Source organism: Syngnathus scovelli, chromosome 15 (genome assembly GCF_024217435.2).
Source record: "Syngnathus scovelli strain Florida chromosome 15, RoL_Ssco_1.2, whole genome shotgun sequence".
Classification (NCBI taxonomy): Eukaryota; Metazoa; Chordata; class Actinopteri; order Syngnathiformes; family Syngnathidae; genus Syngnathus; species Syngnathus scovelli.
Genome location: NC_090861.1, coordinates 8,239,741 through 8,311,829, shown reverse-complemented (window position 1 = coordinate 8,311,829; position 72,089 = coordinate 8,239,741). Strand labels below are relative to the sequence as shown.

Sequence of the window (72,089 nt, the reverse complement as noted above, 5' to 3'; positions counted from 1 at the left end):
CATGTGTGGTGGAGAACATGGTTGGCAAGTCTGAAACATCTGCTATGCTTACTGTTCACGGTCAGTCCGCCTTAATATTTAATGCCCTTGACACATTCTCTTGCTGCAGCTTAAAAAGGCTTTTTTTTAAAAATCCAAATCCTTGACATTTATGACAACTATTTATAAGCCAGAGAAGAGAACTAATCCTGTCTTCTAGGGTTACAAATGTGCATGAGCTAACCATTTACTACTGTAATTGAATACATTTTGACTGTAATTTAAAAAAAAGTCTAGGCAAAACAATGCAGTTTTATTTCCTATACAATGTGCTTCACGAGATTAAAACTATAACACAAAATGTAAACATAACAAAAAGTGAATGTTATGCAATGGCTACAGCCACCAAACCTTCTTAGCCAAATACATTTTTACATTTTATTTCATTTCAGTGACCCATTTTTCTAATTCCATTGTACTTCCTCATTTAACAAAGTGACAGCTCTTGCATGACTAGGATTAGAACTACATCTGCCTCCATTACTCATCACATTGTTATTTTCTGTGTTTTCTCCCCCTTATAGTCAACTCTGGTAAGTTTATCATCCATCCTTCACCACCATCAGCCAGCAACAGTATATCCATGCTTATATACTCTCTTACGGTGTAACTATGTTCAGAGGAAGGTTGATTGCACACATGTTTTTGAAAATAGTGTTTTAAGCTGTTTGTTGTCATTCCGACACTTTGTCCTCCGCAGTGAGACCAGCATTCGCCTTACGCCCCAGAAACCAAGTGGCGGCAATAGGAAGGACTGTCACATTCCAGTGTGAGGCCACGGGTAACCCACAGCCCGCTATCTTCTGGCAGAGGGAGGGCAGTGAGGTAAGAATGACCTCCACCCTTTCTGTCTCTTCACAAAAGAAGATGATTGAAATGAACTCATGGGTTTATTCGAACTCTCCCCGCAGAGTCTTTTGTTCTCAGCACCGCAGCCCTTCAGCCGTGTGTCAGTCTCCCAGATGGGCAGTTTGACCATCACCGATGTTCAACAATCTGATGGCGGCCTGTACAGCTGTCAGGCTCTCAATATTGCTGGCAGCGTTATTACCAAAGCACTGTTGGAGGTTACCGATTGTGAGTGACGAGAGCCGGTCTTTTGACCTCCATAATTCTATTTTAGCCATCACAGTACATACACACGGCTGCCGCATTACTGATTTGCATTCAGCACCAAAGGGTTAAACGTTGTTCAATGACTCACGTGCTCACATGTGCATGTCTCTTTGTCAGTATATATTCAAAATTAATGAAAGAAACTGCCCGAGGGTTTACTGGCTAGTTTGGAGGTAGACTGCAGCTTTCACTCGTCAGCACCCTTGCAATGGCTTTAAAAAGAAAATGAGGCATCTACACTATGAAAGCTGGTTGAGGTAATACGAATCAAGAGAAACAGGGTGTTTTTTTTCCCCCCATTTTGCTGTGATCTATTAGCATTTTACTCTCTCTCTCTCTCTCTCTCTCTCCATCCCGCTACATCTCTTTCATCCCCATTTGGAGGGCCACATTTGTATGGAAATAACCACCTGGTAATACCTCTGGCGGTTTTAAAGGCATGTTCCCATCAACTTTTTTTGGTTAGTCTTATTTATTTAGAAGCCCTGTCCCATTTCACCGGGCTTTAAAATGGAAGATGGGAAGTGAAGAGGGAGAGCTGTGTTATCTTAGTAAGGCTGCGCTCGAAGCCACCTCCATCACTACCTACTGTCGAACGAATGATTAGTTGCTCTGCTGGAGGGGAGAAGTTGATTTCTTTTTCCTCCACTGGCTGCACATCCTTCTATTGTTCTCTCGCTTTAGCAACTTTCCTCTAAATATCTTCCATATCTTATCATTTTTTTTCAATTTGAGGCAGCGTTTTCACTCTCAGAATGGCTCGGACATCAGTTAGACGTTTTCAAATTCCTATTATAGCGTAGCTATATTATCCATATATTAATTGAATCTTTATCAGTTGGACAATAAAAGGATTAATCGACCAGTTGTGTGTGTTTTTTTTTAAATGGTTAATATACTTGTGCAAAAAAAAGAATGCCTGTTTGGAGTTTCTGTTGCGTGTAATAAGTAAAAATCTTAACCTCAATATTTATTGTGTTAGGGATCAATGCGTAAGTGTATTTTCATCCATGTCTTTGCTTTCTCCTCTTTCCTATAGCTGGCTCAGAATTGCCTCCCCCTGTAATTAGACAGGGCCCGGTCAATCAGACGGTTCCTGTGGACAGCACAGCAGTGTTGAGTTGCCATACAGCTGGCATGCCACCTCCGTCGGTACACTGGAAGAAGGACGGTGCCGTGCTGTCACCACTGGACACACGTTTGTCCATAGCAGAAAGCGGCTCACTTGAGATTCGCTACACAAAGGTACAGTCGGGCACAATTATTTGATTTGATAATGATCATTTATCCGAGGCAACATTTTTTATTTAATTCCTCAGCTTGGAGATACCGGCTTCTATACTTGTGTGGCTTCTAGTCCCAATGGAGAGGCCTCCTGGACAGCATATTTACAAGTAGAGGGTATGCGAATGTTGCTTAAGGGTCTATGATGGAATTAGAAATGGAAAACAGTTTAAAACTATAAACCAATAAATGTCTTAATATTGTGCCATTTCGGAGCAGTGAGATGAATGATTTTAACACAATATTATATCCTTGTCACAAACAAATACAGCAAAACTCATTCACCCAGTTTGTTAGCAACGGAACGTATATTTTTGTACATGTCAGAGTTTGGAGTCATTGTCCAGACCAGTGGACCTTCAGGCCCCGCCATGCTGCCCGGTGCCCCAACGAAACCAGAAATTACTGACGTTAGCCCCACTTCTGTCACTCTTTCATGGAAAGCCAGCCCCAATGGTGGTGCAACGCCTACATCTTACCTAATAGAGGCATTCAGGTGAGATGTCTTGAAAATATCTTCGGTATCACCTCACAATACATTTCCCACACATTATTTATAAAACATTGAATATATTATGTTTTCATTTCTTCTGCAGTCATACTTTAGGCAGCAGATGGGTGACCTTAGCTGAGCATGTGCAGATGCAGACTTTTGTCCTGAAGAACCTGAAACCTGGCACTGTTTACCTTTTTATGATCAGAGCTGTCAACGCTTACGGCCTCAGCGACCCCAGTACCATTTCAGATTCAATCCGGACGCTCGGTCAGTGGGAACATTCTCAGAATATACATTTTAGTTCCCATTTGAACATAACCACAGTGTTTTTGTCTCTTTTTGTGACTAAAAGACAGCACTTCTACAGCTGAGGGAACAGACCCAAGTCACATCCAGAGGGAGTTGGGGGATGTGGTGATCCACCTAAACACTCCCACGGTTGTGTCGTCCTCTGCGGTCCGGGTAAACTGGATGGTAAGTGGACTGAAGTAACTTTGACACAGCCTTTGTTGTTGGAACTAAGCATAATGTTTACTAGTGGTTACCTTTTACGGATCGTTGTTGGGCAGTTGAGTATTGCGCCGCTTCAGTTGCCATGGTTACATTTGTGAGCACCATTCAGGGTTAATTGGCTTCTCCAGAATGAAAAATAAAATGGGAGGGAAGCTTCATTTTAATTGTATTCAATATAGTCTGAGATCCTTAGTATATAGAGTCTCTGTTGTGGTGTGAAATTGACATTGATGTTTTTTTTTTCTCCACCAGGTTGAGCAGCACTCTGTGTACATTCAAGGCTACAAGCTGTTGTACAGGCCCTCAGCTGAGCACGGTCAACCTGAGGGCCAGTGGACTGTCCTGGATGTACGTGCCCCACATAAGGACGGAGTGTTGATCGGTCAGCTCAAGAAAGGCGCCATCTATGAGTTCAAAGTGCGGCCCTTTTTTGACGAATTCCAGGGAGCCGACAGCGAGGTGAAGGTGATCAGAACGTTGGAAGAAGGTAAATTGCTCATTTTTAGTTTTACTCATTATTATAGGTGTGTATTTTTGTTATCACTATCCTCGCCAGGTTACTGTTTACATATCTACATTTGTTCTTTTGTAGCACCAAGACGAGCACCTCAGGATGTTACTGTAACAAAGAGCGATACCAATGGTACTGCAATCCTCGTATCATGGAAAGCACCTCCAGTCCCCGAGGAGGCACAAGTCATTCAGGAGTACAAGGTATGAAAAGAATATCTGTCCTTTGCTCCTCTCAAGTCACGCTTACAGTCATGTGTATTCAATTTAAAGTCTAAACTGTGTCTTTGAGGTACCACTGATGTCCCTAAGGCAATCACTGTTATCTTCTCTTTCTCACCGTGTCTTTTTTTTTTTGACAGATCTGGTGCCTGGGTAATGAGAGTCGCTATCACGTGAACCAATCTGTCGACAGCTACACCTTCTCTGTACTGGTTCCCGGTTTGGCACCGGGGATTCGCTACAGTGTAGAGGTCGCGGCAAGCAATGGTGCCGGACCTGGGGTCAAGAGCAAGGTCATGTTCTTTCAGTTTGGTAAGAGTCCTGAATTGTAAATAGTATTTGGCTCCGAGCCATTACACTTGTATGGCAGTGTGCAACATATTATAAAGTAGGTTTACAGGAGATTTGTTTTTGTAGTAAAGTAAAAAAAAGTAAGGTGTGGCGGGGAACTCAGTACCTGGAGGAAGCGAGAGTAACCTCAAAACTGTTTGGCAAATGCTAAAGAATAGTCACCGTGTTGTATAACCATCAACCTGAAGCATCATTGCTAGATTTTGACCCATGTGTAATGTATTTTTGTTTCCTAGACTCTGCTGGTCAGATGATGGATCTGAGTGAGGAAAAGGACACATTGTCACACATTTCAGACGTGGTGAAGCAACCAGCATTTATTGCAGGCATTGGCGCCACCTGCTGGTTCGTTCTTATGATTTTCAGTGTGTGGCTGTACCGTCACCGCAAGAAGAGAAGTGGCCTCAGCAGCACGTACACCGGCATCCGCAAGGGTCTGTGATCTTTATGTCGATGATACATTTATATAAATAAATGTGCATATCACGTACCTCCATAATAATGACCTATCAGGAGACAAGAACCGTTCAACAAATAATGTTGCATCATCAGAGAGTAAGGCCTTATGAATACTTAAGATTGGTCAATAATTTGTAAAAACTAACACCCAATAGAACATACAAGGCTTCAGCAAGTGAGATCTACGAAATTGGCCTAATAATCAACCTTTAGAGGTGACTTATGTTTAAACACGATGTCTATTTTTATTAAAGACATTAAAACACGTTTCAAATTGGTGATTAGTCAGTCAAAGAAGATGGGATAATGTTTTCTAATCTGTCTTTTGGCACTGAGTCTTCAGACACAATTAAGACCTGCCGCATGCACGCAACACAGACGTTAGAAGGCTGACCTTTCGATGCTCGAACGTCATTTTCTCACTGCTGTGTTTGGACACACAGACCTGTCAACCTGCCATTACCTTCAGTGCAATTCCAGTGTTAAATTTCCCTTATCCCTCAAGTCTCTGATTAACCTTTTCACATGCCTAAGATAGATACTGATGATTGATTGCGTGCTTTTTAAATCTTTGACTTAGAGCTCATCATCAATATGGTGGGCACACAGCATCAGATAAACAAAGAGATGAGTAGCTATTGCTGCTGATTACCATGTTAATTAATTAACTTTTTTTCTTTCTCTTCAGTGCCATCATTCACCTTCACACCAACAGGTAAAAACAATACAATTGTATCACTTATGAAGATGTTCAGATCAATTGTGACATTAAGACATTGCGTTTAGAGAATTTGTTTATTTTTTCCCTCCAATGCGACCAAGTCAGACTTCATGCCCTAACTAAAGTTGGCATAAACTCCTGACTTTTCTTGTCTGCCGTATTTCTTCTTTGCCTCAGGCACTTCCTGTTTGTGACAGCTCATCAACAATAAATGTTTTCCACCTTATTTTTCAGTTGCATATCAAAGAGGAGAATCTGTGTGCAGCGCTGGCAGGCAAGTGGTATTTTGAGTCTTTTTGGAATTGTATTGCAGCTGCATTGTTGAAACGCTAGGAGGTGTTGTCTACCTATTATAAAAGTTGTCATGCTCATTAAAGATATGAAAGAAGGAGGTTTTGAGTGATGGCCCCTCTGGGTTGCAGGCCCGGCCTTCTCGGCATGGGTGAACCTCTGAACCAGTTGTGGCTGCCGGATAATTGGCCGAATGCATGCACCAATCATAAGGACTGCAGCATCAACTGCTGCAATAATGGTAATGGCACCAGTGACAGTAACATGACAACGTACAGTCGACCAGGTTAGTGAGTGTCGGGTCTCTGACGTGCTTTGTGTCATCAATCATAACAACTGGGAACAACTAGGTTTTCATTTCTATTATTGCTGCTGTTATATGTCCTCTTTAGCCGATTGCATCGCCAACTATGGAAAGCACCCAGACAACACACACGGGGGACAGCTTGGCTCAGAGACAACTTTTTATACGGATGTCAACCTCAGCAACAAGCTCAATGAAATCAAGACATTCAACAATTCCAACCTGTGCTATGCAAGTCCAGGAGGAGAATCCTCAGATGGCTATGAACCGATCCCCTATGCTACCACCCAACTTATTCAGGCCAATATTAAAAACAAGACTCATACATTGGAGTCTATGAACATGCCCTGCTGGAATCAGCCACCAAATCCTCCTCCACTACCAAAAGAGATGGCCACACAAATGCAATACAACATCATAGAGCAAAACGTTCGAAATAAAGGTAAGGTAGGATCAAATTTGACAGAGAGAATAAAATTAACCCCACATTTTAACACTCCTCTTTGTTCAGATCATCTAGAAGGAAATGAAGGCTTAGTACATCACAAAAGCAGCCCCTACAACCATAACCAAGATCACAGTATGGGAGGCTCGCATCACAGCTCAGACAGGGGTAGCAACAGCACCTCAGGTAAGGAACGCTCAGGGCTATACTGCTTTGAAACAAATCAAGCCAAAAGGTGCACTCTTTGACTTTTCTACTAATTTCTCAGGAAGTCAAAACCAAAAGAAAGGACCTCGGGCCATGAAGACTCCAAAACATACTGCGGTTAGCTGGGGAGATGCTCTTTCTCCTCCTCATGCTATTGCCTGGAACGGTGATGAGTACAGTCTCCCCATGGAGAAGAGGTGGAATTCTATTTTCATTATTAACAAATCTCTTCGTCGGATGCACGAGTGCAAAAATGATGCATTCAAATAAAATCTTATGTACTAATAGACATTGATGAAAGTTGTTTTCACTTTGCAACTAAAAATGTTAACCGCTAAAGGGCAGACAGTCTTTTTGTATTGATTTGCACTAAATTCACCCATATTGAGTAACACTCAATTTTGTGGTCAACATCTCATGTAAGTAGTCATTTTTCCCCAGCTATGATCCAGAGAAAAGAACAGAAGGCTGCCCAATTCCACCAATTAGAGGGGCAGCATCATCTCCCCCTGACATGTCTAACAGTTGCCATACTGCCACACATCCACACGGAATCATGAGCAATGGTGTGCATGATGGAAACAATCATCTCAGGTAACAAAACAATAAAATATTACATAGAGATTAAACACAACCTGTGCATTTTATGATACCCAATCTAAAGAAAAAAGTCTGCCACTATAAAGAAAATGTCCAGTGACTGGCTTTTGAAAGCTACAAATCACTCTTGCCATCCCTTGACAGCTCCAACCCTCTGTACATGGAAAGTGATGAACAAGATGACGACGCGGAAGACGAGATAACGCTTACCGAAAACCACTACCATCTGCACAAAAACCAACAGCACAAACAAAAGTTGCCTCATAACTCCCCGCACAAACTGCTTTTCCACAGGCTGGAACAGACCCCAGCCTCCAGCACAGGGGAGCTGGATAGATCGGTCACAGGGTCCATGGTAAACAGCTGGGGCTCTGCATCTGAGGAGAACTTATCATCAGGCAGGTCCAGCATTGTCAGCACCTCAGAAGGATCTTTCTTCACGGATGGAGATTTCAGCCAGCCAGAAGGCGTGCGTATGTGCAGATACCCAGAGGAGTCAGGTGAGGTGACTTTATGGAGCCCAAGCAAGCATACTTTGGGTCAGATTTCTTTTTACAAAAATAAGAAATAGCTCCAGAAACTATTTAGTATGGGTCAATGATATTGCGTGTTTAAATTCTTACCACCACACAAACTAATTTTTACATTACACCTCAGGGCAACGACATCAGCGGCCCAGCAGTCCCATGTCAACAGACAGCAACATGAGTCCTGCAATAATGCAGAAAAGGCCCAGAAGGTTTAAGCAGAACCAATGTGTGCAACCAAGCTACCATCCCAAAGATGTCTTCAATGACGGTAAAACATGGAAAAATAGTTGATACAGGAAATGTGATCTAATTAATTTGCCTGTGCTCTACTTTACTCCCCTGCCTCTCCAGATTCGTTCATGCCTCTGAATTTCCCCAGTCAAATGTCCCATAGCGACTCGAGAGTAAGGGGGGCCACCTTACCCCGGATGGGATCTGGAGAAACCCGAGGCCGAAGAGGCAGCACCGGGACTCACCGGGTCAGAGAGGCTCCATTTGAGGAGGGAGAGAGCCAGGTCATTGACAAGATTCAACCAAGCGGAAACGAAGGTGGCAAAAGCAAGCAACACTCAGGTACCAGATGGAAAGTGTTGCAGCATGTCGCATCTATGGATTAGTCATCCTCAAAATGCTTCTCCCACCCCCATCAGAATGTGGGGACATTCTTCTGTACAATCGTACCGCTTTACCATCAGGTCCAGCTGAAAATGAGCCTGATGACCCCAATGCATCCAGCTTTATACTTTGTGAAGATTCGAGGATCAAACACAGAGGACAGATGGAGTCTCCGGTAGTAGATGAGGTAAGCCAGGAATCAAAACAGACAGACACTTTAGGATATAACAGAAACATTTAGCAGAGAGGTGAGGTGAGTTATAAGGGCCCAGTCTCAATGAACGGGTGTATTTTTGGAAATTTCCCTTGTTTAGCCTGCACGGGACATAAGGCACACCAGGTTAGAAGGCGCATTTCTGTACATTTAGACCAGTACAACAAATAAGTCAACATCCAAACGCAAGGAGTATCTGATTATAAGGCACACTGCTGAATTTTGAGGAAAAATAAAGGATTCTAAGTGCCAGAAAAATGGAGTATAAATGAATAACAACTAAGATTGAGTTAAACATTTTGTCTAGCAACACGCTTTTTGTTCTCTCTTTTCCTAGTTCCTGAGAAGCTGAGAAGCCTTTTGATGACACCATAACAGCTGCTCCGACAGCTGCCTCACTGAACGACTTGGGGTCGGTGGTGTGGGCAAAACTAAAACAACAAACACAACTAGTAAATTACTGCACAATAAATGCTGTTTTTCTATATTGAATTTCTCACTCAATGTTGGTTTGAAAAAAAAGTGTTCATGTTTATGTCTGTGGACTTTATTCTGGCTGACCTGAACAAAAGGCTCAGCCGATGATGTAAGATAAATGCGTACGTTATGGCTGATGTGATTGTCTACAAAACTATTCTTCATAATGAGCGTTACTTGTGTATTCTAAAAAAAGCTTGTGTCATTTCCAGACAGCTTGTAAATTGTTGACTGCCACAGAAGTGCTTCAAATTGAAATTTTATGTGACAGTGTTAATGTTTTCTTAGTGATGTACATCTTGCGTCCTTGTATGGTTTGTTCTACTTTGGGTTAGAAAAGCACAATCACTTATTTTTATGATCATAATTGTACGCATTTTGTGGAATTGTGTAAATCATTTGATCTTTTGACTTGATTCAAAGAAAATGAATGTTGATCTCAATTGTGCATCCAGTTGCGTACATTTTAAGCTGCTTTCATTCAGAAGTGAGATCTCTGTTTTTGAGTATTTTTTGCATGCACATTATCCTAATGGATGGATTACTAAAATATTCTGCTCCTGGACCTTTTTTTTATTATAATTATTTTCATTCACCTGCTTTTTTTCCCCTCTTCACTTGACCTTGTCCCAAACTTCTTAAAATTAAATCTACTGTCTCCATTCTCTTATTACTCATCCTGACCTAAATGGATTCATGAAACAGTTTGCCAGTAAATTGATTAAATGTCATTAGCTTGGGAAATCAGAAGGGTTAGCCTGAGTATGATACAATCGCTGTACTCCATGACAGTAATACAGAACTAATTGAATATCAAAGAGCACCTAAACAATATCACAATATTCATTTATGAAAAAAAAGAAAGAATGTCAATGGTACCTATAAGTCACCTTGAATGACATTTTCCAGAATGGTAAACAAAACAAAACCTAACAGGTCTATTTTTGTCAGATGCCCATTATGCACAGGAACAACTACCGGTACTCTGTCACTTGAAGTAAACCCAGTGATCGTTTCTAATTTTCATTCGATCACTCTCTCTGTGATTTGCCTTGCTGTGCTCTGATTTTAGGTTTTGAAGAATAAAGTCACATGCTTACAATTTTCTTCTGTCTACAAACAATGGTCAGTAAAATTATATAATCTAGAGCCAAAAGGAATTATATGGATACATACATACTATATAGTAGTTTTTTTTCTCTGCTAATGCTAAATAAGGATGTAACACACGCACGCGCGCGCACACACGCGCACGCACGCACACACGCGAACGCACGCACGCGCACACACACACACACACACGCACACACGCGCACACACGCACACACACACACCATGGCTAACCAGGCGTGTTATCTTTTCAAGAACATGAATGTTAATCACGCTAATATATTCCCTGAGATTTCTGTATTTTGACAGTGATGTGACTGAGGCCAAAGGTCGACTTGTTATATGACATTTTTTATTTTATCGTATTTGGGATGTAACTGGGGTATAAGGTAATTTCGCTTTTCTAACAGCATTCAACCAATTATCAACCAACGGTCGGTCCTGACTGCTCATCAGTGATTGCTTGAGCTACACACTTGTCTGCACCCGTTTTCTACTTTTCTAATCTTCCTTAACCAGTCATGTGCAAAAGATTCAACTCATTAAGTTTATTTATTTTATGCTTCAGCTGACAGTATCGAAAGCTTATGAATTGTAAACAGTAGAAGAGGGAGCATCAATCTTGTGGAAAATTTTCAGTTCATTTCTTAGGGCACCACTGTAGTATTCCAGAAAATTGTATACATTTACTTGGAAATTAGCTGTCATTTTGTCCCACTGTTTATGAATTAAACCTGATTTACCAATGCCATTGGATTTTTTTTGTCAGATGTGTCATGACGCTCAATATGTATTGAGTCATTTTTGTGAAAGGAGTTATGAGGGACCTCATAGTGAGGAATGTGATGAGTAAAAAAGGGATGAGACTTTACCACTTAGCATGCTAAGTGCAAACCCATTCCTGTCATTTGTATACCATTCAACTCTTTAACCACTTTATATCAGTTAGAAATGTTCAAATGTTGCTTGAAAGATTCTTCTATGGAAATTCACTATACTATGGATGTCTGCCTCTATTTTGCTTTCTTGGTTTGTTTTGCTTCTCACCAAGGACAGCTGTCTACAGGAGGTTATTCAGACGTGCTTGTTTTCTGAGAGACTGTGTGTGTGTTTCATCTGAGTGTGTGTGTTCTGCCAAGTTTCATTTTCAAATTATACCAAGTTTATCCAGCAGCTTCTCTGCAATCTGTTGACGAAGAGCTGGCCTTGACAAGTTAAAGCAAATGTGGCGGAACTGCAGAAATGTTGAGGGGTGGGGGGCTGTCAACTCTTTGCATTCTATATGAGACAACTGTAGAATGTCTATAGTTGTTTATATATATATATATATATATATATATATATATATATATATATATATATATATATATATATATATATATATATATATATATATATATATATATATAAAAAGAACAACTATGGTTCTTTCGCACCACCAGATGAACTCAGCCATACGGGACATTGAACAGATTGAAACTTTTGCATTGTTCAATATTTGCCAAACTGCTGCTTATTGTAAAGCTATCTCAATTGAGTAAAAAAGTCTGCCAAAGGAAAGGTCATATCTTGAAAATGTTTGTGACTCGTTTCTCAAGGGACCACTGTAATTTAAAGTGATTAAAATGAAAAACATTGAGAACAATAGACAACGTGGCAACGCGTGTGTGAAGCTCATGAGTTATGTGTCTCCGAGAGGGTGAGTGATGGAGCTGGGATGTAAGACTTCAATTTGATGGAAGGTTTGTTTGAGAAAGATTAGTTTCTGTTCAAGCAGACAGTTGGTGAGGAATTAAGACGTGTCGGAGATAATCAATGTGCTTGGTGAGAAGGAGCTTTCAGCAGCAGTAGTAAATTTAAATTTGTTTAAGGAGATATAAGGCTGTCTGTCACTGACTGTGAAATGGGAGTGTGCATAGTTTGATGCCAAGAGGACAGTATTGCTCTCTAAGAAAGAAATATCATGCTGTTAAAAGTGTGTGTATGTATGTGTATATATATATATATATATATACGCTATTTTTTTAACCAAGTAGCTGTGGAATCATACTGCTATGATTACCACAAACCTCCTCATATTGGCATCAGTATAAAAAAAATAAAATTCTGCACATGCATTAATGTAATGGATTCATTAGTTTTGCTTGTGCCCACTCTTGGCCAGTTCTCCTGATTTTTTATTTTTTTTTTGCGTAGAATAAGTGTATGTGCTCAAAACAAGTTTAAAAGGTCTGTCAAAGTACAGCAAGAATTTCATGATTTGTGATTGTGGACTGCATTTTAAAGTTAGATGCAGGTTTGGGTAGAGTGTGAAAGCAATAGCAAATTTGGAGGAAAGCAGGCTCTCCAAAAAGTACAAACAAAACAAAACATAATATCATTCAATTTTCATTCACAGAGATTCTACTCACCCAACAAAAACAACTACAAAGTAACAAAGAAACTCAAGGATACATTCTCCTTTACAACTAATACAACAAGGAGCCAAAACCAAATGAATGAAACCAGGAAACTAAATACACACAAATTGACGAGACAACGAGGCACACATGGTTGAGACGACGAGGCACACATCGTCGAGAGACGACTGGCTAGAGGGATCGGATTGGATGACACGAGGTTCTGGGCTACTGAGAACAGGTGGAGACAACAAACAAACAAACAAACAAACAAACAAACAAACAAACAAACAAACAAACAAACAAACAAACAAACAAACAAACAAACAAACGAGGAGACATTAAGAAAACAACACAACATGAAACAAAATCAAATATTTTATTATTTATTTTTAAATGAAGTCCAGCTGATCCGCACGGTTTTATGAAAATGAACAAAAAGTCTTCACGGACATACTGTGCACATTTTTTAACTGGCTATAATTTATTCTTGGTAGCATTGGTATATTCAGGAATAATAATACAAAGAAAAATCCGTCATGGTCATGGGCTTTCATGATAATGTTTTCAAAATAACCCAAAAGGTTTTACAAGGTGTTGTAAGTTTAAAATATTGATATCAAATGATTGTCTTTGGAACAGAACATCGATAACACTTCTGACAACTGTTTTAACAATTTTTATTTTCTCAGTGGCTATAATTTATTCTTGGTAGCATTGTTATATTCAGGGATAATAATACAAAGAAAAATCCGCCATTGTCATAGGCTTTCATGATAATGCTTTCAAAATAACCCAAAAGGTTTTACAAAGTGTTGTAAGTTTAAAATATTGATATCAAATGATTGTCTTTGGAACACATCTGACAACTGTTTTTAACAATTTTTATTTTCTCAGCCAAGTTGTGACAAGAGAAAAAAAATACTCACTCTGTGTCTTCACACTACTTGTGAAAAATGCAACCCACCTGGATTTAAAGCATTAGTGAGGTGTAGCCAATAATTCCTATTTTTTTGCACAAGCCCCTTATGATGAGTAATATAAATGGACTTAGTTTTCCCTCGCCCGGACGCGGGTCACCGGGGCCTCCCTCTGGAGCCAGGCCTGGAGGCGGGGCTCGAAGGCGAGCGTCTGGTGGCCGGGCCTTCGCCCATGGGGCCCGGCCGGGCATAGCCCGAAATGGAAACGTGGGTCCCCCTTCCCATGGGCTCACCACCTGTGGGAGGGGCCGAAGGGGTCGGGTGCAATGTGAGCTGGGCGGCAGCCAAAGGCGGGGACCTTGGCGGTCTGATCCCCGGCTGCAGAAGCTGGCTCTTGGGACATGGAATGTCACCTCTCTGGCTGGAAAGGAGCCCGAGCTGGTGTGTGAGGCAGAAAGATTCCGACTAGATATAGTCGGACTAGCCTCCACACACAGTTTGGGTTCCGGTACAAGCCCTCTCGAGAGGGGCTGGACTCTCTTCCACTCTGGAGTTGCCCACGGTGAGAGGCGTCGAGCAGGTGTGGGTATACTTATTGCCCCCCGGCTGGGCGCCTGCACATTGGGGTTCACCCCGGTGAACGAGAGGGTAGCCTCCCTCCGCCTTCGGGTGGGGGGACGGGTCCTGACTGTTGTTTGTGTCTATGCACCAAACAGCAGCTCAGAGTACCCACCCTTCTTGGGGTCCCTGGAGGAAGTGCTGGAGAGCGCTCCTTCTGGGGACTCTATCGTTCTACTGGGTGACTTCAATGCTCACGTGGGCAATGACAGTGAGACCTGGAAGGGCGTGATTGGGAGGAACGGCCCCCCTGATCTGAACCCGAGCGGTGTTCTATTGTTGGACTTCTGTGCTCGACACGGATTTTCAATAATGAACACCATGTTCAAACATAAGGGTGTCCATGTGTGCACTTGGCACCAGGACACCCTAGGCCGCAGTTCGATGATCGACTTTGTAGTCGTGTCATCGGATTTGCGGCCGCATGTTTTGGACACTCGGGTGAAGAGAGGGGCGGAGCTGTCAACTGATCACCACCTGGTGGTGGGTTGGCTCCGATGGTGGGGGAAGATGCCGGTCCGACCTGGCAGACCCAAACGCTCTGTGAGGGTCTGCTGGGAACGTCTGGCAGAATCTCCTGTCAGGAAGAGCTTCAACTCCCACCTCCGGCAGAGCTTTTCCCACGTCCCGGGGGAGGCGGGGGACATTGAGTCTGAGTGGACCATGTTCCGCGCCTCCATTGTTGAGGCGGCCGACCGGAGCTGTGGCCGTAAGGTCGTTGGTGCCTGTCGTGGCGGCAACCCCCGAACCCGCTGGTGGACACCGGCGGTAAGGGATGCCGTCAAGCTGAAGAAGGAGTCCTATCGGGCCGTTTTGGCCTGCGGGACTCCGGAGGCAGCTGACAGGTACCGGATGGCCAAGCGGAACGCGGCTTCGGCGGTTGCTGAGGCAAAAACCCGGGCGTGGGAGGAGTTCGGTGAGGCCATGGAGAATGACTTTCGGACGGCTTCGAGGAAATTCTGGTCCACCATCCGGCGTCTCAGGAGGGGGAAGCAGTGCAACGTCAACACTGTTTACAGTGGGGATGGCGTGCTGCTGACCTCGACTCGGGACGTCGTGAGTCGGTGGGGAGAATACTTCGAAGACCTCCTCAATTCCACCTACACGCCTTCCATTGAGGAAGCAGGGCCTAGAGACTCTGAGGCGGATTCTCCAATCTCTGGGGTCGAAGTCACTGAGGTAGTTAAAAAACTCCTCGGTGGCAAGGCCCCGGGGGTGGATGAGATCCTCCCAGAGTTCTTAAAGGCTCTGGATGTTGTGGGGCTGTCATGGCTGACACGCCTCTACAACGTTGCGTGGACATCGGGGACAGTGCCTCTGGATTGGCAGACTGGGGTGGTGGTTCCCCTCTTTAAGAAGGGGGACCGGAGGGTGTGTTCCAATTACAGGGGAATCACACTCCTCAGCCTCCCTGGTAAGGTCTATTCAGGGGTGCTGGAGAGGAGGGTCCGTCGGGAGGTCGAACCTCGGATTCAGGAGGAGCAGTGTGGCTTTCGTCCTGGCCGTGGAACAGTGGACCAGCTCTACACCCTCGGCAGGATCCTCGAGGGTGCATGGGAGTTTGCCCAACCAGTCCACATGTGTTTTGTGGACTTGGAGAAGGCGTTCGACCGTGTCCCTCGGGAGGTTCTGTGGAGGGTGCTTCGGGAGTACGGGGTGCCGAGCCAACTGATAAGGGCGGTTCGGTCCCTGTATCACCGATGCCAGAGTCTGGTCCGCATTTCCGGCAGTAAGTCGGATTCGTTCCCAGTGAGGGTTGGACTCCGCCAAGGCTGCCCTTTGTCACCGATTCTGTTCATAATTTTTATGGACAGAATTTCTAGGCGCAGCCGAGGCGTTGAGGGGGTCCGGTTTGGGGACCTCAGCATCGCGTCTCTGCTTTTTGCAGATGACGTGGTGCTGTTGGCTTCTTCAGGCCGTGATCTCCAGCTCTCGCTGGAACGGTTCGCAGCCGAGTGTGAAGCGGTCGGGATGAGGGTCAGCACCTCCAAATCCGAGTCCATGGTCCTCAATCGGAAAAGGGTGGAATGCCCTCTCCGGATCGGGGATGAGATCCTGCCCCAAGTGGAGGAGTTCAAGTATCTTGGAGTCTTGTTCACGAGTGAGGGGAGGATGGAGCGTGAGATCGACAGGCGGATCGGTGCAGCGTCGGCAGTAATGCGGACCCTGTACCGGTCCGTTGTGGTGAAGAGAGAGCTGAGCCAAAAGGCAAAGCTCTCAATTTACCGGTCGATTTACGCTCCTACCCTCACCTATGGTCACGAGCTATGGGTCGTGACCGAAAGAACGAGATCTCGGATACAAGCGGCCGAAATGAGTTTTCTCCGCAGGATGTCCGGGCTCTCCCTTAGAGATAGGGTGAGAAGCTCGGTCATCCGGGAGAGACTCGGAGTAGAGTCGCTACTCCTCCACGTTGAGAGGAGCCAGATGAGGTGGCTCGGGCATCTTATCAGGATGCCTCCTGGACGCCTCCCTGGGGAGGTGTTCCGGGCATGTCCCACCGGTAGGAGACCCCGGGGACGACCCAGGACGCGCTGGAGAGACTATGTCTCTCAGCTGGCCTGGGAACGCCTTGGGATCCCCCGGGATGAGCTGGATGAAGTGGCTGGGGAGAGGGAAGTCTGGGAGTCCCTCCTGAAGCTGTTGCCCCCGCGACCCGACCCCGGATAAGCGGAAGAAGATGGATGGATGGATGGATGGATGGATGGATGGATGGATGGATGGATGGATGGATGGATGGATGGATGGATGGATGGATGGATGGATGGATGGATAATGCTTTCAAAATAACCCAAAAGGTTTTACAAAGTGTTGTAAGTTTAAAATATTGATATCAAATGATTGTCTTTGGAACACATCTGACAACTGTTTTTAACAATTTTTATTTTCTCAGCCAAGTTGTGACAAGAGAAAAAAAATACTCACTCTGTGTCTTCACACTACTTGTGAAAAATGCAACCCACCTGGATTTAAAGCATTAGTGAGGTGTAGCCAATAATTCCTATTTTTTTGCACAATATCTGCAATCTCTGATCTCGGTCGATCAATCTGGAGACATTGTTATAGACAGGATTTCACAGATAGCCTCAAGCTAACCAAAGCAAATCTCTGCTGGCTCTCGTTTAACGAGAAACAATGTGATTTTTCAACCAAGCCATAGCATACGTGCCAAACAAAATTCATGAGACGGCTGAGACAGAATCGTGTTTTGGGTTATCTTTTTATATTTATACAATGTGGCAGTCAGAGCTTGTAATGGGCGAGGCTGTGCAAAATCACATTCATTGTGATGCCTTTTACAAAGTGACCGTGTGATGATGCATTTTAAATTCTACTATAGCACTTGCATTTGTCAGCCTTGTGGATGAATTTTTCATAAGCTGCTTTTAAGGAATGAAATAAGAATAGATCAATAAAACCAGGCCAACCCAGCACAATAATTCTAACTGCATATGATAAAAAAACAGATACTCCTGAATTACTTTGAATAAAGAAAGATTAACCATCATTGGTTTCGCTTCAGATTGTCCAAATACAAATACATCACTAAATTTGTATTTTTCTGTATACAATAAAGCAATTTTCAACAGTTTTGAATGGCAAGTAGAATAAATGGAAGGAAACATTGCTCATTTTCACATACACATTTTATTTTGCATCAAAGGATTGAAAATTGCCCCTACTGTGTGTGGTTGTGTATTCCTGAGGGCAAACCAGTCTGGCAGGTAAAGATTCCCATTACCAGAAATAAACAATCCAAAACCAAAATACTACAGTGTTTGATGTTAAGCAACTTAAGCTTTGAATCAAGAATGGGAAACAATTCCACTTCCAAAGCTCCACCAAGTAATGTCCTCAGTTCCAAAAGGATGATGGAATACTGTGGTAAACATGCCCCTGTCACAGCATTTTATGGAATGTGTTGCAGGCATCAAATTAATAAAAGTGAATATTTGCAAAACAATAAAGTTCATCAGTTTCAACATTGAACTTGCAAATCATTGTATTCCAGTTTTAATTACCGTATTGGCCCGAACATAAGACGGTGTTTTTTGCATTGAAATAAGACTGAAAAAGTGGGGATCGTCTTACATTCGGGGTCTAGACATTATACCCATTCACAACGCTTGATGGTGCCAGATATATTTAAAGCGAATGCTGAACTCAACTCCCCAGGCCAAAGCGAACCCCTGTCACGAAGAAGAAAAATAAGAATAGCGGTAGCTATGTGATTGCACTTTAGTTTAAATATTTAAATGTTCAGATATTAACATGTGATAGACAGTTTTTGCATGATTTGAATGAGGCAAAATAACATGCTTTTTCTCTTGAATATATTTTATAATCATTTGTTTCAGATGTACTGTAATTATTTTCTATATAAAAATTAAATTTGGTATTCAAAAAGTATTTTTTCAAACTTGAATCTTGGAAAAGAGGGGGTCCTCTTATAATCAGGGCCGTGTTATATTGGGGCCAATACGGTATGTTTTACTATAAAGTCCCAACTTCATTGGGATTGGGGTTTGTACCATACATCTGACTGATTCACATGATTTAATCAGCCCATATTAGACATTTTAATCAGCAAAATTTGCCGATTGTGTTCCTTTTTTCATACACATTAACAGCTACAACATAATACAAATATGACATTCAAACACCCCCGAAAACAAAGAAATTGACGATCTTTCCCTCTGTTGTTAAATTAAACAAATACAAAGACATAAAGCAAAGTAAAAAAAAATTAACCGATTAGTCGGTTATCAGAATTTTGTTCTGCCAAATATCGGTATTTAAAACAGAGCATTACAATCTACTGTATAGCATCGTGTTTTCAATATTGCACTCTTATCATATCATTGTAAGCAATTGAAAATGAAGTACCCAAAGTAATAAATATATATACTGTATATTATATTAACATACTTTCAAGGAAAGGGCGTGAAGGGACACACACACACACACAATACCCATTTGCCTTGCTTTGGATATCACAGGTGATGTGTTGCTTTGTTACCATAAAAGTGGAACATTTTGCAAGTAGTCGTTAATGCATCATAAAATTCAAAGCAAATATTACATAACACCGTTTCTTGGCTTATTAAAAACCGCATTATCACCTTTGTTACTCCCTTTTCAATGCTCAAGTATCCCCAACGTCATGATTCTTCTCTTCGGCTTTGCAAACAATGGGTTTGTGCTTATTTCCACCAAAACGCTCTGTGCAAAGTACAATAATACAGTAGCTTCATCAAGATAAGCAAATGGTTTGAGCGCCAATGAAAAATGAGTCAACGTAATAAATAGATAAAAAAAGACGGACATTAGGGTAGCTTGCATAGCAAAGCAAAAGAAAAGTATACAGATACATACAAAATGTATTTACAAATTATGCAAGTCCTTTTTCATTTTCATTTGTCATTTTGTTGTGATTTTTCAATCTTCTGTGTGAATTACTGTACACCAAGTGAGAGATACGTAACAGAAGTGGCCACACAGTTTACTCATTTCAAATAGGGGCTATGAAGGGAACATTGTGAGTTTGGTGTCTGTGTCCTGTACATGAAATTTACAGTTCTTTATTTTCATTTGCATGTTCCTTTGACTTCATCCTGTCGTCTCTCTGGCTTCCAATCATCATTGCGAGTCACTCACAGAGAGACAATCTCAGAGCACTTGGAAACAAGGTGTGCAGGGAAATGTATCCAACAGATTCTGAAAGAGCAAGAGAGCAGTATAAAATCTCAGCAAGAATATTGCTTTGACTGCATCTTCAAAAGCGGTTGAGGTGCAGTATTATCACACAATGTGGTAAAGTGGAATAACTGGCCATTAAACTTGCAAAAGCTGAAATGGAAAAAAAATCTTGTCTGCTGCAATTTTATGTGCATACCTGTTAGTCATCAGCCCATATAGCGTATATAGGCAGCATACATAGATAAGGCAGTCATGACAGCTCCAACATACGACGGCAGCCGCAGCACCACAAATACACAACATACTATAGTTGACACTCACAGTGATCCCTTTTCTCTTTGCTGTTTGAGAGAAGATGCCCGTTGTGGGACGCTTCTGCGGCAGGTCTCTTGTGGGAAGCTCGACTCAGCGTGGCCCTGTTGGATGCTGAGGTGTCGCCCCAGGAACCCATGTGCTGCCGCTCTAGCGTGGAAACGGTCACCATGCACTCCTCTGGAGGCTCCGAGGCCGCACTGGCCCATGAGCTGTTCATGCGGGAACTGGTACTGTGAAGGCCCTTCACTTGAGGTGCATGGGTTGCTGAGTGGATAGACACATTTGGAAAACAACGGGGACATGTTAATGTTCCAGTCTAATGCATCTGAAATTTAGGAAGACTTAGCTTACCTTCTTGATGAGTGTCTTTTCGTCTGGGCAGTGTCCCAACCTTGTTTGATTGTGATTTGAGGCCGGTTAGTTGTACCCTCTTGTGACCAAGGCTGTGTGTGTTCTGCGGACCACAATCTGCTGTACCGGGGCTGTCTGAACGACACAGCTGCGTGCCTTTACCTACAAATAAAAATGAATATTTGTCTTTCTGAATAAGAAATCTCAGATTATAGGTTGACTGAAAACAAGGTCAGTGTTGCTCAAGTATAAAAACGAAAATTGTCGCATCAATCGTGGCTTTGTTCGCACCAAATCTGACAGCCGAGCAAACAATAATTACTGTTTGCATTGCTAATATATGTGATTATTTTTAGTCCCACTGATCTGTATTTTGTTCAACAATAGCATATTAAATGATAAAAACAAATATTTAAGATGGACTACGAGTCCTCCTGTTACCCCATCAAACAAATGCATCAAAAATGATGTATTTTAATCCCTGTGGGAGACGTTGTCTTGTTTCTCTGTGCAGAAAGGAATCCTATTTATAACTTTAAAATATCAAACTTTTCAGCAGAGCGCTGCACTTATATATACAGTGTTATGGTTTTGATGTTCTTAAATAACTTCAAAGGAATTCTAGAAACCCGTCAAGATTGAACTTTAACAAATATTTACTGTACAGTGACAGAAAGGAACCTCATTTGAATGTGGATACTTTAGAAGATGATTGTAGGTTTTATTTCAAGAAAAAGATGAGCAATATCTGACTATTCCTAAAATTATGGAGACAATATGTGATTTAGCAATGAGAGAATCACGGTTAAAACAACAATGACAGATTAACAGGCTGGGTAATATTCCTAAAAAAGCCGTGTCAAACTCTAAATTTTCCGATGATAGAAGCACGGTTAAGATAACGATGACAGATGCAGTTTTGGTTTGTCTTAATATAACGACGGACTGATGACAGACGGGTGGCCAATCACGGAAAAACGGACTACCTGTGCTCATGTCTCTTGCCTTCTGCCTGCACCCCACCACAACAAAATCCCCCACGTGACAAGCTGTCAATGTGACTGCCGAATACACTAACAGACTGAATCAACCCAGTTAATGTGACCCTGACATAATCAGCACACACACAGACGCGTCTACCCAAACAAAACAAATCCCATGTCAGCACTGAATCCAAATGAGGTTGTTAGACGTGCCACCTAAGTTGTTGGTTTGCCTTCACAGTGTCAACGTACCTGAGACCTCAAGGTTATCCATAGTTTGTCCAGGAGTGTAATCAAAGCTGCACAAATTCTTTGACACCATTGCGTATCTGTCTTCCTCTTCATCCTCGGAGAGGCGGGTGTCTCCCAAATCTGAGCCCAGTGTTGAAGACATAAAGTCCATCGGAGGAATGGTAGTATTGGACATGTTTGAATTGCTCTTCATGTTCCTAATAGATAAAAAAGGATTTATAAGAAATCTAACACAAGGATTACATATAAAGCAACAAAAAGACCAGGATGCAGAAGGAGTGCACATCCGAAAAGTCTGCAGACACTTAACTGATTACATGCTTGGTGGTGGTGGGTGGCATGCAAACAGTGGGGTTCTAAATGGAGTGGATAAAGGGTATCTGGGTGGTCAAAGGCTGTCACCAACACGGCTTTTATCTCTTCTACAGCTGTTCTGCATGACAGTTCTCCGCCTGCCATCAAGGCAATGCATGCCTAATTATCAACTCTATTTACTGACGTTAGACCAGAGAGCTTTTATAAACCCACGTATTCCGTTGCATGCATGTCCACCATTATGTTGTTTGCAAGGTTCCATTAGAATCATTATGGATGGAAGATTGCGACATTGGCTGGAGGTGTACAGCCACCGTCTGATAGGCTTTATGCTCATCTGTCCAAGACGTATGCACTTTTTCCCTTCTATCAAATTCAACTTAAAACCGGTAATGCTGTTTACCATGCTTGCTTGGCAACTTCATACTGGTAAGCTCTGGTTAGCTCATCCAAATGGGCTTGCAAAATCGACTGCATTTCCTCATGGTGGGCTGAGCTGAGAGACGACGAAGGCTGGTTGTAAGATGCTGCAGTCGCCGGTGAGGAGGCTCTTCCTCTTAAAGGTGGAGTAGGTCCCCTTTCTTCCTCAACATCCTTCTCCAAACTTTGGTGACGGTAAGAAGGGAGCGAGAGAGGCGGGGCCCAACTGTTGTTGTCGTATCTGGTAGGTAGAGAGTTAGAATACCACACAACATGAACGCTGAAAAAAAACAAACATAAAATATCAATGTTGGAATGACGGGGACACAGGTGGTGGTGATCTGACCTCTGTTTCTGTGTGAGCTTAGAAGTGTGCTTGTTGTTTCATGTTTGCATGTGAATCAACTGATGAGATGTGAACACATCTTACCCTCCTCTGTGGCTTTCCTGAGGGTAATGGTCAAGGTCAACCTCAGTTCCAGGCAGAGGGTGCATGGGTGGTGGAGGCAGGGGCATGTTCGCCCAACATGTCCCGTTGGATTTAGGGGTCTTTGTTCCACCTTTCACCTTCTTTTTCTTCCCTACCTTTGCACCTGAGGGTGGGTAACAAGATTTAAGTGTTTTTGTTTGGTGCCATGCTAGCAGATTCCAGTTAACCCGTTTCTACGCACCCAGAATTGGCTTTTAGTCTATATTTTTCCATCCAACCTTTTGTATTCATCAACCACCTTTGTGTATGCTGAAGGCATACGATGATTTCAAAATGTTATGATATTTCTTAAATAGGCATCAAAACCTGAGGCGACCCTCTTCCGTAAAGCTTCTTCTGCTTTATCTCTGGGCATCGTGACATTTAGCTGAGCACAAAGCTTATTGTGAATCGTCAAAAGCGCGCACAGAAATGCCTCCATGATGCTACTGACTATGCGAACACAGTAGCCTATACACAACTCATAACGCATTGCCAATCAAGTTAACCCAAAGAAATGCGTCATGATTGTCTGACATTTCTGGGCTAGATAAGCTCCCAGGGTAGAACTCTGATGAAGATGGCAGACTAATTAAGAGCATTATCCTAAGGGTTCATTTGCAGTGAATATGTAAATAAATACACTCTTTTCCATTTTGCACTTTCTATGGCTCCGTTTGCCAACTCCCTTGCAGGAATTGTACTTCTAAAAAAATAACCGTCACACACTATTTTCTTCCTGGGCAATTCTCTCAAGCACTCATGCAAAAAAAAAGCACAAAATTGTACCGGTGGCCGGGCGTCTATCAGTAAGTGAGTAGCCCAGGTTGGCTATTTCCTGCTGGGCCTGCAGAGAAGCCTTCCAGCGTGGATCTGGTCTGTCTACAGCCAACTCGTGGAAGCTGTTGGACTGCAGTATCTGGGTGGTGGCATAGGGGGTGGGCTGGCTGTCTTGCACTGGGCTGCTGTAAGCAGCTTTCCCCATGAAGTCAATACTGCTGTAGATGGCCCCATCCGACAGCATGGTGCCTGTCTTCTCCACCGCTGCGGATGGTAAGACATCTACGACAAAGAAGCCAGGCGTTACAGGGATCATCCACAGATTAGATGACATGATTTTAACAATCTTTAAGGTCATTAATGCTCCCCGCTGCTCTTGCTCTCCCCATTTGTTAAACAAAAACAGCTCGTAAATAGACTTGATCTGAATGGAAGTGATGGTCTGCAACCATAATTAACATGCATCATGCTGAGGAAGCCCGGTGGAGTGCTCACATGATGATGCTCAGCCCTCCAGCTGACCAGACCTCTCCTGAGCTTGACGAACATGCAAACGCAGGATGCATGTAAAGCCTTATTAAAGTCTCAAACTCGTCACACAAAAGCAGAGCAGGAGAGAAATCGGGGGCAAAAAGTCAATGTAATAACACAAATTGAATCCCAAATATCAGGCTTGTCAAATCACATTAGCAAAGTGTAGCCCTCAAAGGCACTTTTAATTTCTCTGCGTGTTTGTTTTAATGTCAGGCCTTGTCACTGTGAATAACAAATGACGAACATCAAAACTGTCGGACCGGGCAACGCGCGCTAGAACTCCCATCAGCCAGCCATGTTTACCTCCTCGGCCAAAGTTACTGCTGCCTTTCGGACTTCCCAATCCTCCGTTTGCTGGAAGGCTTGTGGAGGGCCACGAGTCCGCCAGCCAGGGTAGACCAGGGTCACCCGCTTTCAACAGCCCTGGACGGCTGAGGGATGGATGTTCACAGAGAAAGGAAGACCTTAGCAGATTAGAGGCTTATATGATAAAATAAATATCAGCATGTATTTTAATAATGTTGTTTTTCCTACTGTGTTAAAAATAAAATGCACCCAAAGTGAATATATTTTAGTCAATCAAAAAAAGCCTGAAGCACAAACAAGAGTGCAGAAAACATGCGGGGCATAACATGGCAGGTCTATATATTAGACTTCTGCCTCCCCTTCAACTCCACAAGCCAAAACTCTCCCAGGAGAAACCAGGCAGGCCTGAATACACACTTAATCCGCTTTATAGCCTTAGCACAACAAAAATTTACATTTTAAATTGAGAATCATGGACCGCCTCTGGCAGAGCAACTACATGGCTGCATTGTCTCCATGGCAACAGAGACAGAAAAGGACCATCGGGGGTTTAGGAAATGTGGCGCTGACTTTGTTGCTGTGAAATACAGTGGTAATGTATACAAGCATTGACTTGAGAAAATAAAAGTTGTGAGGAGCAAATCAGGGAGGAAAAAACACTTGCATGGCGTAAAAATGACAAAACATATGCATGGTTCACGCGTCCTGGTCGCATGTTGACTTAATGCGCTCGTACACGCAGGGAATTTTCCACTGGGCCTGACTCGCCGAGAACCAAGGGAATTGTTTACAGCTGACTTGGTAATAGCTCAAAGGTGTTTAACAATTATATCAATAATTTCCATTGTAAAATACACATTTGCATACATCTATGAAGCACGTGCCAATGTTACCGTAACAACGTGTGCGTGCGTTTGTGTGTTTATTAATCTGTCGGGATGTTTATTTTAGTCCATCATGGCGATGGAATTATCTGATTGTTTAGCTGGCGTTGCATTAATTGTGCTTTCTTATCTATTTCCTTTTCCGCTCAAATGATTGGCCTACTTTTGGGTAAATCGAAACACTCATAATGAGGCATAATTTAAGATTTTTTTAGCAAGCACATATTTCTAATTAAGATTGAGATTCAGATTAAGACCCTTTTATTGTCATGAGCATGTTTTCTTGCAGCCAACTAAAGAAGTTGCCAGAGCTTTTTTTTTTTTGTACGAATGTATTGTTCGGGAAATTTCTGGCTCATGACTACCTCAACCATAAATCAGAGAGTTTCGAACGCTGTTCTTTCAAACTTTTATGAAGGAGCACAAAGTCAAATAGGTTGACATTTTTTTTAAATAGCACATTCATCACCTCTCCCGTCGTCTCATGACCTCTTCGCTCGCCCTTATATTAGCAATGAAGAAATACGGCAGCCTGCCTTCATTAATTAGCAGCATTCATAAGGAAAGGGGTGATTGATGATCGAGTGTACAGTACATCAGTGAAAATTACACACTAGTCTGAGAAGGAAAGATTGGCAAATTCTAATTCTGGATTCAGGAAATGACTTGTGTTAAGGCATTAAAATTAGTACTTATTGAGAAGGTAGACAGAGTGAAGGTCATTCTAGAAAGTAAAAACAACTCACCTTCCATTTCTGATCAGACCTCTGTCTCTTTGGAATGTGACTTAAAAGTAAAGAGGGGGAAAAAACACACAAGTCAATTTGATATTCACATACAAGAATACATACATATTGCTGCTAAATTACAGTATATAAATCACAGTGTAAATGCATACCTGCTCGGGTAAAAGTGAAAGATTGAACTGCAATGATAAAAAAAAGAGTAATGCATATCAAAAAGGGCAAAACAGATTCCACTCATACACAAATCAGAACAGCTATTGAGGAATTTCAGCCTGTCTGTGTATTGTCAGGATTAATCATGTTTACGCCAGGCAGAGTATGACATTTCATTTTGATGAAGCAAACCATTTAAGTCAGATTTATTTGTTTTATTTATTCATTGATTTATTTATTGTTGTACAATAATATTTTTAATTGAGATTGAGAAAAGGGATCAGATGCATCACTCAATTATGTAAATCCCTCTTAAACCCGAAAACCAAGTCACTGCTGGAATACAAATTATGATAATGGCCATTCTCACCAAATGGCTAAAAATATACATTTCATCTTTAAACCTAGATGTGCTTCATGTTAATGTGCAAACAACGCTGTCAAAGGTCTGATAATGGGAGGTGATGTTAAATGACTTATCTCGCATGAATGTATGACAGTGCTGAAGCACGCCACTGATAGAGCGTGGCACATTTGATGCACACCAATGCACAGTGGGTAAAAGTAAATACAGCCTATTTCCACCAGTGTTGAATATATTCATATCGTTCTGCCTTTTAGCCAGCTCAAATGGAGTCAAATCTGTGATGACATCAAGTCTCATTGGGGCGAGAGACCAAATGAGCTTTGAGATTCCGTATCGATGCGGAACCATGTAAATTGATTTTTTTTTTACCTGCATAGTTGCTGAGTCCTTTCCTCTTTTTTCTCCTCCAGTAAAGCCAGGCACTGAAACCCATGAGAACAATCCAGCAGGCTCCGCCCAACCCCGCGATGAAGGCCGGCTGTTTCACCACATCTGAGATGCTATTGTTGCCCTCCGATCCCGTCATTACATCCCTCTGTTCTGCACCTGGGGACCCCCAATGGAAAAATACGTAAAAATAAAGACATACAAATAAAACGTTTACATGGGAAGTGGAGCATGTCAGTAGTGTCACCGGACAAAAATATTACATGTAACAAAAAAAAAAAACTAACTTGGAGGCTTGGAAAACAATAAATAAAATAACTAAATACAAATAAACAGCATCAGTGCATTCAATATACAGGCAGAGTTAATCAATTCAGCAGAGCACTTATCAAGTTGAACCTAAAAGACACGAGATTGACGGAGCAGCTCTGACAGAGTTTGATTTTATGTTGCAGCTACTGTGCTGTGAAATTAGATTCACAGTCTCCAGCAGGAACCCCCAATCCTGACACTGACATGCACGCACGCACGCACACATGCACACGCACGCACGCACGCGCGCACACACATGCACACACAAACACGCGCGCGCGCACACACACACACACACATGCGCGCGCACGCACACACGTCATTAAACCGCAGCCCACAGGCTTGTGTTTCCCTTCCCCTGTCTGTTAAGGCTGTTATTATTTATCAGTCAAGAGTCATAGATGAGGAGCATCTGTCCTGGGCTCCAATATTGACTCTGGGCTTATAGAGTCTGAGCATCCTTTTGCTATTTTATAAGAAGTGATAGGCTGATAAGCTCCAGCAAAAAAAAAAAAAAAAAAAAAAAAAAAATCATTCTACTTTGTTAGTGACTGCAGCCCATATATTGAAGTGGATTATTGATACGGCTAACAGTACTTGGCAGTGTTACCAAACACTACATGTAATGAACCACTATTGATTTTTCAGCAGATGTCCACAGTGTAAAGAGCAATCTTCTTTCTGCAGGGTGCTAAATTGATAAATCATTTTCTCAGACCCCAAACCATGATGGACACCTTGGTCTCCCCATTATTTGGTCATTTTATCCCGACTTGAGTTTGTGTGTGCGCGTGCGTGTACGAGTGGATTACCCAAGGTGATGAGCTGGGGCACACTCTTGACCCCCACCCCTGCACTGGTGCTTGCAGCAACCTCCACGCGGTACTGCACTCCAGCCTGCAGACCCCCGACAACCACTGAACGGATGGTTGCATCCACAGACTTATTGACATGAAACTGGGTTTCATTAGTCAAACACCAGATCTGACAAAGACAAACAGGTTGAGAGAATCCATTTGAAGGTTACAATATATATTCAAATGTATCAGGACGTTTTTGTCCAATCACACCGACTCTACCTTGTATTCCTGGATGATGCCGTTCTGCTGCTCAGAGGGTGGAGGGTCCCATGACACGCTGATGGAGGTGCTATTATTGCTTCCTACAGTCAACACTGTCACTTGCTGTGGGGGTGCACCGGGTGCTGATGGGTCAAAAAGAAAATTAAATAAATAGAAATGGTCATTGTGCTTTATCTTTATCTTTACATGTAATGCTTTGCAAGGAAAATTCAAATTAATTTCGACATGTTGCTACCTGGACTGTTGACCCACATGAGATATAATGAGATTGTGGCCAGCTGGGTTCCAACACTATAATCTATGCAATTTAACACATAATCTTCTCAGAATGGACCATTAAACTGCTTGGGGCCCATACTTTCCATTCGACTCTTTAGATGAGCAAAAACCCAATTAAAAAGATAGAAAATAATAATGCTATCTTTAGGCAACGCTCTGATATGTACAACATTGCAGAGATGTGCAAAGGAGGTGGGCCATGATGTGATTGTATTGTCCGCCACCTGGCTGCACGGCAAAATGCTCACTGTGACTTGATGTTTGCAGTTGACAAAAGGGGGAGGGAGAATGTCACCAATGCTCATTATCTCGAAATGGTTGAAATTGTAGATTTGTTTTGAATTCTCCACACATAGAATATCTGAGTCTGTCTGCCAATGAATGAATAGTTAATCATAATAAATACTAATATTCAAACATTGAATCAGGACGATATCACCAAATCCAAACAAATATGCTCCTTAATAATATGTAGTGCCTGCAAATAAATACACAGCTGATCTAAATGATGCGTACCACCAAATCGTAGCCACAAGAACAAAATGTGCTAAAGCTGCTTAATTTGCTTCTTTGCAGGATGCAATCTGGTAAACATAACTTGCTCTGCTAATGAGCCCATCGCGCAAGCTACTTGAGATGTGAATTACGCCCCCACCCTCACATTTGTGATGGTAATGGGGAAAAGTATCACATTGTCTTCCTTCTTTGCTGCCAACATTAGCCACGTGACATATTTAAATTTAAACTGTGCTTTAAGAGTTGAACACCTGACCATGTGCTTTCTCTGTTAGCCTTCAGAGCCCCCCCACAATGTTCAACAAATGCTGTGAATATCTGCCACAGGCAGATAATAAGTGTTTTTCTGAAAAGATTCTGCTGTGCAATCCATTTCTGGCTCTAGATTAATGGACATTTTTTCTGTTCCTTAATACCTTTTCCAGGATCCAGAGGAAGTAAAATTGCTACCTCAGTTGGAAAAATCCTTCAGTAATCCCGTGTGGCCATTTTAATTGGGCTCCAGTGAGGTAAGGTTCTTTTCTTTTTTTTTTTTTTTTTGCAGACGTGCGTGTTCAAAATCCCAGATAGACCCTCTTATGTGTTGCCATGAAACATAAATTCTGCAAGTTGGATATTTCGTTCACATTAATGGCCTTATCTTGACAAGCTCTCAGTGCGAGCTGGACCCCTGCCCGCTTCGGCTGATGCAGCACCTGGCCAGGTTGCAAATACATTTGGAGATACACTCCCTATCGTCACACCCACCAGAAAGCCAGTCTGTAGATCTGCTCCCAGATTTGTCCACTGGAAATAACACCACTTTTGATTTGATCCAGCATTAACGGTCGGAAATACTATTTTATCAAATCAAATCCGACTAAAAAAAAACAACTTCCAGGGTAACCAGCTCAGTGACCTAGTAGTAGAGTGTCCGCCCTGAGACTGGAAGGTTGTAGGTTCAAACCCCGGCCGGGTCATACCAAAGACTATAAAAATTGCCTCACTGCTTGGCACTCAGCATTAAGGGTTGGAATTGGGGGGTTAGATCACCAAATGATTCCCGAGCGCGGCACCGCTGCTGCTCACTGCTCCCCTCTCCCCCAGGGGATGGATCAAAATCACATGGGGATGGGTTAAATGCAGAGGACAAATTTCACCACACCCAGATGTGTGTGTGACGATGATCATTGGGACTTTAACTTTTATTTTTTCTAATAGCCAGTTTAGCGCCAGCTTAGTTATCATGTATACTGATCTTTTTACATGAGGAAAAAGTTAGGATTGGATTTTTACCCAAGGATTGTCAGCTATCATTTTTCAACATCAAATCATTATCAATCCTGAACATAATAAGCGCTAGATGTGAGCGATGTGCACAATTATTTACCTTCTTCCATAGTCCGCGCAGTCATGGACTCACTGTCCGCGCCTTGAAACTCATTAAAGTACGGTCGCACTTTAATCTCATAGACAATTCCTTTCTTCAGGCCCAAAAGAGTCATGTCCCTCTGTGAGGAGACTTTTAAGTCCTGGATCTGCCATGGTCCTGGGGAAGGCAGCCCCGATGTCTGCCGGTACAGAACACGGTATCCTTGAATAAATCGGGATGGGTTGTCCACCTGAAAGAAGAGATAAGTTAGCTTCTCGTCATGTAGCTGGGAACAGTATCTTAATGCTGTGTCCTTACAGTCCATGTGACTTGCACTGAAGTGGAGCTGATAACTACGGGGTTATGCATGCTGACCACCACGTCCCCTAACTCTTTCTGTACGTGACGATGATCCACTCCCTGCGCAGTTGGACTAATGTCTGCAACAGCAAGAAGAGCAAGTGATTTACATTTGTGTGGCTTATTTCTAAGGACTATCCTTGAGATTTTTTTTTTTTTGGTACCTTGTGTCCGCACAGGCTCAGACATGGGGCTCGGGTCTCCCAGCCCCTGAACACTGACTGCCCTGATAATGAACAGGTAAACAGTATTCGGTCGTAGGTCACTGACGGTGAACTCGGTGGTCTTCACATGGTCTGCCACTGTCTGCCAGCTGTTACTTACTGACTGGCTGTTGGGAAAGCAAGATTAACTCACATGAACTGGAGAGAATACTTTTTTTGTATCTACCAGACAGAAAATTGAAGTGCACACCAAAAGGTAGGTAAAACAAATAAATGTGACTATTGTTTAACAGTTAAATCTTCGCGACTTGGACTATCTATTTGGTCTGCTTTAAACAACCCCCTCCCATCTGCTTTTTTTTGGGGTCACTAAACATGGCTGACGGCCATGGGTCACAGACGTACCCAAAGGCCTCAATGACATAGGAGGACACCGGGGAGCCAGCCTCTGGCCCCGGTTCCCATGACAACGAGATGCTGCTTTTGGTGACATTAGTGACCTCTGGCTTGGAGGGCGGCCCCGGTAGGGCTGTCAGGTTGGTGGACAGGAAGTCAATGGGGTCAGTGGAATCTGACAAAGAAAAAGTAAAAAAAATAATAATACAAGCCCCAAAATGCAAATGAAGCAAAGTTACATAGCAACTGCAACCGTTTTCTGTTGCATACCTGTGATATCCAAGTAAGCACTCCATGATGTTTCTCCACTGGAGCTGGTTGCCACACACGTGTACAAACCAGAATCAGAGAGCTAAGAAGAAAAACAAAATGATGATTATCAAACAGTGTTTACATTTTCTTGCTTGAATGTAAATTTTAATTTACATAGTAAAAGATGTTGGGATTGGCGTGCAAATATTTTTTAAGCTTTTGGTACTCTATTTTTCTAATCGCAGATGTCTCAGCATTCTTTGGTCATCCAAACTGCAAAAAGCATAGCTTGCAGACATGTTCTGTAGGTGTGCGAGCGTGAATCGAATCGTCTTTGCAACTGTGATCCCAGTTGGTTGCTACAAGCTCTTGCATCAGTCGGAAGGAGGTTTGCAGCTAGTAGTACAGTAAAAATGCATTAACCTTCACTGGCCTGCATTTGGCTCGAGACAAGCTTGAGAGTGGATGAGAGAAAACCTTAAAGCCACCCAATGAAAAAAAAAAGAAGAGCACAGTAAAAGCTGACATTAATTTCCTTAATTGATTTTCTCCAATAATAGTCGTCCTCCATTCCCAGAACCATCAACATTATCATCAGGAGTGCTGACACAGGAAATACTGAAGCAGTGATATGATCATCTTCTCATATTGGCAAAGCCTTTGGGACCGCAGGCAGTTGGGTTCTCTCACTCTCTCGAGGAGGTGAGCGACATAAGCGGAGCACTTTGACACAGAGACAGGACCCTGCATATTTAAGTCGCTCCATTATATCAGCTCCGTAAGAATGCCTTTAACAGTTCTTGTCCTTGAGTCCTTGAATCAGGTTGGTACGGTCATGGTTCCAACCAAACGGCAGTCTTTAACAACTTATTCTTGTATGCGCAATAGATTGACTTGATTAAGCTGCGAGCTACTTTATTTGTGATAAAGAGATTCATTAGGAACCCTTTGTTTGTGTCAATAAATCTTTCATCCCCTATAGAGACAATGCGATTAGATTTTCACAGACACTGATACGGTTCACAGTTGAAATTGTGAAAAAAAGATAATGCTAATGCTCTGTTACATAACATTTTAATTAGAAAATAAAATATAATTTAGATATTGTCAACTTTAAGTGGCTTTATGGTGTCATATAAGCGATACAAACTGGACAATGAATCTATGGTTTGATTCAATTGCATCTCTTTGGAGGCAATTAAGAGGGAATTCAAGAATAATTCAGAAACAATTCAGACATGCTGCGTAGTGTAAATTCAATTCAAATGTAAATATCACTTCATCAGAGTCAAGTTATTTGATAGAGCTCTCAGCACGATGTGGAATGTTTTTAGCCCACAAATACAACAACAAATATATTTTTAATGATTTCCTCTGACACTGACAACTGAGCTATCTTAACGTTTAAAGGTGCGCCTCAGAGTTTACTCAGTTAGTGTAGAAATGTAAATACTGTAAAAATAATGAGGGTGAATGAACTCACCTTGGCACTCTGTATTTGAAGGCTGCCGTGTTCCAGCAGCGAAAACCGCGTGTCTTTGCCAAGAAGACTGATGCCGTTCTTTCGCCAGGTAATCGTGGGTTGTGGCTCCCCTGAAGCCTGACACCTGAGTACTGTCACACTCCCTAATGCCTGTGTTTGGTTGTAGGGGCCTTGACGGATGATTGGCGGTGGGCGGTCCTTCAGGGCTGAGGATAATCATGACGGACGAGACGTTATCATCATTGAAACTTTAATTTTGATGGCACCGTTTCAACATCAATTGTCGACTTGCTACTTTCTCCAATGGCAAAATATTGCAAGAAAAAAAACATGAGCTCATAAAAAGGTGCTAATTAGTGATTGAAATAATTGGAGTCCCAATATGTTATAACTCAATCTGATGGATTTGCTAGAAAATGAAGCGACTGTTTTGAGCCTTTTTGAGTCGAGCAGTGAGCTCATGGCACTGCATCACACCTTTCAGTTTTAATTACTAGGTGAGGATTAATGACGCTTAACCTGTGGCGCTAATTACCGTATCTTCTTTATAACGCCTTTCAACACATCCAGTCGGTTGAAGCCTACAATGACTTCCCCTCAACCACCCCTGGCTTTTTTTTCTCCATTCCACCACAACAAATTAAACTCTTAAATTAGCATGCCAAGGAGGACAACAATGCATCGCTTTAAAAGCTTTTTAAAGTATGTTATATCATCCAGAAAACAGTGTGTGCACTCTGCAACAGTAATTTCTGGAGTCTCCAGGCCTTGTAACAACTCCCCGGCTTCCAATTTTCTCACTATTGCTTTCAACTCTTATCAGGTTTGTCTCCATATTCACAAATGTTTACAACAGGGTCCCTTTGCTTTTTTTTAATCAAGCTCAGAATACTCGTGAGAACCAAATTAAAAGCAACACAGCAATTCATGCACACCTCGGTAAGGCTCCATCATTATCGTTTGACACCGTTTTACACAGTAAGTATGAAAGGATATCATGATTAACGATTTCAGATTAAATGCTTCACCGACCCATCACATACAGCAACAATTGATTAACTCCTCTGTTCAAGCGGACTTTCTAATCAATACATGTGGTACTGCTTAATTCCGCATTTGGAATGAACAGTGTGAGGGATTAATTATGAATAAATTGAAACACTTTGCAAATACAGAGTGACAATTGCAGTACTTGTCGTTGGCTGTTTTAATTTTAGATTGTGTACGTTAATGTTATAACCGAATGGTGGTTGATAGGAATGGGTCCTAACCTGCAATCATTTTAAAGTATTGCATAAAATGAGCATGTTTTCAGCACAGCAAGTCAAGAGATATCCAGAGCATTTGTGGCACAGAACTTCTCAACCTTTAAGTCTGTGAACATACGCAAGTAGTCGGACAATTACAAGCACGCCGACTACGCTGGAGATGTGTTTCTTTCTTTCTATGTTGGGTGAAATTGATTCATCAGATTTGTTAAAACTCTCACCCCAACCTGACAGAAGTACATTAGCAATGATCCGTCCTGCATGTTTCATTCAGCCTCTTTCTTTATATGCATTAAAAGACACAAAAGTGGATAAGGGCATCAACCGCACTGATAAGGAAACAGCTTAGCAATTACTGCTGACATTAAAGATTTGTCGAAAATGTGTCTGTTCCATCAAGGAGAGTTTCATTTTATGTGCTCTTGGACCACTTACATTTATCACAGTGAGAGGTTGTAAAAATAATAATTGTTGGTGACTGCTTGGCATTTGCGGCATGAAAATGGAGGCTTGCAAATAAAAATACTGTCATCAATTATCTAAACAAGGCTTCAAGTTGATCCGTTTATGCGTTTTATGCGATTTTAAGGCTCAATTTGCAGCAATATGAAAAAAAAAGAATCATAAATTATTAAAAGTCATTAACTATAATGCATTTTACTACATGACATTGCTTATACAGCCAAACTAACATAACTTTGTTCTATGCTGTTGTCTGTGTTATGTTGTCAGTAGATTTTGGTAAAACAAGACATACTAAGCGCTGAAAGAAATCATACAAAAAATCAATTGTTTAAAACAGACATTGCATTGTTTGGGGAAATGCAAAATGCCAACATTTTGTTCTGTTTCTTGTGTTGATGAACTTTGATGTGTCGAATGAAGTGGGTGTGCACGCTTTGGTCTCCTTACTTACCGTCTGCCACCTCCAACTGGGCTTTGGCCAAGATGCTGCCTGCTACCGTGAGGGCTTGGCAGATATAATAGCCCGCATCTGAACGCTGCACTGATGAAATGGTCAACTCTCCATTCATAGACACAGATACACGACTGTCACCCTGTGTTGGCTGGCTGGGAAACAGAAGATCCTACGGGGGGTGAAATTGGAAAGTAAAACACCCAAATGACGGTACATCGTTTCTTTCTATGGATCTGTGAAATCTGCACGGGCGTATTGTCAAATAAAAAAATAAATATTCCCAATACGACCAGGACTAGTATGACACAAATCCATGTTGGCATCCACATTGACAATGTCTTTTGCTTTTATGAGATGTCTTGTTGAAAAAGGATTCTCAAGACTTTATATTCCCCCAAAATGATGCACCATCAAGTTGCAAAGAAGCTTCTGACAGACCTCAATGTCCCCCCGCAGTGTTTCTACTGCACTTACGAGAGTTGAGGCATCAGCTTTGTCTGTTTCTGCACCCCAAGCAGACATGCTGGCAGGAAAGGACATTAGCCTGCTTTCATTAATGACTCTAATGTGAGCCGGCTGGTCAGAACAGCATCAACTGATGATGAATGACCGCTTTATTATCTGTGGGAGCCACAAAAACCCACCCACAATGTCACCCTGGTCTGATCAGTTTAGCGTTTCCTTTTTTCTATTTTTTTAATACAGCTGTTGCAATATTGATGTCTTTCCTAGCATGACACCAAATATATCTCTCACCATGAGCTGTCTGCACACTATAGAAAACATCTCGCCCAAATCTCACCTGGCTGCCATCTCGTTGCCAGAACACAGTCGGTTGAGGTTTGCCTCTGGTCTCACAGGGAAAGGTCGCCGTTCGTCCTTGAGCCACAATCTGGTCACGGGGTCGCACCACAAACTGGGGCGCCTCTGAATATTACAGTAGCATGCAATACAGTAGCTTATTTGCGGTCATGCACAAGGGGTATTTCTCAAACTACCGGTAAACTGAACATCACATATATAAGGGTGCCCATAACGCCTCAAAGTCAAAATACAATCCTAAAGTGACATTACATCCATGGAGTGGCTCAGAACAGGGGAAGTCAGTGATTGAGAGATGTGCCAGTAAAATATCATTTTGATGAATGAGTATATGAAATCTCACAGCAGTGCTCAAAGGGTGAAACCGCAAAAGAAAAAAAAAAACACATGCACAATGGGATCAGCTGTTACTTACCAACAGGGCGAACTGGTGACAACAATAGTGTGAGTGAGATTAAGTCACAACACAGAGCGAACGAAAGCAGAGGAGTAGAGGGAAAGAAAACAAAATAATGAAAATCAGAAATTCATGAGATGGTGTTGGGTTTCCATCCATGGTGTTTGGAGGACAGATGGCTCTCAATCACCACAGTATGTAGAAGGAAAAGAACCAATGCCATGAACTAATTCCTATTGGTAAACATAATTCGGGCCACAATTGCTTATCACTGGCTTGGCACCCTTAAAGATGTTGCCCTTAATTCACATTCACGCAAACAATAACAAATCTGCATGTAGAAATGAAATCAATTGAAATTGAGTTGGATAGGTTCGTCATTCTCTCTCAATATAGTCAAAAACAAAGTAAAACACATCAATGTCAATGAATACAAAAAATATCCCGAAAAAAACACAGTTAGTGAATAAAAATATAGAGAGAGTGGGCTTAAAACCTCCCACTTAAAACTGCTTAGTGGTGGTCTGAAATGTAAAGCTGTCAAGTGCTTTGTTCTGTCTGTGAAAAGAAAGCTTGAAGTAAGGCCAGGCCAGGCCCAACCTTTCAGCGGGGGGGCAATAACACTGGTAAAATGTGCAATAAAGGAGTGATTGTTCTGTGAGTTGGGAGTAACAATAAAAGATAGGATTGATGAGAGCGCACCTCTGATAGTCAGGTAAGCGGAGGCCTCCACTTTGCCCACGCGGTTCTCTGCAAGGCAGGTGAAGGTCCCCTGATCACTCACGCTGGCTTTCTTTATCCTCAGCAAAAGATCCTCTTTTTCATATCTGATGTCATACCTGGTGACAAAGTGGTAACACTGAAGCCTCAATTTTCAAAAAAAATAAATTGACCTCCACAGTAAGTAGTGTGCATAGGGGTGTGACAAAAACTGATAGAAAGTCAGTTTTCAATTTGCATGGAATAAAAAACTAATTAAATGATTCCATTTCAACATAAATGATATGGTGGAAAAAATGTTGGTTGATATAGTGAAACCAGATAAAGTTTCACAACCACAATCTCAAAAGGGAATAGTCTTATTTTTCTTCTCTAAACACAGTGACCCAAAACTTATTTCCAAAGGTTTTGTCATTTATGATTGTTTGAAGGCACCTCACTTTCTGAACAGATTAAGACTCCCCAACGTGCACATATTACTGCAGAAACAAAATGAGCAAAGCAATTACACCATCACGGAGGCAAAATTAAAGGGGCTTTCAGATCGAACCCTGACTGTGCCACTCTTTCAATATTTATAACGATAAAGCACCCACTGTGATGTGCAGTTTGCTATGACGGAGGGAGAGTGCAAGCCGTAAGGACATAAGAATCAGACGGACAGAGTGTCTGCGAGTAAAGGAGTGGCTCACTCTGACAAACTGAATTCTATAAAATCATATTGTGCAGCCACCAGTGCAGAATTCTCTACTTTAAGGGCACAATTGCTTCAGAGGGACATCTCAGCCGGTTCTGATAAGAGGGGCTAGACTCCGAATGAGCGGAGGGGCAAAGGAGTCAGCTCCACCTCTCTGGGGTCTCTTTGACATGAGACATCTTGTGAAATTGTGCAGTCAGCCATGTTGATTTCCACATAGAAGACAAGTCAGGCAGAGAAATGGCACAAGGGGTGAGAAAAGTCAGATGTGAAGGAGCGTGTGTGTGTGTGTGTGTGTGTGTGTGTGGGGGGGGGGTTATCAATGTGGGGGTGGGGTCATTCCAGAGTTGGGCGAGGACCGGATTCACAGAACATCTCTGACCCAGATACACACATCCCATGAGGACGATGGGTTCGGGAAAAGAATAAAAAAAAGTGGAAGGCTGGACGAGAAACAGGACATGTTTCGTCAGTCAAAGGGCACAAACAAAAAAATTGACAACGACCAGACTGCCCCTGGTGCTGATCATAGTCTGTGTCTAGGATTGATTAGATCAGTGATGGATTGCAACATCCTTTGTTGACGACCACAACAAATGTGGAGAAGTCACATGAGTGCATGTTGTTGAAATGGCAAACTAGTGCCAGAAAATAGCAATTCAAGTATTTTATAATGTGGATACTGCGGTTGAAACATTGCACACCTCGACAAATGGTTTCCAAACTTTGAGCAGTAAAGATCTGGCTGGCTGTATTTGTGAGACAACGTTTGCTTCATATAGAAGCAAATCCTTGTGGGCCGGGTATCGGATTACTTTAGATGAAACAAGGGCCAATATAACGTCGACTCTGACCGGACCAAAATGAGCCTTATGTGCAACATCAAAAGAACAGTGCTGCTTGGAGAGTTTGAAGCAATCAAATGCTCCGCTGTGAGCACAGCCGTTCACACAGCAAATAATGAGATTCTCTGTGGCTAATAAATGATTTCTGCCGCACTGATGAAAGTCCACGAGTAACATGTCAAATTGCTTCTTGAGGGACTCATTAGCTTCGCTTCAGCACCTCCACGTCATCACTTTTACCACATTGATGTGCACACAAGCCTTCATTAAACAAGCGCAACACACACACATGCATTTGCCTCACCTGCCCCGGGGAATATCCACGTCTTCCTTTTTCCAGCGCAGAGTTGGAGGTGGGTCACCGTGGACCTGACACCTGAACTCCACACTCTCATCCACTAAGACCACCTGGTTCACAGGCCGCTGCACAAACACCGGTCTCTCTGGATGTGCACATATAAAGGGAGGCTAAATTTACTTGTAAGACGGTGATAAATACTGAATGGGATGGTGAGCAGTATATACCTTAGAAAGTCATGCTTTATTACTTTTGAAAACTTTATATCCCAGAGTTCTTACCAAACACGGAGAGTTGAGCCTTTTCACTCTCTCGCTCGCCGACCATGTTGACGGCCACACACACATAAATCCCTACATCAGTCTTTTGAGTGTTGGAGATAGTCAGTTTTCCTCCACGAACCTGAAAAAAAACCCATAGAATCTATAGATACTGTTTGACAATTTGAATTTCCATTTCAATTTTTTTTTTAACATTTCATTGTTAACACACAATCAACTCACTGTGATCCTTTCATCTTTAAGATCAAGACGAGCCTTGTCTTTCTTCCAGTAGGTGGTGGGCTCAGGATGCCCACGTGGTGGTTGACATTCCAGGGTGGCCGTCTCCCCAACAGCCACCACCACATCCTGCGGGTTCTGTCGGAAGTCATCCCGTAACACTGAAATACAAAAGAGGACACCAAAAAAATCAATCATATGTGAAGGTATATTATTATTTTAACCAGCCACTGGAAGGAATCATAACTCATTTGCAGTCTGGTAATGACTGGGTGAACATGGATTTAGCCTCAGTCTCAGTGGCCAATAAAACCACCAAATTTTATTTATTTTTTGCTAGTTGCCTTTTTGAAAAATATTAGCTAATGAAGTCACAACAACAAAGGTGCTAAGTTGTCCAGCCCAGTATTGACTGTTTTCAACCAGAATATGACAAGTGGATATGAAGTGTACTATAAGCATGATCATTTAAAGTCAAAGTCAGCTTTATTGTCAATTTCTTCACATGTCAAGACATACAAAGAGATCGAAATTGTGTTTCCTACTATCCCATGGTGACAAGACATATTACACATTCAAGTAAACAATACAACCGCTCTTAGTGTTATTCAACTTTTTTATTTTTTGTTTAGGTGGAAGCCTATAGAGTTGTTCCCTTATAGCAGTAACTGTAGGCACGGGAGATGTACAGCCTAGCAGAATTAACACGACAATATATAAGGAAGAGATACCCAGAGTGCAAGAAGAATGCAAAAAGAGCAAGGGGGAAAGGGAGTTGAGAGGAGCAAGTGGGAAATTGAGCATTAATAATTCACACGCTACATCTCTAAAGCCCTACAACGAGTGTCCTACCATAGATAAATGCCACTATATCCAACGAACTATCTTAAAAAAAAACCCAACAATCCTCTTAGGAGTGTGAAGGAGTTATCGGTTTCGTTTTAGAGTCTGAGCAAGTACAAGCACTTTTGTGTAATTGTAGCGGTAAACAGAATATGAATATGTATTGAGTCCATCTGGAAAGGCTTCAATTATTCTTGTTTCTTAAGGAATATATCACATACATTTGTTTGTCTTGATGCTAATGTATAGGGATTTGTTGGTAAAATAGTTTTCAAATGCGTCCTCGGCAGATCTCGCTACCCGCATGTCACATCACACTCTTGGGAAATATTCTTAAAGACATGCCACGTCAGTACTTGAATATAAGGACCCATCTTAATTAACATTACCAGCAAAAAATAGTACTTTTTCTAAGCTGTGACATATTCAGTTCAGCAGAATTCTATTTATGAGCATTTTCAATTGTATGCCTCTGTTCTACAAACAGTTCTGCACTTTATTTGGTGCACTCAAAGAAATCTAGTCTTGAAGAATTGTCAACTTAACAGCCACACTGGTGCGTCTAGAGAAGCATCGCTGAATGTGCTGCTCAGTTACATGCTTGAAATCTTCCCAATTCTGTCAAAGCTGTTACCCTAAATATAATTTGCAAAGATAATTCTGCAGAGTGGCTCCATGGATTGTTTGTACTACTGAATTATTATCCCCAAAAAATCATTTGGCTCCTGTGAAGAAGTATTTCCACTTCTATTTAATAGCTTCTGACATGCTGTTTTCAGTATTAGCCGAACAGCGCTTTGGTTTGTATTAAGTGTTGTGTTGCAGCAATAACAATGCCAAATTACAATATGCTAATGTAACACTTGTGAATCTGATAAATGAAAGCCATCAAACTGCTATATCTAAATACAATGACATTGAACCGGTGGCATCATAAAAATAAATCAGAAATTAATATAATTTTGATTTATAGTTTTGTATTCTAACGGAACCATAAATGTATGGGATAGTTGGGATCTAAGGTCATATTTTCGTCAGCACTGGAGCAATTTCAAGAGATTACCCTCACTTTGTGAGGATCACACTCTGTCACCTACCTCCTATTTTGATTGATGATGTACATACGATTTCATGTTTTAGTAAATGAGAAGTGAGGGACTGATATAATGTAATTTCTTGGTCATCAGCTATGGTGAATTAAAAAGGGTGTGGGGTGGGTGCATTGTAGTGATAGCAGTCTATGTTTTGAAAACGATGCTCATGGCAATGCGATTGTCGTCAGAATGTGATTTAATTATTCGTTTTTTATCGGTTGTTATTTGCTATGCTGAAAGAATACTAGTGTGTACAGTAGCGCACTTTCTCAAATTCCTTTTATTTGAGGAAAAAAATATGAGAAAGGGGTGCTTAATGAGGTGCTCGCTGTGTGTACAAACCGAGGCACATGAGCCGTGAGGTGGGGGGTTGCGTTCCAATCTATTGAGCCCCACTCCAGGAAGCACTGATGTGTAGGTTGCTGCCGGGTGGTAATTTCAGACTGTGGGGAGCATGCAAGAATGCTTGTCTGATTGTCCTGTGGTCAATTATTCAAGAGAGCCCATTGGCAGCCTCAGTTGCCTTTTAATTGGCTAAATTGGTTGGCAAAACCATGACAAATAAGCGTCACCATGCATGTGCTGGGGATTGGGGTACAGTTTCCTCTGTATCGTCTCCTGAATTAATATTCCCTGAATAAGCATTATTGATGTTCCGTGAGATCTCAACTTTACATGTTGATGCAAGCTTGAAAGCTCTTGAGATGATCATCATAAATCATATACAGTAAGTTGACGCTGCTTTAAAAACATGTTGACAACCTACCCAGACGCTGCATTTACCAGATGGTGCATTTGTACAATTAATGCCAGGTGTATCCATTAGCTTGCGTGCTTGTATTGACAATCAATCAAAGTTGTTGTTATGTATATTACATCATGTCTCTTGAGAGAAAAAATATATAGTTTCAAACCTAAAGCCATATTCTTAGGCTTTTAGAACTAATCGTGTAATCATGGTTCAAAAAGTATCTGAAAGAACTACAGCAGTAATTGGCTGCAAGAGGGAAAATGGTGGCAAGTAAAATTAAGATAACACCCTCAAAAAAGGTGAGAAGAGACATAAGGTGTTGTTGCCTTCAGAGGTCAAGCTTAAAATAGATTTTTGTATCCCATTCTCAAGTTTTGTTTTTGCCCACAATAGCCCATGGAAGGGTATTTAAATATTAGAAATATTATATAGTAATGTATAATTTATTGTATAATTGTACGGTAAAATTTGAAAAAAAAAACTTGACCTTTTTTGTATAAACAAAATAACCTGCTGAGGTGATGGTACAGTATATTTTTTTCCATGCAACTTCCTGTCAACTATTCTGGGTGGATGTTCTTTTGTCCTTTGTCTGCATTCTCCTGATGTCCTTGCTTTGTTGTTGTGTCTCTGTCCGTTCCATTGCGCAACTGTGAATCATGTACACTAGACAGACCGAGTGCCGTTTTCTACCCTTTCCACCTTTAAACCTGCTCATGTGCACCGGGCTAACAAATTATTTTATGCACCTTTAAATAGAGGGATTTTTTTTAAGGTGTGTGTGGATTTTTTTCAAGGTGTGTGTGTGTGTGGGGGGGGGGGGGGGGGGGGCAACAGTGCTTATTAATTAAAAGAATACCGCAGTGACTTCCCAACATAAAATGCTAAATAGCCATGTGTTGAAAAACAGATGGTTATGGGTGAACGATGTACAACCCAATTAATTTATAAACCCTATGCAGGAATTCCTTACCCAAGCACGTTCATGTGTGACTGAATATGAGTGTGTGCGTGTTTGTTGATGTGCATGAAGGAAGGTGGGTGGTCCAGTACAGGAATACTGCTTCAGCGCTCCCAGCCCAGCCCAGCCCAGCCCAGCCCAACCCAACTGTGTTTTTCTGGTACGACAACACAGCAAAGGCAGAAAGAAACAGAATAATGTATGAGTGGAGAGGAAAGATGAAGACACCTTGTGAGTTGCCGCATATAACAGATGGCTGCATTTCAATTTGGGGATCTCGTGCAAAGAATTGATATGCAGCGTGCAAACAAAGCCAGCAGGTTTAAAAAGCAATAAAGTCGTTTTTTTTTTGTTTTTTTTTAAAGTCAATAGACGATGTATGCATTTGATTTCAGGTATGTGAGGATCCAGTCGCACAAAACACATTACAGTAGTTGAGAGATTTCATATGACAGGAGTACATTGAAGTTTGCTGAAGATTTGTTTTTTAACACGATAGCCTGTAGGGGTGTGTCACTTTCTCAACTGGAGTCAAGGCTGTCCCATATCTGTCACAAGCAGAAAACACACACTGATGCAAACACACACACATGCACAAGCAAAAAAAAACAGCTGCCCTGTTCTTATCGCAAACTTTGCTGATGACCACAACAAATCATCCCAGCTCAGGAAGTCAGAACAAAAAGAGAGACAGTTGTGCCAACACAATCGGGGGAGTAGCAGATATCTGGACTTTTGTTATTTATTTATTTGAATACATAAACAACTTAACATCCTTGTGCCCTAAAAAAGTCATCAGCAATCAGTCAGGACGGTGATGCGCCGGGATATGAGGAGCATTTACTCAACGTCCCCCGAAGGCTACAAATCCAGCAGATGTAGATCACCTCATCCAATATCATTCTGCATTCAACAACAGCATCTTACACAAGATAGGGGCAATCAAGAAATCCCAAAGCCTGGCCTTGAGGGAAAAAAAAAATATTCTGCTGATGATGAAGGTTAAAACTAATATTTATCTCACAGCTCGATTTCAGAATCTGATATTTATTACTGTGCTACATTTTTTAATCCAGTAAAATAAAACCGGAATGTCCAGTGGCGGAAGGGGATAAGACATCCTCGAATTTGTAAGCAAGTAGCACCGCTTGCTTTTGCTTTTTGGGCTCATTAGTGTCAAATTCAATTAGCATCAACATAATAGATGAGGTGAAAAGATGGTGAGTCGCTCTCGTCATCAGTTAAAAGCAATTTCATTTCTACAGACCATCATTACAGTCAAATATTCCATTTGTGGCTCACCCAAAGACAAGAAACATTATTTTGTTATCTAAAGTAAAATTAAAACACAATCATTAGTTTCAGTTCAGTGCCACATAGAGCACAATGAATCATTTCCCCACTATTTCCATATTTGAATGTGGATTTACACTTTAGGCGAGAACACAACACATCTCGTATGCATTCTTTGGCCTTTGCATGTGAAGCCACCACCAAGGGTTAACAATAAACGATTCACCATTGTCATGTTTAATTAACTTTCATTCTCCTGTCATGTAATGAAAATGGGAGTTGTGGATGGTATAGGACCAAGGTTCTCCCGCTCCCCTCCTCCCTCATCTTCATCCTCACATCTCTCGCTCGCCATCCCTCCAGTTACTGTAACAGCGTTCCCTCGGACCACATTTCCACATCTATAATTAATTACTCCTGTCTCCATGTATTTTTTCAAGAGAGCACATTCCGCCGCTTCCAAGACTGTGTAAATTTGCTTATGTCGGCCTCGCGGACTATCTCATCAAGTTACACCTGCAAATGTGAACGCAGGCGTCCGCACGGCATTATGCAAAGGTCACGCTTTTGCATTTAAGAATGCTAAACTCAACCTAATAAAGTTCCACCCTGCTAATCTAACTGTTTGAGAGTGACCGTGAATATGATGCACATATTCTCCAGAGTTCATAAATAAAAGCGCAAGTCGAGTCTGTGAGACAAAGGAAAATCATCGACCCTCAAAGCAATATTGTACAACATGGGCTGGGGAAGGAGTGAGTCAGAGATGAGAATTTAGCCTTTTATCTGCCTTATTTCACTGAAGAAGTGGTCACCCGCGGGAGAAAGTGCTGTCTTACAAGCAGTCGTCTTCTCCAAACCAAATTATGTATGCTGCTCTGTTCCATAGTCATCTTTGTCGTCATCACTTTGTAATTGAACACGGCTTTTAAAGAACGCTACCTGTCACACAACCTGAAGGTTTGAAATGCCGTAATTACATTTTTGCTTGTCTTACACTCAATGTAAGTTTGAATATGTTTCATGTAAACGGCAATATCACATTTTATCTTTTGTCTTAATTATAGTTCGTTGGAAAATAATTCACCCATGAGATTATCTGTGCATCTGCATCATCCAGCATGATCAAACACATTCCATGATGGCCACCAGAGATTGTGGCACCAAGCTCTGTTTGCACAACATCCCAGCTTTCCATGGAAACATGCAGATGGGCCACACTATTTAAATAGTGCAATGCTATAGAGATGAATTCATTTCAATAAATGGAACTGTTTAATTCACGCTGCTGCAAAACTTGAAATGTGGTATTGCAATGCTTCTACATGATCTAACGAATCTAAAAATTCCCTTCATGTGATCTTCTGAGCTCAATGAGTGTCAGAGGATATATGTCAGTATCTCACTACTCCTCCCATGCACTCGCCAGCCAACAGCACCAATGAGCAGCTTAGGAGATGATTCACCCCAAATCTCTGTTAATCACATCCGTGCACAGCCCCTCTGCTAGGCACAAGACCACCCAACAGACTCATATCGAGACGGTAAAGGAGCAGCATTTGTTTGACCTTCTCTCCCACACCTTCCCAGGATGTCTTTCAAAGTCTTCAATTTCATAAAGCATCCAAACATCTAGAAGACGAACAGCCAGTGCTGCTGTCAAATTGCGCTCGGTGACATTTGTGTTGACAGACAGGTATGAAAAATGTGTTCAACCTTTCTTAGATGGACCATCATGGGGTGATGAGGTCCCACTGTGCGATTGTGTAAACACTCACTCAACGTTTTCCAATTCAGACAGCCAGGCTCATGAACAAAGAAAGGACTCAACTTGTTCCCCTGCATCCAGCTATCCGACAACATTGGGGGAAAAAATAAGACCAAGTCCAATCGAGTTCAATAAAAAGTGGCATGATATAGTAGTTCATTATTTGCACAGAAAGCGTTGTGCAAGTCAACAAAATAACTGTAAATACTGACATGGCTAATCTCAGGCCAGCTGTTAGTGTGAGGTCCTTTAATCCTGGTCCAGATCTGTGATGTGCTCATTGTTGGCTTGGGGACAGATGAGCAACAGCCACCAGGCTGCCAATTGGGCTAAAAAGCCAGCAGACTGCTCCCGTGCCCATTTTTTTCCCCCAGCATAATAAGCTGTGCGTCTGCGGAGCCGGACGCGCAGCCTCAATTATTTTGCTTTTAGATATCACCAAAACACTGTATGTACGGTATTTATATCATTGGAGCTGGTTTGGTCCATTCTTCCTCAATTAACAATGTTCTAAAAACATGTACATAAATATTTGCTGCTATGCACAGTTTCAATTTAAGCGAAAAATCTTTCATTGCCTAAATTATCAGTATCAGTTGATTTACCAACCAAGCGTCAACACATTTCATCAAAATCAAATCATTTTTCTGATGTTCCACAGCGTGTCAATATGACTTCTGACTGACATGAAATAAAGTATAGTGCACCCAGGGAGGCTTCTTCAGGCGATGTAATAAGTCCTTTGAATCACTGTCAAAATTGACGGTGACATACTGCAGCCAGTCTTGTCGTCTGATCTGCATGCAACTCCACGTGCCAAACCCGATTGTCTGTGGACAGATGAACAAGCAGGCGAAAGAGACGAGACAACATCTGTGTCACGTTTCTGCGAGAGGAAAGGTCAGTAGTGTAAGACACGCAACGGATGACTGAAAGATGCAAGCCAGCCATATTCTCTAGGTAACAGGCGTAAGGAAACTGACAAAGCTCATTTTAATCTTGTGGATGAGAATAATCAAACTGCAACCCCATATGGAACACAACAAAATATCCGGCTAATCTTCCCCTAGTTCCTAAATATTCAGTGTAATTTCTAATTTGTCTGAAATCATGTCAACGGACGGTTTAAAAGGGAAAACACGATCAATACACGTTTGGATATTATTAATAAGGCTCTATTCAGCCTTTTCATCTGAAAGAGTATGTTTGTTTTGCTGCACCAATTACTGGCTTGAAGAGGCGCTTGATGGAAGCACCATTAAATCCAGTATTTGAAGAAACCGAAAACTGCCACGCGTTTTCTCTCAGGGGAATGTAATTGATGAGGGCAATGGATCACCACACCCACTGGAGCATGTTGTCTCTCGCAAAAGTATTATTTGGCTGAGCCTACATGACTGGTGTTTTTCAAATGTTCTGCCTGGCTATCAAATAGACACAGAAGTCACTCTAAGGTTAGCGAGGCACTTAACAGCTTCAAGGTGTAAATGTGTTTGACTGTGTTGTCAATGTGGCACCATCAAGACCAGGTCATCAGTGTATCCTGCCTCCAAAGATTTCCACAGTGCAGCAGAAAACCACAGGAAGCAAAGGAAAAACCCAATTACTCGTTTCTATAGATAAGTATTCCATGGTGCTGTCAAAAGTGATTACTCGAGAACTAAATGTCCTTAATCCTTACCCGGACGCTCTTGCTGTTATATGCTGAATCAAATGCTTTTAAATTCAAGTTTTATTCTGCTATTTCTGCTGCTAAAACCTTAATGATGAGTGGAACCCCTGCTTTTAAAAGACAATGGTCAGCCATTTGGTGTGGGTTTTAAAAGCACACCTAATAATCTTGCTGGAAAATAAGGGCACATCTCCATCAGTTGAGAAAACGGACTCACCAAGATGTACATATTACATATTTTATTTTTTTCCAACCCAAGAAACACTTTTTTCCCCCTTGGATTACTTGGAGGATTTTCTTCCCCCATTGACGAGTTGGTCTTCATACCGAGAAGTCAGAATAATAGCCAAGCAAACAGGATGGCACGTGTTTCGTTATCATTTAATTGATCACAAGAATGACGCTTAATAATGAATTGTTTCAGAGCAAAGACATAAATTACAGAGCACAGCATGTAGTGGCAACTTTATTAGGCAGGTCTCCAGATTGTATCAGTAGGAAGTGTTCATTATCAAGTACCTGGCAATCACGTTTTAACTCTATTGTATTCATAAGAAATGAAAACCCACCTTGAACTCTTTTAACTCATTAATTAGCAATACGCCCAGTGGTCTCATTATTGCTAAATATGTTAAAAGTAAGAATATATTAATAGGGTGGGAATAGGTGAGATAGGTGGATGTGGTGTGGAGTTTATTCTGGACCCGAGTTGGATTCTTTCAGGCTCAGTGCTTGTGCTGTTTGCAACTGCATGGCTGAGTTGAGCTGCAGTGCAACTGGCTGTGGCTCACTCTCAAAGCCTCCACCCACAGAGACTTCCACAACTGTCACATGCCACTGAAGCATTGTGAACAGCACACACACATACACCCACCCACACATGCACACAGTAACAGTGAAGCCATTTTCATTAAAAGAACCACTGGCACACTCGGCCCAGCTGGTCCCTGAGTTGACACTGAAACTGCACATCTGGTGTCACTGCTCTGTTAGAGGGAAGCCATCTGCTTGGAACGATTGAGGGAAAAGAGAAGGGGAGTCCAACGAGTTTGAGGAGACAAAGTAAACAAGGTCTTCGGCTCGTCAATACTGTAGCATTTGAAACACGCAGATAAAAAATGAATCTGTTTGTCGGATGTACTTTATGTACTTTATACTTTGCACGCATTAGTCCTCTTCCGAGTAAGAGGATTAGATGTCAGAGTCAGGTTGGCTCTTGCATCATTTGGAGTTAATGGCAATGAACGGAGAGCATGCTAAATGATTCCCACTCTCAGCAAAACACACTTCTTCCCAACACGAATTATAGTTCTGCATTGAAATGGCATCCGCTGTTAGTTTCATGTTCAACTTGCTGTAAATACAAAATTGTATTTGGGTACACCAGTCCCTCTCGATTAATGACATGCACGTATGGAATCCATGCGATGCTATAATTACCCCTTGGGAGCCTGTTTCATACATCACTGGAGACTACATGTATGCAGAGAGCTATAACATCTAGTATCTTACATCAACAGTGTCACAATGGTGTGCAATTAACAACCGCAAGCACGAAGCCAGTGCGTCGATGCGCAAGATCAAGCAAAGACAAAATCATCATTGTCAACCTGGCAAGAGTCCAAAGTGTGCTACTGTTGTGGTTTGGAACCAAATAGAATATGGCTACCTTATCTTCCCAGTTATATTATCAAGGGCACATTATGTTGTTGGCCGGGTTTTGTAATTGAGTCAAAATGTCAGTAAAGATTGCAAGAATTCAGCTACAATATATAAGGCACGTACACACACACACACACACATACACACACACACACACACACACACACACACACACACACACACCCAAGTGGCTCCTGCCTCCAGCGGCAAACTGAATCACGCTCTTATTAAACCTTGATCGGAATTCTAGCTAGGGCATTATCCACTTACAGTTATTAATGCCGTTCCCTAGGGGTCGGCGTGGGGGGAGGGGGGAATTAGGGAATGAGGAAGGGACACACGCTGCTCAGACAGATGTTGTCCCATAAGCTTTATGACTTGCTTTTTTTGCATTCCATGCATGGATTCAATGCAAAGTTCAGTAATAAATGTGTGACTGGGGGTGTACATTGTATTTATAATCAGGTGTGCCTTATATAGGGATGTTGAAGTGAAGTTGAATAAAGTTTGACTTTATAACCTTATAACCCAGGGTGTCTGAATACGGTTTTCTTTTTATTCCTTTTCTCTCCATGTTTATTTAAACATGTAATAAAATAATAACAAATAAACATGCATTCTAAATTTTAGAGTGTAGGAACAATGGATTTGTGTGGTGAATGATTCTGATATCATTGCGTATTCTCATAGCTTTTTTCCCCACAGTACAGTGATGAGTTATACACTTATTTTTGTTTTGACAATCCAATCTACAACTGTCATTTTCATGGGCACAAGTAGAAAATAACTGTTCCCATCAAGTGAGCACATTCACTACAAAAGCATAACTAAAAAAAAAAAATCCTTTAACTGACATTTTTTTTAATCAACTCCAGCAGAAAAGCGCTTCATGCTGAGATATGATAACCCTGCACTACATGGAAAATGGCCCATGCACAATTACTACTAAAAGAGGGAGACAAAGAAGGAACATTTTCCATTTTACTTTTCCAATGTACTTAAACCTCAGCCTTGTTAATTAGAAATCCAAAGACGTTCCATCTTTGGCCACAGTTAATTAAAAATGTGGACACTTTTGCCATCCAATTATTACATGTAAAGTGTGGAAGGAAACATACGAGAGCACGAGTTAGAAAATAAGTGATTGGAAATTTCATGTTGTATGTACACTAATGGCAAGGCAATTACATGATCGCATGTGGATATCAGATTGAAGGAAAGCTTTACAATAGCCGTCAAAGCTCCCTTTCTCCCGTTTTTTCCCCCTCCATATCATTGGTTTGTGTAAATGGTATTGATATTGAATCGGGAAGGGGAATGACGGCAAACCCTCAAATGTCTTCAGTTCAAAGGAAGTCCGAAGCTGCGATAAAGGAAACAGCAGAAAGTCGGAACCGTGGTGCAAATATCAGTTCTCAAAAATTGTCTGATAATATTGTTTACCTTACCAGACTCTGGCACGCGTGCTTCCATGCATCTGTTTATATGTTTATGGGAATCTGACTATTGGCAAACTACAATTTGGCATACATGAATTGATGAAAACTGGAATATTATATCGGGTAAGATATACCCGGTACTAGTGATGGTGTTATTAATAGGGTTAAAAGATTGGATCACTTATGACATTTACAGTATATGACTTTCATTTTTAACTCTGCTGGGCTTAGTTCAAACACAGTGTGCAACAAAATGTCCTTCCTTCCATTTCCAACAACGTTGTCATCCTTGCTAATCCTTATTAGTGCTTCCGATGACCACAACACCTGGCTGTAAATCGTCGGAGCAGCATGACTTTTTCTCCCTGCGATGATACGATAGCAAGGTCTGCTTGGACGACAAGGTGGAGTTTTTGATTGAAAGCCAGGACAGGTAGAAGGGGCAGGGGAAGAGCGAACACATGCAGGCAGGCGGTGGGGGAGGTGTGCTGCAAACAAGGTGGGATCTGACTTTGATGAGGAGACATGAAGAAGAGGAAAAGCTCAGGCTTCAAGTTAAGCGGGTGTGCGAGGAGGTGATAAGGAAGCTGCAGCAGATGCCTTGTGCACAAAAGCACACACATATCCACCTTACATAAAAACAAACATACTCCAAGAAATACAAAACGCGGAAACTTCTATTCAAGCGTGACTACGTTTAAATGGAATTGACAACAAAAATGTCTACTTGGACAATGTCTCTACTCACTGGCACATCATTGGCTATGCCTGTATAATTCTGCATCGGAACTAATTTGATCAAATTGAAAAGGAATGTAGCCACCAAAAACACAAAACAAAAGCATTCAAATAAAAAATTTAACAAATCACGTAACATTCAAGTCTTTTGAGATAACATAACAATGAAGGCTGTGACATATGACGTCAACAAGTAACAGCCACAGACTGAAAGAAACCAGGAAACTAAATGCAAACAAACCGACAAGACAATGAGGTACATCTGGACGAAGCACGAGTGGCCAGAGTTAGCTGATAGAAGACAAGGAACATGGGTGGTGACGAAAACCTGACACAGTAAAACATGACAACATGAAACAAAACGAAATCTAGTCAACATAAAACACTCATCAAATGTTTTAATCTAACTTGGTGGGATGACAAACGTCATGATTGTAGGACTGTGTTTCATGTCATGTCCGCTGTGTCCATTTGAGCATACATACTGTGTAGAATCGAGTATGGTACACTCACATACATTATTGCGGGAGTTAAAGTGCCCGTGGGGAGTGCTTTGTGGCCTTGAGTGGTATGGAATCGTGAATAGTAATTTATGGTTAAGATATTTGTTTGGCTGGCTTATTTCAGAAGCCATTAGGATTAATTAAGTGTCGCTAAATGTGTTGCTACCAAGTTCACATTGCATTCTGATCATGTGCTTACTTTTTTTTTTTCATTTAGGAACTGCTAATAGCCTAAGTGAATGAAGACAGGAGTGTTCTAATGGGTGTTGGACGTCAAGTGCAAATTTAGGAAAGCAACACAGTGGAGTGAGTGGAAACATCTCTTAAAGCATTTAACATCAGCATAATATTCACTTGCCAATATGGCTAATCAAAGACTGACAGGAAGATGCAGCAAGTAAGCTATTTGACACTTGAGAAACTTGTCTGGCAATAGTAAGTGAAACAAACGTGGCCAAGCATGCTAAACCAACTTCCGTGTTGCCTCAGATTGAGTTTACACAGAACAGTTGCCAATCAAGGATTAATTGAACCAAAAAAAAAAGAGTAGGGTGTTTTTGAAATTATTTTGTGCACGCGTTTGTCCTTGTAAGTCTGATTAAGATATCATTACAGTGATTGCCTGCCTCTTTCCTGCAAATTAGTGAGGACGCAGATGTTTGTACATGATTGCAAGTGTATGTGGAATCTACATTGAAAAGCTTGTAGTACTGTAATTTTCTCTCCTATATGTGAAATCTGAATATCTCAGCGCACCAATTGCCCGTACTATGTTCTTCAAAACTGTAAGAACCATATTTATTTTGAACGTCACTCAAATCAAATAAGATAATTGTGATAATTTTACAAAGCTTTAAGATCAGAGATTTATTTCTTAATATGTAAGCAAGAACCCTCATCTTTTTAAATGTCATGTCTGTCTGGTCAAATCAGTACATATCCGACCAATTTCATTCAAAGGTTAGCATGTGTTTGTTATTCTACTTCAAATTCACTAAAATAACTAACTATTTTGCAACTTAAATGATGTATACAACTCAAGCTGACTGATACGCCTTGATCCTTCTATCCAGACAAGAGTATACATAATTTCTCTTTTTGGGTGTGTATCTCACGGAGGGATTAAATAAGTCATCAAATCATGTAATAAAAAAAACAATAAATACTTGATGCAATTATAAATAACTCAGTAAAATGTGCATAACAAGACAAGAAGAATATTCACATTTGATGTTGAAAATCATTCAGTGTGAGTGACTGCAAGGGACCAAATTTGAAGCTGAGTCAACACAGAAGCTGGTTATCTGAGGCCAACACACTCACAGAAAACTTACAGCATGAAATACATTTTTTCTACAGATTAGTTCTCTTTGGTGCCGCTTAATCCAGCTCTTTAGTTGGGCATACGTGTTTTGAATGCACGTCACATTAATTCAATTACTATGTGCTGTGAATACGTTGTGGTGTCATCTTCAGTAAGCAAAAAGGAGGAGTCAAATATTCAGCAAGTTGGCACTTTGGTGTCCTGGCATAATGAAAATGGCTGTCAGGCTTTATTGAAATTGAATTTTAATGGGGGAGAACAACACACTTACCTAGATTAAGCCGTAGCTATTATATTGTAAACCTGTCTCATACAGGATTTCCCAGTTTTTGTGGGGGCTTGGAAATATTAAGCATGCAGACGGGGTGAAATGATATCTTAAAATGATTGAAATTAATTGGAACTTTGTGAATCTGTGACACATATGCACAGAATGTAATTGAAGAAGAGATCATTTATGTAAAACCAGCCAAAAAATACACACACACACATACGCACACACACACACACACACACACACACACACACGCACCCCCCCCCCCCCCCCCACCCCCCAACACACACACGTATATATATGTATACACACGTAAAAATGTTGGTATGGTAAAATCAAAGTATGAATCAAAATCATGTGGGTTTGCTTGATTCAAGATCATCCTCACCGAGTTCTCCACAACAGCAACCACAAGCAGTCGACTGCATAGTTTACGATTCACTCCATTAGCTATCCCCGGGAGACTTGTTTCCAACAATTCCAGCTCTGAGAGTGAAAGTGACACAACATGGCTGTAACCCATGACATTTGTGTGAGAACCAGATCGCAGTCATTGCCCAAGGCAAGACCAAAGGAACACGGATGACCGTAAATTGTTTCATCTGTTGGCTACCAAAGTGTCTCCTCCCCGGTGAACACTGGGATGCACTTAGGCCATATAAACCCTACAACCTGAGTTTCAGGAGCTTCACGATCCTCGTGACAACCCCCAACATCTATCATGGGAAATGATGAGGTCTATGCTTGGCTCTACTTTATATGCGTCTTGCCGCATTCTGACAGAAAGCTGTCAGCTGTGAGGCTTGGGTGATTTTCCACTGGCAGCATCCATGGAGAAAATCCTGGTTGGATTCAGTGCTGCTTGGCTTTTCTGATGTGTAAGAGTGCTGGAAACGGGCCTTGCAGGTTTAAGCAGATTAATTAGGGTGTAGCAAAGTTTGCAGGGGGGAAAAAAATCTTTCTTCCATAGGTGGCGTATTCAACTGACACAGCTTTGCATACAAAGAGATGCTTGAATTATGCACGCTACCACCCGCACTTTAACCGCACCCGCACACACACATCGAGGAGACACTGCTGGAGGGCAAAAAGGCAGGCGTAACCCCACTCGTGCTCTCTCTCCAGCGTTAGCCAAATAATCATAGCCCCCGCGTCTCTCCCGGAATGTGTTTATTCTCACTCGTTTTTTACTGGGAGCAAATTTCCCCTTGTTTGCACATTTACAAGAAAAGAAAATATTCTCCTTACGATAATTTCCCTCCCCTGTCACATGGTGTTACTTTAAATGCGGTGGCCTGTGAGGCAAATCCGGTGTAAGGAACAGTTCTTATCATTAGCGAATGTTCAACACTGAGCAACACTGAAATGGCTGCCTGACAAGCATGACGTACTCCGCATGTACTATATTGGGCCTCAAAATAAGCACATGCAGAGTTAAAGCTTAACCATTCCACAAACACTCATTATCTTCCCTCTCCACCGAGCGCATTGGCTGATATTGAAGAAAAGACAAGGGCAAAAAATAACCATCACCACCCCAGCCCCCCCCCCCCCCCCCCCGCCCCAAGTTCCTCATCACCATCATCATTTTCATCATTACACAAAATATGACCGAGAGCAGAATTCCACAATGCTGTGCAAATGTCGACGTGAGTTAGCGTCAAGAAGACACAAGAGATATGCATGCATCATCTGGCCAGGAGAACATCACTTGTGGGGAGACAGCCAGAGGCCCTAAGGAGAAGAGGTGGAAAGAAGGGGGGAGGAGGAGGTGGGGAAGAAGAGAACAGTAGCAGGGTTGGAAGGGCTGGGGATACAGAACAACAGATGGGAATTGAGAAAGAACAAGGTGCACCATTAGGGGAGAAAGCAAGGGATGAAACAAGCTGGATGTTCACATGCAGGGGAAACGACACAAAGAAAGCAATCAGAGAAAATGGAGGCATAATATCCTCCCGCTCCATAATCTCCCCAGATTTAACCATAAAGCATAATCTCCACAGGTTTGACAATACAACATGTGGCCTAAATCTGAGCCAATTACAAAGTAGATGGTTTTGCTCGGCATGTGTACGGTCACTATTGATTTGGCTGTATGTTTGGCATTACATTTAAGACGGGAGCTTTGGGCAAACGTGGGGTCCCCATGCATGTAATAGCCCTGCACATTGCCTTTGATGCCCTTCACTGACCAGATTAAAGCCCGAATGACAAACGCACAGAGGCTGCAAACATCTGTTCTCCAGCACACGGTCCATTCCTCCACATGCTGAGCGGTGTTGGTCACTCCTCAGTCCGGGTTCCCAATGCGGAAAACATCTGCAGCCATAAACTAGTGCACATTAACTACTGAAGCATGACACCAAGCTATCCCACAAAACACCAGGGCGCCGTCCTCGACACGCAAAACACCGTGGCGTTATCAAGTGGTGTTACGTTCTCTTTCATTGTCAACATTTCAAAATAATTTTCTGTCTTCTTCTATTTTCAATAAATCCATAGTACTCTCATCGAACAGCTCATTAATTCAAATACAATTTTAACATTGATCTACAAGAGTTAATTGCTCCACTAAGATAAAAGTTCCTCCCTTAGGCTAGTTTTTGTCCGTGTCAGTGATCAAACCCAATAGACATTCAAAAGGTCATTGGCAGCATTATAGATGGCCAATTAAAAGGAGTGAGGCGTCCCTTAGTCTTGGTCTCTGAAACTTAAAGCCAATCAAATGTTATGTAGGACACTCTATGGACTATACAGTCTGAGACTAAAAGTTTTGAGGCACAACGTTTAAAATAATACACAGTTCGGCGATGGCCAAGTTTTTGCTCACAGTTGTAAACATTTGGGGACATTCTGAAGACCTGAGATTATGAGCGGCTAAAATCTACAAAATTCAGACTGGTACACTTTAAAATTTGTTGAAATTATTTTTAAAAGACGAGAAGCTAGAAGTTACAACTGACCAGTTCCATTTTGTCTTCCATTTTTTTAGCTCCTCATTTGTAAGGATGCTTTTCAACTCGTGTCATGTTCTCGCTGCAGCTCCCCCTTTAAGTGCATGAGTGCTAAAATACGATGAATGGTCTTGACACTCTTTAAGGGTTTGCTCCCAAGCCTGTGCCTGGAGTATAAAGAGAGCCATGAAAATGTAAAAGGAGGAATCATGATACAAAAATAGCTGATAGAAAAAAAAGTTTCCTCAGAGACTTAGGGGGTGGGGGTGCAACAAATACAACTACATGGCATGTTATTGCGGAAAAGTATGAAATGTTTTCAACCTCACGTTAGTTCACCGCAGCCAGAATGAATTAAGCATAGCACGGCCGCAAACACCAGGATGCATAAAGGGCTGTTAAGCCGCAGCACTCTGAACAGTCACTGCTATAAAAGACCACCTAGGTCACTCTTGTCTTGAATAAAGGATGCATTTATGAAGCATCCAGGTAAAACACACCAGAAAACAGGTGCTTTAGTGTATGTCCTTTGAAGAAAGATGCTGCATTCACTAGTTTCCATGAATTAATAAAGGTTCCCGATAGTTGTCCACTCACAGAGGTGCATATGCTGTTACGTTTGATATTGACTTCTTATGAATCAAAAGATGCAATGGATGGGGGGTTGACCTTTTAAAGGCAAACTGAGACATTTGGGATGAATGGATGGACAAGCGGAAGTCTGGAATGGGACACTTAGCGCTACTAACAGTGCTTTGGCCTAGATTATATTGGTTGTCGGATAGGGCACATGAATAATGAACTATGGAGACCCTCTGACTGGCTGAAGATGCTCCTTTTACCAATAAGGCAGACTGATCAGTCATTTAGGTTCCTAAAGACATTCCTGAGGTATCTGGAGTATAAACCGTTCCATGACTGAGCCCATCACCCATATAACTTGTATAACAAATCATTGTTCCCATTTAATTTAAAACTCTCTAGCTCTCTTTTGGCAAACTCTCCTTCATAGCGTGCCTTTTTAGCCAGTGACGTGTTCCAAGCAAGTTGACATGAGTGCTCCGTGTCCTGCCTCCCAGCAGACAAACACGGGTTTTAATATTCCCAAAGTCATTTTACATCTTTAACATCATCTCCATTGAACATCTTTATATTTTAATCGCCAAATACATAATCAGGATAAAACACAACTTGATTCAAGTCCCTGGCAACAGAGTGCCACACGTTTTCCAGCAATGACGGCAGCAATGATTTATTGCTGTCGCAGTATCGTATGAAGGCTCACCGAGTTGTTCTAATGGAGTAGTTTAAGGCGCTGCCAAGTCATCTAAAATGGGATATGTAGTCATATTTCAAAATATAATGTTAGGATATTACATCGTTTAATTACACCTAGTAATGTAAAATGTATGGCATCATGTTTGTAGTCAGCAGTATAGAATATTAATTTCTTTAAAAAAGTCGCCCTGTAAACGTATTGTACAGATCAGCAATTCTGAAAAAAAAGTTTCCGTTTGCTAACAAAACTTGGATGATGTGTCGTTTATTTAATTGGTTGTCAGTGCATTTGAGAAACAATTGATGGCACGGCTAACAAGGCAGCTATTTCAGACAAAAACATTTTAGGTGGGAGTTGGAGAAAATAACCCTAACCCTGACACTCAAGCCCCAGTTTGCAACGAGACTGGGGGCAAAGGGGTGTTTTGCTGAAAAAGCTTGGTTCGTCTAGACTGCCTCGCTTATTGATCCGTGATCCGACCTTGTTGCGTGCAATTGGCTAACTGTGCTTTGAATTGATCAATCAATGACTCTGTCTGTCAAATGGGTTTGTAATTGTGGCTTTTGTCTCATAAATGTGGAAAAAAGTAAACAAATCTGCAAGGGCATGGAAAGGTCGGGCATTATGTACTGTAGATACTGCTCACTTTCAGCTTAAGTCCGTGTGCGTGTGTGCCTCTGCGTGTGCCTCTGCGTGTGAATGTTGTTGTGTTTTTAGATGGACAGCATGGTTACGCTGAGACAATAAAAAAACAATTCTGGTGCTAGAGGGATCGCTCTATCTCTGTCACCAGTACATTACACTGTTTGACAGCCTGCTAGGTCTCATACTGTTGCAAAAGCTGCACAAAATATAATGAAAACACCCAAATTATCTTCTGGGATTTCTTTTGTCTGCAGAAACATGAAAAGCACATATATCGCTACCTTTTGTGTTGCATAATGAATTTACCCAACACTTGAAACAAGGCTACAAGCGACAAAACATTTTGTATGCGTCTTTATATCCGGCATATGCTTTCATCCCCAACCAACTGTAAGAAAGTACACCTCAGCTCTTCAAGGTGTTTGCATGGTCCAGTTAACAACAGATGCTAGCCCTCAGCTAACTTACCATTTCTCATAACGTGCAGGCCTCCAAGGAGTACGCATGGTCCAGTTATCACCAGATGCTAGCCCCTTATCACACAGTCTTGAGCCAACAGAAAGAAAAGAAAAAGAATGTTTGAGTCCTTCCTGACTGCCCAGGCAACAGCTATCTTGCCACATACATGAGCACAGACACGTTATGATTATATTCACCATCACAGCCTTAATATTTGCATGGTTGGAAAACTTTTCCTGAGTGGCGAGCTTAGTAGGTTTCTCGGGGTGCTATGTCTGCTGCTCACTCTACTCCAAATGTTCTGAAGTAGAAAATGCTTAAAGCACAGCTGTTGTTAAGTGAGTAATTCCGATACCGTTTAGATGCAACTTCACAAATAACAAACATTACAATGAGTTCTTATCACAAAGCTGCATCAAACGTTTTGGTCGAAACTTCCATCCCAAGAGTTTATAAAATGGATGATAAAGTCTGGTGGATACTGTAAGTACGCAAGAGGACTGACTGTCTGTGACTGACAACAGATGGTGCAATGTGGCCAACATATCTACTCACAGAAAACATTGACAATCTGCCTAGAAACACACAGAGCTGGCAGCCAGAACACTTTGGATTATTGCAACGGCTATGAGTGAAATGCCTGATGAAGGGCAACGTGCCACCTTCCAAAACACCAAAGACCAATTCCCAACTCAAGCCCTTCTGAACTTTAAAGTAGCGTAAACAATTTCAGATAGCCACCAAAATGGTCTTTCATGAATTGACCACAATCTTATGTTTGCAATCCCCATCCGCCTTAAAGTCTGGCTTGACTATTGGAATCTAGACCAAACAGAAATACTTTGTAATGCACCGCCCACATGGTGTGTGCCAGCTCTAAAGCACAAATACTGCACGGAGGTGGGCCTAAATGATTCCATCCATGCGAGGCGTTTTGTGCTCGAACACCATTTCATGCTTGGGGAAAGCATGGCGTTGACTCTCAGATTATGCCAATTAGGCTAATGTTGTTTACTGCACAGTCCGCGGCACTGAACGACTCAAAGGAATGCTCAACGCTGAAGAGAACGCAGTGACAAGGAATCATAGCAAGAGAATGAGACGTGGCAGGAAAGACGCAACACAAGCAGAGGTCAAGGTCATTTATGACAAGCCTTAGCGCGTAAATTAGATGATGCCTGTGATACAACTTTTATTTCTCACATTGTACGGCAGCCTCCAATGTCTAGGTGTTGACACACATCTATTGAAACTACGGCAACAAAACTGACGGGCTTTACCATCCACTCATATCCGTCCTGATGAAAGATGACAATTAAATTCCCACATAGTCATCGGCAGATGCTCGAAAATTAATGTCCACTGGGGATGTGGGCACTCAGGCCTTTAACTGTCATCCGGGAGAAAAAGGTTTCACTCCACTTCTTCTCACAATATGTTCTTGGGAAAATAAACCTAACTCTATAAATGTATTCATTAACACACGTTAGCCAAGCCTCATAAATGATTCATTAGGATATGCTACATAATTCCAGATTGTGTTAAAACAAACATGATTTGGATTTACATCCTGTAAATTTCATCCAATACTGAAAGCTCCTTTGCAGTCTAAAACTAACATGCAAAATACTGGAAGCTTGTGTAGGCAGACAAGGCACGGTATGTGGTGATTAACTGATATTTTGAATTTCAAATGTGAATTAGCTTTAGAGCAGAACCAGGAAATCTCCACAAAATGTCTCAGCCATTACATAGCAGTCGTGCCTAGAGTTGGCTTCTATTCATTGAAAGGGATCAGAGGAGTAAAATCCTGATTCTCTGGCTTCTTTCTTTGGAAGATTATCCATTTTCTTCAAGTGCCATTCCGTATTGCCATATGAAAAGGATGCACTGTTGAGTACAACAACATCATTTACTGCATGCTAGACTCACATATACACTGTAAAAAGGGAAATCTTAAGTAAGATATGAATTCTTAAATTCAAGCTAAAAGCTTATTTCGCTGTGTTGTTATTTTTACTTGAAATCAAATTGTCAGGCAAGATCCTTCTGCTTGTTTCAAGATACTTATTACTTGATTATATTACTTGATCTTATAGTCTTGTCAATGAGTATTAAAAGCCAATTTCAATTACTATGAATCTTAAATCAAACACTTTCAACATTTTAAGATGACTGTCCAACAACAAAGAACCTAAAATGTGGTTTCATGTTGATTTCCTTTATTTTAAGATTTTAAATATATTACTTGATTTAAGTTTGAAAATACATTTTTTTTGTAGAAAGCTGTAGATATGGGCCTAGTATCATTTTCTTATTTTTCTGTTGGTAGATAATTTTGCTTATATTAAAGATCATTTTCTCAGTTTAACGTATTTTTTTCTTAAAATTTTCTGTGGAATTTTTGCAGTGTACATTAAGAATTGTGTGTGTGTGTGTGTGTGTGCGTGCGTGCGTGCGTGCGTGTGTGTGCGTGCGTGCGTGTGTGCATGTGTGTATGTGTGTGCGTGAATGTGTGTATGCATGTTTGCATGTGTGTGAATGTGTGTGTGTGTGTGTGTGTGTGTGCGTGTGTGTGTGTGTGTGTGTGTGTGTGTGTGTGTGTGCGTGTGCGTGTGCGTGTGCATGTGCATGTGTGTGCGTGCCCCAACTAAAAGTCATGACAACATAAAGGTTGGACTTGTTGTGTAGAGAAAAGTAAAAAGGTTTTTCCAGCAATATTCCATTCATGTAATATAAACTCAGTGAAAAAACCAGCTGTATGACTTCATCTTAGCAGGAGCACAATTCAATCGTTCATCCTTCTTTGATGCAGGATTTTGCTCAATTGTTTTTGTGGCTGGTTGGCGAACACACTGCATTTGATTGATGCACAATAGGTCTCACCGTTTTCTACCGTGACCTGTTATGGGTGGCAGTAAGTTGCAACCCTGCTGATTGAGCAGCCTGGATTCATCAGCAGTCACCGGCAGTGTCGTTAAATCACATTCTCAGTCAGGACAATGCTGGTTGAGTGGAATTTCCCGCTCCCACCTATTTCATTTCACTGTGAGATGAGAAATTGAGAGCAGGAGAAATAAGTGTGGGTGTTCATGTGTGCAAGCAAGTATCTGTGGTGTTTGTGTGTGCGCATCTGAGCGTGAGTGCATCTTGTTCATGGCAAGAAATCAGCTCAGTTTAGCACATAATGGAAATGTGAATAGCCCCAAGCCCCTCTCCCACACAGGGAGAGTGCTGGCTGCGAGCACGATGCATCTTTCCAAATCCAAATAGTGAAAGGGAGTTTGGCGGGTTAAAATCTAGGCTCCTTTTTCTCTCTCTCCTCCCCTGGAGCAATTCACAGCTTTGCCCATACATTACTCAAACAGGTCATCCAAACAGGTCTCACTTGCAGGGTGAAAGCATATTCACACACACAAACACATATGCACACGCATGCTGAGCACACATTCACATGCACTCACTCACTTGTAGGTTCAGTGAATAGGTGACATTGCACATATTATGACAGATGGAATCTATGGATCCCAAAGCCACAAAATGTTATGCTTAATTTAGTGTGAAATCTACCTTTTTAGATCAGAGTGCCAACATATCCTCAAGTTGCATGATTCTATTATACTGTCATTTATTTTCATGTTGCACTCTTGTCACGCTGTGTTAGCCAGGTCATCACTGGTCCAGAAGCGTAAGAGGAAATCTCAGACTTACGCGCGACTTCTAGAGATGCGTTTCGGCTCACAGCCTCCCCCAGATAGTTGCGGGCAACGCACACGTAGCTGCCATCGTCCGGCTTGCTCCTCCGCCCGTGGACAATGCGTAGGAAGAAGAGGGACCCCCTGGGCAGCAGCATGCGGTGCGAGCGAGGGTTGTCGCGGTCCGTCTCGACGGGCTCCCCGTCCTTGTACCATTCCACCGTAGGGGTTGGGCGGCCCTCTGCCTTGCAGTTGAGAGTGGCTGGTTCCCCCTTGGACACAATCAGGTCAGAGGGGTGCTCCACGATGCGGGGAGGGGCATCTTCCTGGCGAAGACGAGACCCTTGAGGGCCAGAAGGAAGCACAAAACTCCGTTAGAAGTCAATGGTGTCACATCACTGTCACATCTTCCTTATTGATAACTTCAAACATCAAATCTAAATCCAGTCCCGATTGAATTTGACTGTAAATCAATGTATACCAATTTGTACATGCAATTGCAGATGGAAGAAATGATCATTTGGGTCCTGTCCTCGAGAGCCAAATTAATTAGCATCGGGGTCTTTTTGGCTGTGCAGTTTTCTCACACACAGGCTTTAATGTTTGCCATCACGTGCAGGAACTGAGAAGTCATTACGTCTCATTAACTTTTTCATTAACGGGTTCTATCAAACGCTGGCATCATCAAAGATGTTGTCACTGTGAGTGTACAACAGAGAGCGAGCCGTACATCAGATGGTTTACTTTGCACTGTAACAATAGCGAGGTATGCCTTCGCCTACTTAGTTTTGTCCTTGATGGGTATGTTGCAACATTCAGCATCCTGTATATGACTATTATGGACTGTCCTCACAAGGAAACATCACATTTTGTCTTTCATCATTCAATAGCGTTATTTATTTGATCAAGTAGCTCAGGCGACCAAAATGTTGAAACATTCTGTTTGAATACGTGAACGCGTCATGACCATCATTGTATTCATGACGTAAACAAGAGTATGATTCAAAGGACATTTAGGAAAATAGTACATAAGTAGTTCTTGTTGAATCTCTGCAAACGTTGGTCTGCTTAATGGTTGCTGGGCAACAAAGGCATCCAATCAAATACAAGCACGCTATCATTACTGACATGTGTGACGTGACACAAACAGACAACATTTGCTTGCCAGCTAGCTGTGATGCTTGTTATTATTTAAAAGCTGGAGTCTGTTAAATTATTTTAAGGTAGTAACACTTATTGTAACACTTAATCCTCACCAATGATATGACTTTTTTACACTATTGTCATTTGTCATTGTGTTCAACTTTGGCAGTTGCACTCTACTTTGAAAGTTGGTTAATTGCGTCTTTGTCGGAATGTGACCCATTTTGATTCATTCATTTACAGATGGGATCAGTACACGTCTCATTTTAAAGGAGAGTAATCTCAGCAAGCCTCCCCGTCATTCTTTGCAAGCTCTTGTATATCTGTAATGTGATGTAATTCCTTTTAGGAGATGAATGTGTACCTCGGAAATGCAATCTAATATCCGTTGCTGCCATATTAGTTTGTCTGAAGGTAAACCGAAGGTTCATGTTATTACTGAACCTTTTTGCATCAGTTGGTGCATTTAGCTTGTTTACTTGTCGGAAGTAGGGGTGCAGAAGAATGCAATTTCTGTCCTTCAAGCTACAACCTACACGGATGCACCTCAAAGAGATAATTTATTGGAATTAAAGTGAACTCTTTGTAGCTCTTCCAGGGCTGAAAAGGCACAGTACAATTCCATTTTGTAACGCCATGAGTACAAACTCAAGGAAAGCAATGGAGCCATCAAAACATCAATAATTTGTGGTGATAGAATGTTACCCAAACTTGAGCAAGCAATATTCTCTCATTGCAATCCACAAGTACCGTATTTAAGGCATTTTTTCTTATTCAAACTCAGATTTTCCGTTAGGCTCCTGTCGGGACCTATCCGTGGTGCTGAAATACTGGGTCGCAATCTTGTTGGGGATACTTTCAAATAGAGGTGGCGTCAACTCTACATAGCAATACAGTTCCGATGAGTCACTCTCAAGTTGATGCTCAATTTGAGAGTGACTCAACTTCGTTAGTAAGAAATTACCATATTGTCATGACTTTAATATGTACATATTCGCAAACTATGTCATCTGAATTTAATCAGCAATAGCAGTGGACGAGGGGGAACCTTGTAGAACCCAGGAGGAAGTCCCTCTATAATCCAAACTCTGGGAGTCCAGAATGCCCTTTTACTTTATGAGTAACCTGTAGATATAAATTCTCAAGAGGACAGTTTTCAAACTAAGCACCTTCTCCACAGCACATTAGTCGTTATTACTGCAGGACATAAACTCTATCATCTGCCTGTACAAATGAATTGTTGAGTCATATAATACAGTAATGACCCATGCAAGGGAATATTGGGGAAAGCTGCGCATAATTTGAATCATGACCTTATTTGTAGCACTTTGTCATGGCAAAAAGCGAGTTAAAATGTTCCATGAAGCCATCATTCAAGTTTTACCAGCGCACACAACAAACCATTATGGTAAAAAATATGCATATAATAGCTAATCCGACACATTTGTGTGCATGGTATATAATTTAGCGCGTGTGATGAGAAAAATGCCATCCACATAAAACATGATTTATTTGTAATGGTTCCATACACATAATGGAGTATTAATAACAATACATTTGAGACAAACGATTATACAAATCAAATGGAATAATTTTGGTCTTACCGTTGCTCATATTGGCGTATAAAAGTCCACAGAGAACCAAATATTGTATAGGACCCATTCTGGCATATTGACCCCTTCAGCTAGCGGCGCATGAATTCCTTCTCCTCAAGCGGAAAAAAAGCGATCAATTCATCAATCAATCTTGTCTTCACCTTTGTGACTTTGAAATGTCTACCGTTTCAAGTTAGCCATCAAGACACTCGGTTCAGCGAGGGAAGAAAAAAACAGCAGCGCTCTCGTTCACATTCATCTTCTCCATAAAAGCGCACCGGTGAGCGGCGGTCTGCGGACACGTTGGTGTTCTTTCTGCAGTCACCAACTGCAAACAACACCAGCGACGCCCCGCGCGCTACACTTTAAGGCGGATCCGACCGGCTCTGAACACATTCTTCTCAACCACCGGGACTTTTTTAGCGGCTCTCGAGACGGGGAAGCGCACCCTTGGCCATGCGGGACAAGTTGTGGGATGAGAAGCGCTGTTGGGGTTATGCAGGAGAAGGGGCACCGCGCGTAGCAGCTCGCACAGCCCCTCCTTCTCCACGCTGATGCTTTGGGAGAGCAGAAAAAAAAAAAAAAAAAACGGAGAATGGAACCAACTGAATAAGAAATGAAACACGTCCAACTCGTATGAGTTTGTTTACTGCTTTTTTCCCCTTGTGTTTACATAGAAGTCTTAGCTAGGTGGCTTTTGGAAAGTACAATATTTTGTGCAGCGCAGTATACAAGGGGGGGGGGGGGGGGGGCGTGGAGTAACAGCTTTTCTCAGTAGTCCAATACTAATTTGAAAACGAAAAATCAAATCACACAGTCGGTTAAGCAAAATAAGCAAGGTGAAATAAATCTTTGGCTTCACACACTGCTGATTTAATATATTGCTAGCAAGAGTCATTAAGAGTGTATAGCAAAAAGAAATGGCAGGTGAGTCTTTTCCACTGCCCAAGGTGCTGGTTGTCAATATCGCTCAATATTGTCAATGGTGATATAAAGGCAGCTTTAAGAATGGCTGTATGAGCTGCTATTGATCTAGAAGCTGACATTAAAGCATTTTTGGCACAGTGTTCATGGCAGTGGGTCGAATAACAATTACAGACAATAGCTAAATTGAGTCAGCATGTGGCGAAGGGTGGAAAGTGAATACAATCTTTAAAATTGGAGCATTCTCACTCATCAAGGAATGATGTGTTCAACAGCATTCCCCATTTTGATTGTTCTTATGGTCACAGCTCACGTTGTGATGTGGTAGAAGCCTCTTTGCACTCAATAGCTTTTGAGCAGAATTGTCCACGCCTTTGCAAGATCTCAAGTGCAGCTAAGTGGCATGATCTGCACTAAAGCAAACTAATGTCAATGTATGCAAGGCGCTTCTATCTGACCTTAACCCAAAGCTCATCTTGTCTTTTTCTTCAGTGATGCAAGAAGAGAGAATGATAAATTGGCTTCTAAAGAAATAAAGACTCACCAAATCAATCCAAGAGAATCTTAATAATATGAAGAGGAAACGTCTTTATGTTAATTGTGCCAACTACCCAGTGCTCTGCATTATTATGAGTTGTTATTATAAGCACTTGATCGTCTTCCACTCCCACACGTCTTCCGCCATCATTATGATAAGGTTTACAGACATTTGAGGAAAAATTTGCACTCGTCATACTCAGCTGAGATTACAATGTCGTTTCATTTTTATTAATTATATTGGATTTAGCTATTGTATACATGTAAATCTTATGATACATACTATATGTGCTCATTGCAGCGCTTGACTGACTACAATGTGGGACATCTTTGCTTGAGCCACAAGTACCTCCCTTATGTTTGACTGAAAACAAGCAACGTGCACTCTCGTAAGGTTTAATTTTGCATTAAAATGTATGAATCCAGATGAAAATTCCATGTCGGAATTATGAATGCATGATGGCATTTAATTTCCAACATTGGGTTGAAATAAGAAATGGTGTAGCCCATGTCTAGTATTGAGTGATGTGATTTGATTTGCATCAAGATAAGACTCCCTCATCTTTCATCACCCGTGGACAGGTTTCCAGGCAACGTGGGATGCTGCCTCAAACACAAGCCAAACTCAAAAGGGCTCCTGACTTCTCTCATCAATCTGATGTAGCTCTCTCACACTTGCTCTCTTGGTGTTGATCACACGTAGGAGACAATGTCAAGGTCGGGAGTTGTGTCTGGGCCATTACCTACTTATGACGATGTTTATTCAAGCCAGGAGCGCTTGAGGAGACAGATGGTGTGTGTGTGACAGTGTGAAGAGCAGCGAGCATACAGTACTTAGCTTGAAGTAGACAGAGACAAAGGGACCACAAGGCCACACCTAGTACCTGGAAGTTTCCACAATGCCAAACAACCACAAGCGATGTTGTTAAGCACTGCACACATGATCCCCAACAGGCTCCTCAGCTCCCACCCAAGTGGTTAGCTGTCCCGAGCGACCCAAGCATCAACAACAAAGTCCCTGAGGCCTTCGGGAAGCTAACGCAATTGTTGAGCTGGCTCAGATGGCCACCTAACAGGCTCTAGTCTGCAGGATGCTTGTCCAGCTTTGACTGTCCGTCAAATGGCCCCAAGGGTATCCATAAAAGCACTACATGATTGAAAAATAAAAATAAGTAAAAAAAAAAAAAAATCCTTGGTCCAACTTGATTGCAAGCGCTGTCTTTATGACTAGCTATGCAACATATGAAACATTTATTTCAGTCCTTCAAAAATCTCACAAATATCCAAAGCCGACAGAGCAACCACCAATGCCAAGATACTGAGTTTTTTTTATTTTTTTTAATGAAAGTTTAAAATACTATATACAAGACCTTTTTTGCTATTTGATGCAAAACAATGTACAAAAATAAAGACGACAGAAGATGTTAGTGTTTCCAGTAGCTTCTCAACACTTCGGTGCTTTTGTTTTGGGCGTCAAACAGACATGCAAGAAGCTGAAACATAAATATAAAATAGATGGCACTCTCAACACTGCAAAAAAACAAAACAAAGGAATTTATCCAACACATTTGCATTCGTTCCCAGGAGAGGCGCGCTGCATATCTAGCTCGAAAATCAGACTATTCTTAGATTATTCAGGGGGAAAAAATGATATTCTTTTCACATACATAAAATATTACGTTCTGCTCAGGAAGCAAAGGCGCTCATATACGTAAGAATCCGCAGTCTCACTCCATGGCATGGAAAAATCCAAACATTTTTGCTTGAAGAAAGTAATTATCATAAAAACCATTTTAAAGGGGTTGACTTCATGATTAATGTCCTGTAGTCAATTAAAAAGAAATGTAAAGCTTGGTAATAAACCAATTACGAGAAAGTGAAAAAAAATCCAGGAGAACCTACTTTGTATTTTTATGAAGATACATTGCAACATTTATATTTGTAAAAAAAAAAAAAAAAAAAAAAAAAAAAAGTTAAATTTGTAGGGATGTCGTCATCCTGCAAATAAGTGAAGATGAACTTCATCCTACAATTTCTACAATTTATGCTGAGCAGTTAATACGTACTACAGGCAGCCTCGTTGGAAAGAAAATGTGGACACTTTCAATCCCGGCTGATGCAATTTTCACATTAATGCATGTTAACATTAATGCAAGTGAACCACCCAAATCCACCCTGTAGCTGTGAGATTTCATTTCTTCTTGTGATAGGAAGATTTTAAATTCAGCTTAAAGTTGCCATCCTATTACATATACAGTTCCTTGGTGCGAAAAAGTCCAGAGCGAGAAATATTCTAAAATTGCAAGAGATGTAATCCTCAAACTTTTGGATTAAGAAATTCAAAGTGGGTTCTTATCATTACTATCCAATGAAAATACTTTACCTCAACAAAATGATAATTTTGACTTTTTACAAAAACAGGTTATCTGTGTCCTTCTGCATGGAAAGCTTAAAGTATGTAACCACAGAGACAATAGAAAACAAATTTCATAACAGTTCAATTCACCGTCCTTGAAAACATGCTAACAAAACCTAGTCTAACAAAGCCTAATGCAAGTCAAATTAACACTATTATTAGTGTGTTCAGTTCATGTTTCGCATTTCTCCGATATTGATAATTCCAGGTAATTTGTTGTGCTTTGTGCCTCTTCCTGCCACTCCCATCTGTCCCCATCATTCTAATTGAGCAGGCGTGAGCAAAATTCCACCATACAGCGTCGCAGCACAAACATATTTAAGACCTGTCAGCTTATCCAAGCTGCTAATCGTTTCTTCAAGCATCTTGGAGGATTTTTCTCTCGCACACATTTTACTGAATGCAGATCTGTATTGACTTATATTGCTTACTTTTTCTCTCTCATTTTTAATTCATGTGTAATTACCACAACAGACCCTTAGAAATAAAACAGTTTAACTGAGCCAAAAGAAGAAATAAAAAGAAATCCTTACTATGCATGCTGAAAATATTGATATTTTATAGACATATTTGTTTATGATAATTTTGTCCCAAAATGCTGTGCCCAATCTTTCAGCTTCTAAATGATAAAAGAAGAAAATGGTCATTGTGAGACTTTTCACACCAGAGTAAATTCATCTGCCACCACAGGCAGACGTTTGAGTCTTTTGTGAACCGTCTTGACAACTGCTGGATGGATTACCATAAATTATCTCCTAGTCTTATTTTTTGGCAGACTCTTGAGTTCATGGTAACAATCGCTTGGTGAGGGAATTTTAGTGCACGTATGGCAATGTGGCATGTTCGAGGTTTGTTTGGACACGTTTAACCTTGAAGAAATTCAAGTTCTACTTTCTAGTAATGTGTTTATGAAGTGACCACCAACCTCAAAAGGGAAAATTAGATCTTCTGAGGTTACGAGTGCACAAGATAAACATGGTTTAAAATAAGCATTTAGAGCAAGAATGTGGCATGGTATCAAAGAAAAAAAAATGGAATGAAATATGTGCTGAGAGAATGAAAGATTCACCTTGAAATGACTTCACTGGAGACACATCAAGGCAATGCATTGAGAAATGGAACTCAATACAATCAACATTTAGGGGAGAATGGAGGAATAAGTGCTCCTTCACAGACTTGCCACTCCAGCTATCAAAAAGTGAACCTATTCAACCTGTTATTTTCTAACGGGAATTCCAACATGACACTTAAAAAAAAACTATAAATCCCAGTTCGCAGCCAGACGCATGACAATGCTTTCCCTCCCCACAGCAACAACCCCCTCCTGCTTCATCTAATCAGTTCAAATTAACCTTAATGCAGACGCCGCGCCGAGGGCTTTTGACTCTGCGCTATCTCACTGACACACCTTGTACGACTTGCCCATGTTCCCCACTGAATGACAGCCACAGAGTCTAACTTGGGATGACAGGAAGGACTTGAGAAAAGTTAATTTACCCTAAATATTGACACAAGTGCACACCGAGGTTTTCAATTAACCAAACCACTTGGTGCCACAATAAAATGCTACAACGAAAAAATGAAAATACTCAAGCGGCAGAGCAAAGCATTTAGACAATGTCAATATGTCTGTGGTCAATTGTGCTGGAGATGCTAATGAAAATGGAAGCAGAGGCCATCAACGCAAAGAGGCAGCGTGCAAAGGGAGTATTGGACATGAGTGCTGACTTTGCAAGAGCAGTTCTGGGATTTCAAAATAAAGGATTTGAAATTCATTGAGGGTAAAGGACTCTGACCTCAGAGGTCAAACTCACATGCCCTGCTGTGCTAAGTTGTTTTTGTTTGGTGACGTGTGATTGGCAGAACACAGAAGCATGTAAAAACTGTTCTTCGACTGGATTGACGTACATTTCTAGCTGCCTTGATTTCTCTTGGAGTTAAAAAACAATGGAAAAACGGAGTGGATTTGCAATTATAATAGATAAGGAATTTCAAATCAAATCTTTCAATGCTTTCAAGAGTTTTCATTTACAGATGCTAACATAACATTATCAAC

General features: G+C 41.6%; 2 protein-coding genes across 5 annotated transcripts in view; one reads left to right on the top strand and one right to left on the bottom strand.

The window, feature by feature from the left end:
• Positions 1-11,255, top strand: part of LOC125981908 (roundabout homolog 1) — a 50,220-nt gene extending 38,965 nt beyond the window's left edge. For 3 of the 4 annotated variants that reach the window (XM_049741972.1, XM_049741974.2, XM_049741975.2), the window contains 24 exons: positions 1-60; positions 740-864; positions 951-1,116; positions 2,195-2,400; positions 2,475-2,556; positions 2,767-2,935; positions 3,036-3,202; positions 3,288-3,409; positions 3,701-3,935; positions 4,041-4,162; positions 4,321-4,492; positions 4,768-4,965; positions 5,679-5,705; positions 5,946-5,985; positions 6,134-6,288; positions 6,395-6,748; positions 6,818-6,937; positions 7,020-7,155; positions 7,400-7,552; positions 7,703-8,058; positions 8,216-8,356; positions 8,440-8,661; positions 8,739-8,890; positions 9,255-11,255. The exon at positions 1-60 is cut by the window's left edge and continues 68 nt beyond it. In XM_049741972.1, the coding sequence (XP_049597929.1) occupies positions 1-60; positions 740-864; positions 951-1,116; positions 2,195-2,400; positions 2,475-2,556; positions 2,767-2,935; positions 3,036-3,202; positions 3,288-3,409; positions 3,701-3,935; positions 4,041-4,162; positions 4,321-4,492; positions 4,768-4,965; positions 5,679-5,705; positions 5,946-5,985; positions 6,134-6,288; positions 6,395-6,748; positions 6,818-6,937; positions 7,020-7,155; positions 7,400-7,552; positions 7,703-8,058; positions 8,216-8,356; positions 8,440-8,661; positions 8,739-8,890; positions 9,255-9,269 (3,695 nt within the window). In that variant the 3' untranslated portion in view covers positions 9,270-11,255. The remainder of the gene's footprint in view (positions 61-739; positions 865-950; positions 1,117-2,194; positions 2,401-2,474; positions 2,557-2,766; positions 2,936-3,035; positions 3,203-3,287; positions 3,410-3,700; positions 3,936-4,040; positions 4,163-4,320; positions 4,493-4,767; positions 4,966-5,678; positions 5,706-5,945; positions 5,986-6,133; positions 6,289-6,394; positions 6,749-6,817; positions 6,938-7,019; positions 7,156-7,399; positions 7,553-7,702; positions 8,059-8,215; positions 8,357-8,439; positions 8,662-8,738; positions 8,891-9,254) is intronic. The other variant, XM_049741973.1, reaches the window with a different exon arrangement.
• A 6,815-nt stretch (positions 11,256-18,070) lies between these two features.
• On the bottom strand, positions 18,071-66,661 carry LOC125982098 (roundabout homolog 2). The gene is made up of 27 exons (XM_049742291.2): positions 66,166-66,661; positions 63,435-63,761; positions 40,068-40,225; positions 39,846-39,966; positions 39,571-39,709; positions 37,707-37,843; positions 36,588-36,712; positions 35,783-35,954; positions 33,599-33,804; positions 32,134-32,215; positions 31,873-32,038; positions 31,468-31,634; positions 31,262-31,383; positions 30,962-31,193; positions 28,795-28,919; positions 28,528-28,699; positions 27,386-27,562; positions 26,649-26,675; positions 26,497-26,536; positions 24,864-24,991; positions 24,036-24,308; positions 23,208-23,370; positions 22,761-23,018; positions 22,043-22,239; positions 20,808-20,969; positions 20,463-20,720; positions 18,071-20,159 (listed from the first exon to the last, which is right to left on the bottom strand). Coding segments are annotated over exons 1-27 (4,194 nt in total). The 5' UTR covers positions 66,224-66,661; the 3' UTR covers positions 18,071-20,157.
• Between the last annotated feature and the right edge of the window lie 5,428 nt (positions 66,662-72,089).

What these genes read in the sequence shown, in the direction of transcription:
- LOC125982098 (XM_049742291.2), bottom strand. Translation starts at nt 66,223, where the DNA reads ATGGGTCCTATACAATATTTGGTTCTCTGTGGACTTTTATACGCCAAT. An exon ending in CCAGTTGGAGGTGGCAGACG is followed by an intron (nt 33,805 to 35,782) that starts GTAAGTAAGGAG and finishes GATTATCCTCAG; the next exon opens with CCCTGAAGGACCGCCCACCG. An exon ending in CAGTAACTTTGGCCGAGGAG is followed by an intron (nt 24,309 to 24,863) that starts GTAAACATGGCT and finishes TCTTTGTCGTAG; the next exon opens with ATGTCTTACCATCCGCAGCG.